Source organism: Girardinichthys multiradiatus, chromosome 9 (genome assembly GCF_021462225.1).
Source record: "Girardinichthys multiradiatus isolate DD_20200921_A chromosome 9, DD_fGirMul_XY1, whole genome shotgun sequence".
Lineage (NCBI taxonomy): Eukaryota > Metazoa > Chordata > Actinopteri > Cyprinodontiformes > Goodeidae > Girardinichthys > Girardinichthys multiradiatus.
In genome coordinates, this window is record NC_061802.1 from 1371927 (window position 1) to 1444015 (window position 72089).

General features: G+C 39.8%; 4 protein-coding genes across 12 annotated transcripts in view; all 4 read right to left on the bottom strand.

Moving 5' to 3' along the window:
- Positions 1-2370, bottom strand: part of LOC124873753 (zinc finger protein 436-like) — an 18846-nt gene extending 16476 nt beyond the window's left edge. For all 7 annotated transcript variants that reach the window (XR_007039619.1, XM_047374690.1, XM_047374688.1 and 4 more), the window contains exon 1: positions 2115-2370. The gene's annotated coding sequence lies outside the window, so the exon portion shown is untranslated. The remainder of the gene's footprint in view (positions 1-2114) is intronic.
- Positions 2371-7392: 5022 nt separating this feature from the next.
- On the bottom strand, positions 7393-35106 carry LOC124873856 (gastrula zinc finger protein xFG20-1-like). The gene is made up of 5 exons (XM_047374869.1): positions 34924-35106; positions 30684-32776; positions 12635-12804; positions 12006-12187; positions 7393-9051 (listed from the first exon to the last, which is right to left on the bottom strand). Exons 2-5 carry the CDS (start codon positions 32690-32692, stop codon positions 7738-7740), a joined length of 3675 nt encoding a protein of 1224 aa, XP_047230825.1. The 5' UTR covers positions 32693-32776; positions 34924-35106; the 3' UTR covers positions 7393-7737.
- A 6945-nt stretch (positions 35107-42051) lies between these two features.
- LOC124873729 (zinc finger protein 271-like) lies at positions 42052-46662 on the bottom strand. Of its 3 annotated transcripts, none has more exons than XM_047374629.1 (2): positions 46345-46662; positions 42052-44752 (listed from the first exon to the last, which is right to left on the bottom strand). In XM_047374629.1, exon 2 carries the CDS (start codon positions 44735-44737, stop codon positions 42464-42466), a length of 2274 nt encoding a protein of 757 aa, XP_047230585.1. In that variant the 5' UTR covers positions 44738-44752; positions 46345-46662; the 3' UTR covers positions 42052-42463. The 3 variants fall into 3 exon arrangements, with proteins under 3 accessions (XP_047230585.1, XP_047230584.1, XP_047230583.1); XM_047374628.1 differs by having other exon boundaries at positions 46122-46662; XM_047374627.1 differs by having other exon boundaries at positions 45994-46662.
- Positions 46663-60969: 14307 nt separating this feature from the next.
- Positions 60970-72089, bottom strand: part of LOC124873857 (zinc finger and SCAN domain-containing protein 2-like) — a 13240-nt gene continuing 2120 nt past the window's right edge. The window contains exons 2-3 of the mRNA XM_047374870.1: positions 69604-71302; positions 60970-63817 (exon numbers count right to left, since the gene is read on the bottom strand). Of these exons, the coding sequence (XP_047230826.1) occupies positions 61961-63817; positions 69604-71229 (3483 nt within the window). The 5' untranslated portion in view covers positions 71230-71302 and the 3' untranslated portion in view covers positions 60970-61960. The remainder of the gene's footprint in view (positions 63818-69603; positions 71303-72089) is intronic.

The following is a 72089-nucleotide window of genomic DNA, read 5'->3' on the forward strand; positions in this document are numbered from 1 at the left end:
GCCTCTGGCAGTCAGTAGAGATGAAATAGAACAAAAGTTACGACTGTATCTAAAGTTCTATGAATACCAGATGACTGATGAGTTCTTGATCCCTTGGAATCCTCATGCTCGCGAAACAGCTTGAGTACGACTCGAGCTGCACATGTGCAAGAATAACCATTCAGTGCTTTACGCGCCACCTCTGTCGATCGTGTCCTCAAATCATTAGCACAGCTGCCAAACCACAGTAATCTTGAATGACAGTACGCTCTTTGTGGTCATATGGAAGACCAATTAAGAATATATACAGAAATAAATAAAAGCTCAATAAATAAATAACCATACGATTAAATACACAAAAAATGTAGTAAATAAATTCTTAAATTATTTAATGAGACAAAAATGTATGTCTAATTTAATTAGCTTCTTTATTTGTTCACCTTCGTATTAATTACCTTATTTATTTATTATCCATCAGTTTTAATTTTTTTTAATTAATGACTTATTTTTTTTATGTATATATTTCTGTCTGTTTTTCCTTTGTATTTTTTTACTCTATTTATTTGTTAAATACTATTTATTTATGCTAGTGCTCTTTACATTTCAGTATGCATTTCTACCTCATTATGCAAATGAGGAGGGGCTGCGTCTTCAGGCTTCAACTTCTGCATTCTAATTCCTCCAGTCTATTAGCAGATTCCCTTAAGAGGTCGGACACCATTGAGTTCGGACACTGGGAAGGTGGGGTCATTGCCATGCTGTCACGATGCGTTGTGTGGTGGGGGACGAGATGAGGCGTCTGTGCTTGGAGCGGGGGTGTGTGCTTTGCTCACTGTAAGCTTCAGAGCTCTTAAGGGAATCCGCTAGTAGACTGGAGAAATTAAAGCGCTGCTAAGAGGTCGGACACCGAACATCTACCTGCAGAGTTATCCATTGCTAAACAATGCTTTTTGGTGGGGAAAAGCCATGCAGATTCAAGCTATGCAGGCTATAGCTAATCAGCCAAAAGGCAGAATTTGACGCCTGAAGACACACACCCTCATCATTTGCATTATGAGGCAGAAATGCATACAGAAATGTAAAAAGCACACGTATAAATAAATAGCATTGAACAAACAGAGTAAAACATACACATAAATAAATACATTTAAAAATAAGTCATTAATAAATAAAGTTGAAAATTTTATGAATAATAAATGAAGGTTATTATTAAAAAGATAAAGAAGCTAATTACATTAGATATATACATTAATGTCTCATTGAATAACTTAATTACTACCTACATTTTGTTTATTTACTGCATTTTTGTGTATTTAATCGTATGTTTATTTATTTATTGAGCATTTATTTATTTCTGTATATATTCTTAATTATGGTAGGACTGGTCCTCCAAAGCGAAGTGTTAGCAGCATACAGGACCGTGATTAAAACTGCATAGACATTCCTTCTGGGTCTGACTGGTTGTGTCTGACCAGGAGCGGCGTATTTCTGCAAATGGCAGTAGGACCACTGGGAGGAGCCAGAGGAGGCTTGATTTTTTTTTTTCCCACAGATGATCTGTCTCATATTATACTGTCAGGATAAAGTGACAACTTTGACAAATATGTAAAAAATACAGGTGTTGGACAATGAAACTGAAACACCTGTCATTTTACTGTGGGAGGTTTCATGGCTAAACTGGACCAGCCTGGTAACCAGTCTTCATTGATTGCACATTGCACCAGTAAGAGCAGAGTGTGAAGGTTCAATTAGCAGGGTAAGAGCACAGTTTTGCTCAAAATATTGAAATGCACACAACATTATGGGTGACATACCAGAGTTCAAAAGAGGACAAATTGTTGGTGCACGTCTTGCTGGCGTTTCAGTTTCATTGTCCAACCCCTGTACATTTTTACAAGTTACCAACTGCAGCTTTAAAGGGCAATACGGGCCATGGTGCCATATAATATTAAACATATCCAAATGACAGTTCTTTAACTTTCCAGAGATGTCAGTTTAATAAAGCGGGACAGTAACTGACGGGTGTTTAGACCCATCAGATACTGATGTTTAATGCTGACAATGTCAGTAAGTACACGACTGTGCATTGAGAAATCAGCAGTGAACATTACAGAGATGTTACCATCCCAAATTACCTGATCTGGGTTTTCCAGCTGATATCCAGCAGTCTGAGCTGATGATCGATCTCTTCCTCCTAATGAACGATGTTTCTGAATATTTCTCCAGCAGCAGCAGTTAGTCGCTCTCTGATCAATTCTCTCAGATGATGAACCGAAGATGTTGTTACTGCAGACTCTGAAATATTCAGCTCACACAGCAAAAACCGACGATAAACAGAAGAAAAACCTGGAAGCTAACGATGCTAGCGCCTTGTTGTTTACTTCCGCCGGAAGTGTCACACGGTAATTACACCAGAAACGGTGTTCGCCCCTAAATTTCCTCCCCAACGTCAAAGGATCTGTTTTCTCCAGATTATTTTTAGTTAGTTTTGAGTCCCATTGCACACATTCAAATACATTTTCCGTAACTTGTAATGTGCAACCAGAACATTATTTCTGGGGTCTCGATAAATTTAAGCAAATTTAAATGTTATCATGTACAGGTAAAAATGGAACATGATGCAATGCAAATATATAAATGCTGAATTTAAAATATTTTTATTTTCTGTAACAACACTGTAAACATAAGAAATACAAAAATAGTATTTCTAAATAGATAAATAAATAAAATAAAGTAAAAATTAGTAATAATTATAGCTATTATGACCACAAAAAACAAGAGGAAACAAGACGTGGTAAATTTCTCATAGTGCTGCAAACTGCTACGTGTTGTCTCTGTACAATTATTTTCATATTAAGATCAGAAATTAACCTCAACACATTTTAACCTGGACATTTATAATTCTTCTGCTGACTGAAATTAATCATTTTTAACTTTATCATTTAATGCAAATAGGATTTAAAACAGGATTGTTGCACAGAGATATGAAGATTATTAATGATAAAAGGTTAGATTAATGCTTGAAATAAAGCATTAATCTGAATGGCTGATGTGGCTAATAGAATAAAACTGAACTTTTGCTGGCTTTCCTTTTCTTTGGCAGATTCCTTCCTGCCTTTTCATTGTGATTGGTCCTCTATTGCAGCTCCACCTGTTTTACATCAGCGCTCAGATCCAGAGTCATCAACCATTTATTTAGCAAGTTCATGACATAAGAACTCCAAAGGTCAGTAGTATCTACTTTAGAAAACCCAGACAGGCTGAACTGGCTTTGTAGTTTAGGGCCCAGCGGCGCTCAATGACAAAATGTTAAATACATTCATGCTTTAGTTATTCAGTGCTGATATTTTTCATTTGCACATTCATCAGCTTGTTTTTTCATACCCGGCTTTGTTCCTGTCTCTTCACTGTGATTGGTTCCCTCATTCTAACATTCCTGGTTTACAAGAAAAAAACAAATATTAAGTATTTGGGGTATTTAAGATATTTGTCAAAGAAAACCCAGACATTGTACATGTCTTTATGAGACCTGATGCAGATCTGTTCCCTACAAAAACAAAGGTCCTGCAAGTAAAGCCTACAGTACCACAGCATTTGATTTGTTCCAGGAATGCAAGGACAAAAGCTGGCAAACTTGGCTTTATCCACTTAAACATACCCATGTCTTAGCAATCACATTGGTTCCGGTCAGACAAGCTGGAAAAGTTGGAAATATCTAATTACAAGAATAAAAATTGTCCAGTGCTGCTAAGGCTGGGAGACTAATTCTTGACTGAAATTACAGGTGTTGGACAATGAAAGTGAAACACCTGTCATTTTAGTGTGGGAGGTTTCATGGCTAAATTGGACCAGCCTGGTAACCAGTCTTCATTGATTGCACATTGCACCAGTAAGAGCAGAGTATGAAGGTTCAATTAGCAGGGTAAGAGCACAGTTTTGCTCAAAATATTGAAATGCACACAACATTATGGGTGACATACCAGAGTTCAAAGAGGACAAATTGTTGGTGCACGTCTTGCTGGCACATCTGTGACCAAGACAGCAAGTCTTTGTGATGTATCAAGAGCCACGGTATCCAGGGTAATGTCAGCATACCACCAAGAAGGACGAACCACATCCAACAGGATTAACTGTGGACGCAAGAGGAAGCTGTCTGAAAGGGATGTTCTGGTGCTAACCCGGATTGTATCCAAAAAACATAAAACCACGGCTGCCCAAATCACGGCAGAATTAAATGTGCACCTCAACTCTCCTGTTTCCACCAGAACTGTCCGTCAGGAGCTCCACAGGGTCAATATACACGGCCGGGCTGCTATAGCCAAACCTTTGGTCACTCATGCCAATGCCAAACGTCGGATTCAATGGTGCAAGGAGTGCAAATCTTGGGCTGTGGACAATGTGAAACATGTATTGTTCTCTGATGAGTCCACCTTTACTATTTTCCCCACATCCAGGAGAGTTACGGTGTGGAGAAGCCCCAAAGAAGCGTACCACCCAGACTGTTGCATGCCCAGAGTGAAGCATGGGGGTGGATCAGTGATGGTTTGGGCTGCCATATCATGGCATTCCCTTGGCCCAATACTTGTGCTAGATGGGCGCGTCACTGCCAAGGACTACCGAACCATTCTTGAGGACCATGTGCATCCAATGGTTCAAACATTGTATCCTGAAGGCGGTGCCGTGTATCAGGATGACAATGCACCAATACACACAGCAAGACTGGTGAAAGATTGGTTTGATGAACATGAAAGTGAAGTTGAACATCTCCCATGGCCTGCACAGTCACCAGATCTAAATATTATTGAGCCACTTTGGGGTGTTTTGGAGGAGTGAGTCAGGAAACGTTTTCCTCCACCAGTATCACGTAGTGACCTGGACACTATCCTGCAAGAAGAATGGCTTAAAATCCCTCTGACCACTGTGCAGGACTTGTATATGTCATTCCCAAGATGAATTGATGCTGTATTGGCCGCAAAAGGAGGCCCTACACCATACTAATAAATTATTGTGGTCTAAAACCAGGTGTTTCACTTTCATTGTTCAACCCCTGTATATGAGTGTAGATGGAGTTGAAAAGAATAAAGGAAAAATAATTTAATGAGATGAGCCATAAGGAGAAGAGACGCAGAGCCATGCACTCCTGACTTTTTCTGTCTTCACTTGTGGGTTAGCTTGATTTCTAATGTTCAATGAGACTCTGACTGTACAAAAAACTCACTAATGAGAGCACAACATTCTGAGATTTTTGTGTTGAGAAACTGGGCATAAAACTGCACATTAATCACACCCTTTACTTGTTCAAAATCACATTTGCCTGCAGAAATGTGTTAAAAGTCATTATAACATTTATCAAAGTAGTGGCTGTTGGTTGTGGGACTCTTTGGAGACCAAAGACAGAAAACATGGAGACATGAATGATCTGTACACAGTAAATAAGGTGTATGATGAAAATAATCAGTCTTCAGTGAGTGAGAAGAAGGTTCTCTACCTTTCTTTAACTTTTCAGTCAATTTGGTAAAAAAAAAGAAATGATACAAAACATCAAATATAATAATTAATATAAATAGTTTAATCATCCAAGTATAACAGGTTTGAGTCATCTGAAGTAGGACACCTCTAATACTGAAGAAAAACAAATAAATGATAAAAATCCTAATTTTTAAAACACAAAACTATTGAATCATGTTATATCAACACATAACGCTTTAAGCTTTGTTCATAGAGCATTTTTAAAAACTTAAGTTGCAATGAAACAACATGAAAACTATAAATAACCCCCAACAATAAAATGCAGCAATCAGTAAATCAGTAATAAAACATGAATATACAGGTCCTTCTCAAAATATTAGCATATTGTGATAAAGTTAATTATTTTCCATAATGTCATGATGAAAATTTAACATTCATATATTTTAGATTCCTTGCACACTAACTGAAATATTTCAGGTCTTTTATTGTCTTAATACAGATGATTTTGGCATACAGCTCATGAAAACCCAAAATTCCTATCTCACAAAATTAGCATATCATTAAAAGGGTCTCTAAACGAGCTATGAACCTAATCATCTGAATCAACGAGTTAACTCTAAACACCTGCAAAAGATTCCTGAGGCCTTTAAAACTCCCAGCCTGGTTCATCACTCAAAACCCCAATCATGGGTAAGACTGCCGACCTGACTGCTGTCCAGAAGGCCACTATTGACACCCTCAAGCAAGAGGGTAAGACACAGAAAGAAATTTCTGAATGAATAGGCTGTTCCCAGAGTGCTGTATCAAGGCACCTCAGTGGGAAGTCTGTGGGAAGGAAAAAGTGTGGCAGAAAACGCTGCACAACGAGAAGAGGTGACCGGACCATGAGGAAGATTGTGGAGAAGGGCCGATTCCAGACCTTGGGGGACTTGCGGAAGCAGTGGACTGAGTCTGGAGTAGAAACATCCAGAGCCACCGTGCACAGGCGTGTGCAGGAAATGGGCTACAGGTGCCGCATTCCCCAGGTCAAGCCACTTTTGAACCAGAAACAGCGGCAGAAGCGCCTGACCTGGGCTACAGAGAAGCAGCACTGGACTGTTGCTCAGTGGTCCAAAGTACTTTTTTCGGATGAAAGCAAATTCTGCATGTCATTCGGAAATCAAGGTGCCAGAGTCTGGAGGAAGACTGGGGAGAAGGAAATGCCAAAATGCCAGAAGTCCAGTGTCAAGTACCCACAGTCAGTGATGGTCTGGGGTGCCGTGTCAGCTGCTGGTGTTGGTCCACTGTGTTTTATCAAGGGCAGGGTCAATGCAGCTAGCTATCAGGAGATTTTGGAGCACTTCATGCTTCCATCTGCTGAAAAGCTTTATGGAGATGAAGATTCCCGACCAAGTATTGAGTGTATAACTGTACATGATTATTTGAAGGTTGACGTTTTTTGTATTAAAAAACACTTTTCTTTTATTGGTCGGATGAAATATGCTAATTTTGTGAGATAGGAATTTTGGGTTTTCATGAGCTGTATGCCAAAATCATCCGTATTAAGACAATAAAAGACCTGAAATATTTCAGTTAGTGTGCAATGAATCTAAAATATATGAATGTTAAATTTTCATCATTACATTATGGAAAATAATGAACTTTATCACAATATGCTAATATTTTGAGAAGGACCTGTAGAGCCGGTAGTACAGAAGGTCAGGTGGTGTGGTGCAATGTTGACATCCATCTTTCTTTTATATAACTGTTTTCAAACAAACTCAGTGTAGCGATACGGTTGTTGGGCAAGCAAATGCTTGAAGCCGGCTTGCCCCTGTAGAAGTCAGCTGATGCGGGCCTGTGGCTACCTGGCTTGGCAAGTCAGGGGCATGACAGAGGAGGGCTGATTTCAAGCCCCCTAGCTGCGTTAGGCCTTTCAGAAAACACATGGGGACACCAAGGAGCCTAAATCCCATCTTCCGTTTATTTGTGAGAGGGGTGATAATCTTGCATCCAGCAGAAAAAAACAAAACCAACAAAACAGAAAACAACATCACCAACTTCCTCTTCTTTTTGGACTAAGCTCCACAGTTAGATCTTGGTTTAAACTGGTTATAAGAAGATGATCACCAATGTGAGAGTTTGATTGTACTATAACACAAAAGCAAGAAATACTATTTGTATAGGACAAAAGAAACGAAAAAAAAACAACCAGACAGTTCGTCATTGCGAAGTGCTTCCCTTATTGTTGCTTGTGTCCAGTAGATGGCGCTGTGATTAAAGCAAACAGCTCTATTGTCGGATAACTTTCTAATTATTATTTTTACATTTGTGTCTAGTCAAACTGAATTTGACAGTGAATGATTCACCACATAATTCACAGGAATAAGGCTTCTCCCCTGTATGAATTCTCATGTGCACAGTCAGATTATTCTGCTTGGTGAAACCTTTTCCACAGGTCCCACATGAGAACGGCTTCTCACCTGTGTGAGTTCTAATATGACGAGCCAGATCACTACTCTGTCTAAAAGATTTATCACATAATTCACAAGAGTACGGCTTCTCACCTGTGTGTGTTCTAAGGTGACGAGCCAGATCACTGCTTTGTATGAAAGATTTTTCACACAGGTCACATGGAAATGGCTTCTCACCTGTGTGAGTTCTCATGTGATAACTCAGGGTCGTTTTCTGGATAAAACCTTTACCACAAACCAGACACGTGAAAGGCTTCTCACCCGTGTGGGTTCTCATGTGGACAGTTAGGTCAGACTGTGCAGTAAAACCTTTTCCACAAGTTAGGCATGGAAAAGGTTTTTCAGCCGTGTGAGTTCTCATGTGTTTGATCAAATGACTGCTGTCAGTCAAAGATTTACCACACACTTCACAGGAATAGGGCTTCTCTCCTGTGTGTGTTCTCAGGTGAATAGTCAAATGACTGTTGTCATTAAAGGATTTACCACAAAACTGACAGGAATATGGCGTCTCACCTGTGTGAGTTCTGATGTGACGGACCAAATCATTACTCCTTCGGAAAGATTTATCACACAGTTCACAAGGATACGGCTTCTCACCTGTATGAGTTCTCATGTGCACAGTCAAGTTATACTGTTTGTTAAAACCTCTTCCACAAGTCAGGCATGAGAAAGGCTTCTCATCTGTATGAGGTATTATCACGTGATTATCCAAATCACTGTGCTGTATGAAAGAATCATCACAAAACTCAAAGACATGTGGCTGTTCTTCATCTTGACTACTGCAGAGCTGCTCATGCTCCTGTTTGATTTGTACAGGTTCTGGTTCCTCCTTTGTCTCTATCATCTGCTGCAGTTCTGGTTCACTGTGGAATATTTTCTCATCAGCAGAAGTCACCATGGAGGTGTCGGTCTCCTGCTTTACTAAAATTTGCCCTTCATCCTGGAAGATGCACAGTTCAACCTGTTCTTCTTTTATCACTCGATGTTCTGGTTCTTCAGTTATATGATCTGGTTCTGGTTCTTCCTGTTCCTCTTTTATGTCCATACTGTTTAGTATCTCATGGTCAAGAACGGAGGTCCTCTGCTTGTTAACGAGAACGTGACCAGCATCAACTTCCCAGGTAATAACCGACATGATGCTGTGGAAGGCCTGAGGGAGTCAAGAACAGCAGAACAAGGTTAGTTACCGTTTTATATGGAACTGTAGGTCTCCCTCCCTGCTGATCACTGCTTCTGCTTTTTGTCTGTTTTTCTCAGAGCCTCTCTTTGCATATCCTCCAAACGTTGAAATTATTGGTTTAGTCAGCTGGTCTCTCAACGTAACTGATCAAATTTTCTTCAACGGGAAGACAGGGTAAAGGAGACCCTCTTGTCCAGACGGGACGTTCTTCTCTGGATACACAATAGATTCTTGGCAGCAGTGGAAGATTGTGTTCCTGACTGCGATGTCGGTCGAGGACGTAGAAAATGTGTACATATTTGGACTTTTGATAACAGGATTTCTGCTTTATGGAGTTGGTGGTTACCTGGCTTATCGAGTGATTCACAAAACGTGGGCGGCTGTTCAAAGCGTCCCAAAGCTGCCTGCGATGTTAGATGGAGTCTGTAGAGCGATCAACACTCAGACTGAAATGTTAAGAGAGCAGAATCACAAGCTGGACACGATTCTTGAACAGAATCACAGCCTGGCAGCGGTTGGACTCAGAGGTTAAAGGATATAATCTTGGAGAAGTTGTCGAGATCTGTGGAAAGTACCAGAAATTTGGCTATCTGGATTCGCAATTGAGACACACCAGTAAAACTCTTAAGGTCGTTGCAAATTCACAACTACCTGGACCACAACATTTATTGTTTTTCTAAATCTGGTTCCCCAATGTGGCCTTGGCAACTTCTGCTAACTGGCTATCAACAAAATATCTCCTGGATGTTATATAAACACGACACTCTTCCCCAGCACTCCCCTACCAGCTGTGTGATGATAGGACTATGCAGCCGATTGATAAAACTTCCACCTCTCTTCTCAAGGACAATGGTGCTTCTATCAGTGTTGACGGTCTAATTCTTACAAACACACTCAGACTTATATATATTCACACCCTCAAGATTCCACCGTATCCTTGATAAAACTTTACTTATGTGTGTGTTGATTACCCAGACTGTATTCTGCTAAGAGTCTGAAATATGATTTTTATTCCTCCTATCTTATTTTACCTAAATGTGTGATTTCATTAGTTTTCATAGATTTTCAGATTTCTCAGAAGGATTACCAGCAAAAGCCAAATATTATTAGTATTTAAAAATTTGGACTACATCTGTTTTTACACCAATGACCAGAGATTTTTAGATTTCTTAGAAGGATTGTATTATAACTATTTTATACCAGTGAAAGCCAAACATTATTAGTATTTAAAAAGTTTGGACCTAAACTGTTTTATACCAGTGACCCAGCTTCTCTACTTAGACTTCAGTGAGCGGCCATGACTGTTACTATTTGAATGATGGGACCACAGCAGCCTCATACTAGCGACCTCAAGGATTAATATTATCATTTTTCTTCTAGGTCAGGATGAATTTCTTACCACAGAGGACTTAATTAGCTAATTACCTCTATTAGAAAGATTGGATTAGAACCAGTAAAATCCCAAGGATTATTAATGTCATTTGATTTGTTTTTCTGTGTTTGATTTTCTGTATCATGGTAACGTTTTTCCTCATGTACATCGGCTTAAATGCGTTGTTGCTGAAAAGCAACTTGGCAAATTTGACTTGACTAGAATAGTAATTATAGTCAATGCATTTTAATCTCAGCCAAGGTGCATCTTGCTTTGTGAGGATCTCTGTTAAAGGAGGAGAGGCAGATGTTTGGGGAGCCAGAGGGTGAGATATATATTCATGTTTCCACACAAATCAGGATCCGGGCAGCAACATGAAAAAACGATGCTCTTATATGGAAGTCTGTCCACGGAAACATCTGCCTTGCGCACAGATGTGGAGCTCCTTAGATCCATCCGATGTCGATCGCCAGTTACAATAAAAACGCGTTCATCTGTAAAACCAGCAGATCTCAAACACCACCTTCTAACAGGATTTCTGTTAAAATTCCTGGGATACGTTTAATCTGATTTCTTCTGCTTTAAATGTTCTGATCTATTATTTGTTCTGATCGTGTTTCTATCGCTTCTATTTTCTCTCAGTTAAATGCGTTATATTAAAATAAAACACAAGGCAATGAACTAAACAGATAACCGAACACATCCTGCTTTCTCAACTAGATCCTGATCATACTCTGTGTTCCAGTGTTTGTTCGTTCAAACCATCGTTGTTAACATACCTGTAGTGTTTGAGCTGATTGTGGCTTTCCAGCTGATATTCAGCAGTCCCACAAACGGTAAAATAAGATATTATTACGTCAGAAGAAACCCTGTGAGCTAACCTTTCTAGCGCCTTGTTGTTTACTTCCGCCGGACGTCTCACAAGGACATTTACACCAGAAACAGGGACCGTGTTTTAAGTTCCGCCTCCAACAACAAAAATGTGTTTTTCAACAGAGGCTTTTCATTTGGTTTTGGCTCCTGATCCAAACAAACACATGTGTTTTCTTGTGCTCAGTTAATAATAACAATAGTAAAAATAATAATCATCCCCTCCATGGGCTGCCACCATACCGTGGTGAAGGGGTTTGAGTGTCCCAATGATCCTAGGAGTTATGTTGTCTGGAGTCTTATACCCCTGGTAGGGTCACCCAAGGCAAACAGGTCCTAGGTGAGGGATCAGACAAAGCGCAGCCCACATACCCCTCATGACGAATAACATAAACGGAAACAATGTTCGCTCGCCCGGACGCAGGTCACTGGGGCCCCATTCTGGATCCAGGCCTGGAGGTGGGGCACGCTGGTGAGGGCATAGTGGCCGGGCTTTCACCCATGGAGCCCGGCCTGGCACAGCCCAAAGAGGAAACGTGGGTCCCCCTTCCGATGGGCTCACCACCCATGGGAGGGGCCAAAGGGGTTGGGTCCATTGTGGTATGGGTGGCAGCCAAAGGTGGAGACCTTGGCGGCCTGATCCTCGGCTGCAGAAGCTGGCTCTTGGGACGTGGAATGTCACCTCTCTGGTGGGGATGGAGCCTAAGTAGGTGTGCGAGGTAGAGAGGTTCCGGCTAGAAATAGTCGGGTTCACCTTGATGCACAGCTTTGGCTCCTTGAGAGGGGTTGGACACTCTTCCACTCTGGAGTTGGTGAGAGGCGCCGAGCAGGGGTGGGCATACTGATTGCTCCCCGACTTGGTGCCTGTACATTGGGGTTCACCCCGGTGAACGAGAGGGTAGCCTCCCTTTGCCTATGGGTGGGGGGACGGGTTCTGACTGTTGTTTCTGCTTATGCACAAAACGGCAGACTACCCACCCTTTTTGGAGTCTTTGGAGGGGGTGAGAGCACCCCTCCGAGGGACTCCCTTGTTCTGCTGGGGGACTTCAACGCTCATGTTGGCAATGACAGTGAGACCTAGAAGGGTGTGGTTGGGAGGAATGTCCCTCCCATTCTGAACCTGAGTGGTGTTTTGTTATTAGACTTCTGTGCTCATCATGGATTCTCCATAACTAACACCATGTTCAAGTATAAGGGTGTCCATATGTGCTCTTGACATCAAGACACCCTAGACTTTGTTGTTGTGTCATCTGATCTGCAGCCGCATGTCTTGGACACTCGGGTGAAGCGGACCTTTCCACTGACCACTACCTGGTAGTGAGCTGGCTCCGATGGTGTGGGAGGATGCCGGTCCGACCTCAACTTGGGACATGTGGGTCGGTGGGCAGAGTACTTCGAAGACCTCCTCAATTCCACCGGCATGTCTTCCACTGAGGAAGCAGAGCCTGGGGACCTTGGGGCGGGCTCTCCAATCTATGGTACTGAGGTCACCGAGGAGCTTTTTAATCACCTTGGTGGTAAGGCCCCAGAGGTGGATGAGATTCGCCCGGAGTTCTTTAAGGCTCTGGATGTTGTAGGGTTATTTTGGTTAACACGACTCTGCAGCATCGTGTGGACATCAGGGGCAGTTCCACTGGATTGGCTGACCGGGGTGGTGGTCCCCACTATTCGAAAAGGTGGACCACCACAGAGTGTGTTCCTACTATAGCGGAGTCATAATCTTAAGCCTCTGTGGTAAGGTCTATTCCGGGGCTCTGGAGAGGAGGGTCCGTCGGATGGTCGAATCTCGGATTCAGGAAGAGCAGTGTGGTTTTCGTCCTGGCCGTGGAACACTGGACCAGATCTGGACCACCGGTGTCAGAGCTTGGCCCGCATTGCCGGCAGTAAGAGTCTGTTCATAACTTTTATGGACAGAATTTGTAGGCGCTGCCAAGGTGTTGAGGGGATCCGTTTTGGTGGCTGTAGGATTGTGTCTCTGCTTTTTGCGGATGTCGTGGTCCTATTGGCTTTATCAGCCCGTGATCTAGCTTTCACTGGAGCAGTTTGCAGCCGAAGACTTGATGAAAATCAGTGCTTCCAAGTCCAAGGCCATGGTCTTGAGCCAGAAAAGGGTTGAGTGCCTTCTCCGGGTCGGGGGGAGGTCCTGCCTCAAGTGGAGGAGTTCAAGTATCTTGGGGTCTTGTTCACGAATGAGGGAAAAATGGAGCGGGAGATCGATAGACAGATTGGTGCTGCGTCAATTGTACCGGTCTGTCGTGGTGAAGTGAGAGCTGAGTCAAAAAGCAAAGCTCTCCATTTACCGGTCGATCTACATTCTTACCCTCATGACCGAAAGAGTGAGATCATGGATACAAGCGGCCAAAATGAGTTTCCTCTGCAGGGTGTCTGGCTCTCCCATAGAGATATGATGAGAAGCTCAGTCAACCAGGAGGGACTCAGAGTAGAGCCACTGAACATTTTGGGGAAAACCTGGTCTGATCCGGAGAGACGGCATCCATCCCACTTTGGATGGAGCAGCTCTTCTTTCAAGGAATCTGCCCGAATTTCTTAGTTCTCCAAAACTCTGACAACCCAGGGTTCAGACCAGGAAGCAGGGTCGTAGTTTAACACTCCTCTCTGCAGCTTCTGTACTGCCACCTACCCATTACCCTATTAAGACAGTGTCTCGCCCACGGCCAAAATTGAATAGATTAAAAAATTATCTAAAAGGAGGAAATCAGGAAAATCTCATAAAAATAAACACAACTCAGACCGAAAATAACAATAAAACAATTAAACGTGGCTTACTGAACATAAGATCTCTCTCTTCAAAGACTTTGATAGTTAGTGACCTGATTTGTGACAATCATATTGATTTATGGTAAAGAGGATTACTATAAATGAGTCAACTCCTACTAATTATTTAAATTTTCACATTCCTCGAAATACTGGGCGAGGAGGAGGAGTAGCAACCATCTTTCAGTCCGATTTATTGATTAGTCCCAGACCAATCAATAGCTACAACTCTTTTGAATATTTAATCCTTAGTTTTTCTCATCCAAATAGCAAAGCACTAAAACCTCTTCTGTTTGTTGTTTTGTACCGTCCACCAGGCCCTTACTCTCAATTTTTAGATCAGTTTTCAGACCTTTTATCTGATTTAGTGTTAAATACAGATAAAGTTATTATAGTGGGGGATTTTAACATTCATGTTGACGTTGAAAGTGATAGCCTAAATATAGCCTTTAATGCTATCTTAGACTCAATTGGCTTTGAACAAAACATTAACAAACCTACCCACCTTTGTCTTCATTCTCTGGACCTTGTGCTGACATATGGCATTGAGTGTAAAGACATAACAATATTTTCTCATAACCCTGTCCTGTCTGACCATTTCTTAATAACCTTTGAATTTAATTTAACCGAGTACTCCACACCTGAAAGAAAATTTCATTATAGTAGATCATTATCAGACAATGCTGTAACAACCTTTAAAGAATCTGTTCCACTTTTAATTTCCTCATTATCACTGAAAAACACAGTGGAGGGCAATAATTATGTTTCTGCCCCTTCACAAATTGATTCTTTTGTTCATAGTGTTTCTTCATCATTGTGTGATGCATTAGACAATGCAGCCCCCTTGAAAAAGAAGGTAATTATTCATAGGAGGCTAGCTCCTCGGTTTAATTCAGAGCTGCGTACTTTAAAGCACAATGTTAGAAAATTGGAGAGAAAATGGCGCTCTACACACCTAGAGGATTCCTACTTAATCTGGAAAAATAGCCTACTGTTGTATAAAAAGACACTTTGCCAAGCTAGAACAGCTTATTTCTCATCATTAATAGAAGAGAACAAGAATAATCCTAGGTTTCTCTTTAGTATAGTTGCTAAACTTACACAGAGTCATAGCTCTGTTGAGCCATCCATTCCCTTAGCTCTCAGCAGTCATGACTTTATGGGATTCTTCTTAAATAAAATTGATTCTATTAAAAATTTAACCTTTGACATACTCCTGAAGATGATTACTTCATCCTCAGCAAGTGAGACAACATTGGAAGTAACTGTAGAACCTGATTTGTGTTTGGACTGTTTTGATCCTGTGGAGCTTCCTGAGTTATCAGAAATATTAGCTTCATCTAAACCTTCAACTTGTATGTTAGACCCAATCCCAACCAAATTATTTAAGGAAGTGTTCCCTCTGATTACCAGCCCCATTTTAGATATGATTAATCTATCTTTAGTAAATGGATATGTACCACAGGCTTTTAAGTTAGCTGTAATTAAACCTTTACTTAAGAAACCTTCGCTTGATCGAGATGACTTGAAAAATTACAGACCTATATCCAATCTTCCATTCTTATCTAAAATTCTTGAGAAAATAGTTGCTAATCAAATGTGTGAACATTTATACAGCAATGACCTGTTTGAAGAGTTTAAGTCAGGTTTCAGAGCTCATCATAGCACTGAAACAGCTCTGCTGAAAGTCACTAATGATATTCTTATGGCCTCAGATAATGGACTTGTGTCTGTTCTGGTTCTGTTAGATCTCAGTGCTGCATTTGATCCAGTCGACCATAATATTCTCTTAAAAAGGCTGGAATATGCTGTAGGGATCAGAGGAACAGCACTAGGCTGGTTTAAATCTTATCTGTCTGACAGATTCCAGTTTGTTCATGTAAATGATAAATCATCTTTAAACTCCAGGGTTAATTGTGGAGTACCACAGGGTTCAGTACTTGGGCCAATTCTCTTTACTATATATATGCTTCCAATAGGTAAAATTATCAGGCAGCATAGAATAAATTTTCACTGTTACGTTGATGATACTCAGCTTTATTTATCCATAAATCCTGATGAGCCCAACCAGTTAGATAGACTACAAGCATGTCTTGAAGATATAAAAACTTGGATGACTTTAAATTTTTTGCTTCTAAATTCAGACAAGACAGAAGTTGTCGTCTTTGGACCAGAGTCTTTAAAAAAGAAACTGCTTAGTCAATCACTTAACCTGGATGGCATTAAATTGACCTCCGGTAATAAAGTAAAAAACCTTGGTGTTATTTCTGACCAGGACATGTCATTTAAATCCCATATTAAACAGGTTTCTAGGATTTCCTTCTTTCATCTCCAGAACATTGCCAAAATTAGAAATATCGTGTCCAGGAGTGACGCTGAAAAACTAGTCCATGCATTTGTTACTTCAAGGCTGGACTATTGTAATTCTTTACTATCAGGATGTCCACAAAATGCAGTTAAAAGCCTTCAGTTGATTCAAAATGCTGCAGCAAGAGTTCTGATGAAAATTAAAAAGAGAGATCATATTTCTCCTATTTTAGCTTCCCTTCATTGGCTCCCTGTTAAATCCAGAATAGAATTTAAAATTCTCCTCCTCACATATAAAGCCCTTAATGATCTAGCTCCATCATACATCAGAGATCTGATTGGTCCATATGTTCCTAACAGAACACTTTGTTCTCAGACTGCAGGTTTACCCTCCATTTCTGCTACCTGTATGACCCCTTCTCTTTTCCAATGGTTATAATCAGTCATACAGAGAGAGGTATCCCAATCGTTGTGGTTTTTAGTATAACAATGGCCATCAGTGGGCTCTAGATGGACAAACTTTATCAGTTTATTATTTTACTTAGTGCCCCTACACGTGGCACGTTCTGGGGAGGCCGGGCTCTGGCACTCAGTGGTTTGCTCTGGCCTCCCCGGCGGCCCCTCGCCATTCCGGACCCTTTGTGGGGTGCCTTGAGATGACGATGTTGTAAATAAGCGTCATATAAATATATAAAGTGAACTGAAACTATCTCTGTAGTTATGCTGCTATAGGCTTAGGCTGCTGGAGGACATAATGACCACTTTCACCCTCTTCGCTATATTCTCACACTACTCTCCAATTTTGCATTAGTTGCTGTTATTTCAGCTTTTAACTTTGTTCTCTCTATTCTCTTCCTAGAAGCTACACCTGGCCTGGCTCTGTGTCTACCTGTGACACCTTTCTGGAGAGGGGCATCGTCCGAGCTTCTGCTGGCAACAACTTAATGCTCACCTTCTACAGATGATCCACATAGTCCTGTCTTTTAGTATTTAACCCTTTCTCTCTCCTAGACATGGCTACTGACTGAGCTTCTACTGTGACTAACTGTATGTGCTCTCTTTCAGACTCTAACCTTGAAAACTGGCTCAGAGTTTATCTGTTCTTTCTTTCTAGATGAAACGACTAAAGGAGCTACATCCATTAACATTTACTTTTCCTTCCCATAGAAAGTACTCCTGGATCAGTGCTTCTTTGTTCTCTTTGTGTCTCTGCTCTGTTCTCTCAAACCTCCAGTCGGTCGTGGCAGATGGCCGCTCACACTGAGCCTGGTTCTGGTTCTGCTGGAGGTTTCTTCCTGTTAAAAGGGAGTTTTTCCTCTCCACTGTCGCTACATGCATGCTCAGTATGAGGGATTGCTGCAAAGTCAACACCAGTGACTGTCCACTGTCTCTACATGCTCATCCAGGAGGAGTGAATGCTGCAAGACACTGACTGGATGCAATCTGCTGGGTTTCCTTAGATAGAAAAACTTTTTATCCAATTTGATTAAATAACTGAACCTGACTGAACTGTTCAATGATTAGGATTAATTGGAATGTATGTACCTGACTTTCGTGAAGAGCCTTGAGACAACATATGTTGTGAATTGGCTCTATATAAATAAACTGAATTGAATTGAATTGAATCCAAGGGAGAGGAATGGCAGCCAGTGGCTTATGCTTCAGGATCCATGACAGACTGAAAAGCGATACGCACTAATAGAAAAAGAGACTCTAGGTTTGGTTTTTGGCTGTGAAAAGGTTCACGATAATGTATAAGGTTTGCCAACTTTTACAGCAGAGACAGAGCACAAGCCACTGATTTCAATCATTAATAAGAATGTTCATGACATGACTCCTAGAATCTAGAGGATGACGATGAAATTGCAAAGACATGATCTCAACTTAGTCACTCCAGGTAAACCTATAGTTCTTGCAGATACTCCAGCAATGTCTGCAAAATAGCCAGACAGCAGCATTGATGAGGACATTGAAACACATGTAAACATACCAAAAGGATCACTTCCTGCAAAGTGTGTCATGTTGCAGAAGATTGGACAGGAAACAGCCAAAGGTCCCACGCTACAGAAAATAGCTGGATATCTTCAGTCTGGTTGGCCAAGAGGAAACTCCCCAGAGTTCATCCCTGTGCAGACTGAGCTGAGTGTTGCTGATGGACCTGTACTGAGACAGAACAGGATTGCCATTCCAGTGTCCAGCGTCAATGCTTCATCAAATACATGAGGGGCGTCTTGGAATTGAAAAATGCAAACGAAGAGGCAGAGAATCCATCTATTGGCCAGGAATGCACACTGACATAGAAAAGATGGTGGGAAAATGCACCACATGCCTGACTCATAGGTATGAACAAAAGAACCGATGCTGATCACAGACATGCCTTCTGAACCATGGCAAAAGGTTAGCAGTGATTTATTCCATTTAGACAGCAAAGACTATCTATTGGTTATTTATTATTTCTTAAACTACCCAGAGACAGCACAGCTGGGCAATACATCTGCAAGTTCTGTCATTTCACACATGAAAGGGATATTTCTCAGACATGGGATTCCTTAGTGTGTGGACATCCAGGAGTTTGCCAGGCAGTATGGATTTCTACACAATACCACCAGTCCGCTTCATCCGCAGGCCAATGGTAAGGCTGAAAAAGGTGTGCAGATAATGAAAAGATTGCTTAAAAATGCCACTGAGAGCAAGATTAATTTCCAGTTGGCATTACTAAGTTACAGAGCTGCATGGGTGGTCTCCAGCTGAACTTCTTATTAATCACAAGCTACGCATTACATTATCTCTTTTCTAAGATGCCAGGCTGTTCAGATGTTCAAAAAGAAAATCAAACTTAAGTTCAAAAAGGAAATTAACTATGAGAAAACATCAACAAGCCGGAGATCTCTGCATGCAAGAGATCCCAATTCTTGGAACAGAAAAGCAATTGTTCTGGAAGAAGTCTGTCCAAGATCATTCAAGATAAAGACTGGGGATGCACAAGGGGGATAAGGAGACGCAGAAGGACCCTGTTGAAGAATCAAGAAAGCTTTGAAGAACATGTTACAGAGCCTGAAAGACAAACATCAGTGAATGCAACCCTACCTCAGATTGAGTCTAATACAGATATAAAGGAACGTGATATGCAAGTTTTGAGAAGATCAACCAGAGTGAGGAAACCACCAAAACATCTCAGGGACAAGTGTTAAATGCATTACCTCTTGTTATGGAATACTGTTTTCCAAGTTTTTGCTTACTTGAAGATTTTTGTTTTGGATTAGAAAAGAACACTCAGTCATTTTCTACCGCTTATTCCATAGTGGGTCACGGGGAAGCTGGTTCCTATCTCCAGCAGTCTATGGGCGAGAGGCAGGGTACACCCTGGACAGGTCGCCAGTCCATCGTAGGGCAACACACAAACAACCATGCACACACACTCATTCATACACCTAAGGGCAATTTAGATTGACCAATTAACCTAACAGGCATGTCTTTGGACTGTGGGAGGAAGCCGGAGTACCCGGTGAGAACCCACACATGCACGGGGAGAACATGCAAACTCCATGCAGAAAGACCCCCGGCCCGGAATCGAACCCAGGACCTTCTTGCTGCAAGGCAACAGTACTACCAACTGTTCCACCGAGCAGCCCGGAAAAAAAAAAAAAAAAAAAAAACAAATAAAAAACCTTCAGATCCAATTTAAAATAGCCAGGAAAGGGGGTGTAATGATGAGTGATTTGTTATATATGTGTTGTTGTTGCTTATGTTTGACCAGTAGGTGTCAGTAGAAGTTGGGAATGTTGCAGCAGGAGAGACTGAGTAGGCACTAAGAACATGTGTTAAAAATAAAGATAGCTGGTTCCAACGAATAAAAATAAGAAACATTAGTTATCTTGGGCTATCTCTGACCACTATTCCTCACTCTGCTGCTTTTTCCTACTACTCTCCATTGAATCATTATTTGCAAAGACACTGGCTGCATTTTGGATTGGAGTGGAGAAAGGTTATCCACTGCTAGGTAAGAGAGCCCTGGCCATACTTCTCCTGTTTGCCACATCCTACCTTTGTGAGATAGGTTTTTCTGCTGTGGCCTCAATCAAGACAAAATACAGATCAAACCTGGACACTGAAAATGAACTTCGAGTGGCAGTCTCACAATTGGAACCCAGATTTGAGAAGATTGTAATGGAAATTCTTGCAGTAAGCATTCCAAAGTGTATGACCTTTGGGTTACCTCACTCCTCTGAACATCTGTGTTAGGGGAGGAAGCTGTAAAAGCCATTATCAAAAGTTTAAGGGTTAAAACCCACAGTTAGGATGATGTGTTGGGAAGGACAGATGGGTTCCTAGATAACTTTGTCACCTTTGAACTCAAGAAGGGTCTAGGTCATAAAACACAGACTCTTTGAAGTTGAGATAAAACTGTCATGTTCTGGTATAAATACTGTGTGTAAATGTTGATCAGGGCTCTGTTTCACTGACTAACCTCAGTGTCAGGGTCTTCAAACGCTGAATGCCTTTGAATAAAACTTATTAAGACAAAGTCCGGATTTTCTTTTGTTATGAGTCAACTTCTACCCACTTTGATAAGAAAATTCAACAACAATTTTAGCGTCACGAACAGGATCTAACGTGCCAGAGGAGACCGCAGGATGGGACAAGGATGCCTGGCCAGCCTGGAGACGTTGTCCTCAGTCCACTTCCATTTTACGGAGGGGAGTTCTGGTGCCCGCCTGCGGCTTCTGGCCGATTAGATCCGAACTATTTGTCTTCAAATATATCTGGGTGAGAAGTTGCTCTGTATGATGTAATGTATATTATTATTTTTATTACACATTAACCATCATCTCCTAATTAATTAATTAGGTTCCAGAGTTGCGAGAGGGAGGACATCAGCTGAGGGCCTGGTCACCCTGTTAAGGAATGACAGGGAGGTTCTCATTGGTTACAATAAGATAAAGCAGAACACAGGGTTTTGCGGGTAGTTTTTAGCAATTTTCTACACCTCATAAAGGAGAAAAGCCAGACAGCAGACGTGCCGCTGAACAGGTAAAAAAAAAAATGGTTCCAGAACCTTGAGGCATCAGGGGTATCTCCTTCTTCAGACTCTGATTTATAAAATAATGAAAGGAAAAAGTGGGGATGATTGTGTTAAATGTGCTTTAATTTGGAAGATAAGTTTGGTTTTTTACAGCGTGGAAGTTTAAGTGTAAGTAAGTTAAAAAAAAAGTTTAAACTTTCCTGAAGGAAGTTTCGTTTGTCTTAAATATTGCGATCAGTCGGAAAAGAAGGTACAAGTGAAAAGGGACATTAGAGAGTCGAAAAGAAAGTGGTTTTAGAAAGGAGTATAGTTCATGTTGTGGAAGGAAGTGACAGGCAGGGGGACAACTGACTGACTGACTGATAATATGTATTTGTATAAAATCTGAACCTATACTAAACTTTTTCTTCTGTCTCTCTCACACACATACACACATATATGGGATTTGAGTTCAACATCTGCGTTTTTGAATCTGGATTTTAGAAACCTGCCCTTCTCCATGGCTACTCCATCAGAGACGCTTCTCCAGCACGGCCTGAAAGAGAGAGATCTGCCTTCCTGCATGTTGAAAATCGCAGTGTGACTTTCTACAAAAAATCGAAACTCAGAAGAAGTCTGGACCCACTGAGATGGACAAAGATCCATGCTGTTTGCAAGAGCCAGAAGAGTGATACACTGGATTTATATTGAAAGCATCTTATGCGGGCAGAAGAGAAACCGGAGCAAAGTTTCTTCTTTCTCCCTCCTGGAGAAGTTAAAGTGGACAAAGAATGATTGAATGTCTCACCAACAGACCTGGGAAGGGCCTGGTTGTTTTTTGGACTGATAGAGGACTGTGTGCCTGACAGTCTGACTCTGGAGTGATTTAGAAACTGATGGAGGTAACGTACAAACACACACACATTTGCATAAATCTTTTCCTATTTTCTGCAATGAAGAACGCTTATTAACCGCTGCTCATGTGAGGCTTGCTTGACGTTGACAGATATAGCGGGTTAAAATATTATTTTAGGGTTAGAAAAGTATCTTTAAAAAGGTGATAACTTAACTCATTTGATACTTTCCAGTTAATTCTTTTAGAGAAACAAGTTCTCTTTCATCGTGGAATATTCAGGGTCAATTATTCTAGTTATTAAAAGTTATTAAAAGCAGAGGAAGTTACAACATCTCCAAAACTCAGCAGTAACTAAGTGTTTCTATGTTATTCTCAGGACAGCTCTCATGAAGGAGTATTTTTAAAACCCAGCGCATGTTTAAAACCTGATGGGTTTCTCCTTCAGATATTATTTTCTGTTGTCAGATTTTGTATCCCATAAATCTAATGGGTAGAGACCTCATTAAAACAGGCTTAGTTTTACTGCAGATGGTCTTCATACAGTTTCTGACACAGTATTTACAGTTTGGTGCAGTTTTTGTCCACAAGTGTTAACTGACGCTTATGGAAAGTACAAATTCATTGTTTTTCACAGCAGCTGCTGGGATGAGGTTATATTAGGTTTTTTCTTCCCTCTTCTGATTCATGCAGCGTGTTGATTTATACTGTACCTTATATCAGGTCCTGATAAAAACTATGAAAGGTTTGGTTCTGTAGGTTCTTTTTTCTCCCTTTGGAGAAGGAAAGGAAACCTGATCAGTTCTGTGTTGCATAGAAATATTAAAACACTTGTTGTTTTCTAAGATATCACCAGCTAAAAACTTTTAAAACTTTTGAGAAGTAATTGGTTTTGTTAAACACATTTCCCTTGGTAAAACAAACCTTTAAAATGAGAATGAAAAATGGGGTTATTTAGAAAGACTCTGATTGGACAGTGGTACCACACAAAAATTAAACTAATCTCATGTTTCCTAAAAGACTCTGCATGAAAAGGCCTTCAGAACCGTGGAGTTATTTTCCACCACAGTAACAAGTTTTTTAAGCATGCTTTTTCTTTATTTTAAAACAGATCTGGTTTTTGTTCTTGGTTTTTTTAACATAATGTTTGTCTGAAGCTTCTTATGAACTGGGTTAGAAGCAAATATGATCTGAGGTAAATTAGGAGCTGTGAACTAATAATTTTAAATCTGATTATTGTCCAAGCAGAAATAATATATTTAGCCAATCCTTCAATCTCTGCAGAAAGTTAACACCATTGTTCAATGCAGTAGTACTCAACTTGTGGTTCCTGGACTCCTGAAGCCTGTAAGCCATAGATTTTGGGTCCATGAAATTATAATATTTAATTAAAGGTAGACTGATTACTTATTAAAATAGATCTAAGCCAATGATGAGTTCCAGTCATTTTGGTGGCTTTGAAATGCAATAATACTCAAAATGTCTACTCTGGGAAACACAGATTGGGGTTGAAGAGTTTAGTTTTGGAACCAAGGTTAGGAATGTGTTCATTTCCACCGTTGTTTAGTTGGACTATGGAAGCTTAACTTCCAGCAGGTTAGAGTTCCTGTTTCTAAATATGTTTCTAGAGGAGTTACCTACGTCCACCCACCTGTACCAGACTGGTAACAGGGCAGCTTGAAGCCACTCAGGAGAGACAGCAGGATTTTTAAGTTTGTTAATAATTTGTTTTCAGTAGAAGAAGAAAGGACATTCCACTTCAAGGTCACGATGCAGCTATATGGAAGATGGTTTGTTTTGATGGTAATGATTGGTATTGCCAGTCTTTTTATAACTCTTGTGTTCATTTGGGAAAAGTAGGTTGCGAAGCTATTACAGGTCCTTTTCAAAAAATTAGTGTTGGATGGGTGCAAAAACTTGTTATCACTCATGTAAAAACTTTGTGTTGCACGGCACCTGCACTATGCCTTCCTCCCTGTGTGTGTGAGATCATTGTTATCTCTGTGTGAACCAGCCTCCTTTCTTTCTCACACACACACACCCTGTCTGAACTGTCTGTTGAACTGCGCATATAAATAAAGAGATAGGGTGTCAAAAACTTTGTAGTTTCACTGCAAAGTGGGCTACCCTTGCTGCAAGTAACTCTGACTGTATCGTTCTTACCTCTGAGTTGACTAAATAATACCTAACATTTATTGGTCCTTCGAAGCCGGATTAATTCAATAACCTTATTTCTCTTTGCTTTAACAGTGACTCTGGGATCCGTGGGGGAAGCCTGACGTCGAGCGAAGCACCGCTGCACAGCCTCCATTAGCCGGAGTGGCTGAAAGTCCCGGTGTGTGTGAATTCACACCTGGCCAGTGGGTTATTGCCTTCCTCGGCGCGGGGTGACTCTCACAGGGTCCAGAGAGTCACCAAGAAGTCAACTCCGAGGTGAGACAGTTTTAAAATACAGTTCATAGGAAAAGTACTTAAAAGTCGTTGGTAGTGCGTCGCCGATAAGGACGCTGCATTCGAATGGTTTTATTCCACCGTGAAAGGAATAGTGACAAATTTGGTACAATCCCGCCGTGAAGGGGATTAAAGAAAACGACTGAGGATTATTCCCCTGTGAGGGAATAGAGTAAGCGCTATATAAATAAAAGAAGAAAACTACTTAAAAGTCGTTGGTAGTGCGTCGCCGGTAAGGACGCTGCATTGGTATGGTTTTATTCCACCGTGAAAGGAATAGTGACAAATTAAGGTAGGGCCCCGCCAAGAAGGGGGCCAAATAAAACGACTAAGGGTTATTCCCCTGCGAGGGAATAGAATAAGCGCTATAAAAGTAAAAAGAACGGAGTAAATTGGGCTCATAAAATAACACCAAGTTAACTTAGAAAAATTACAAGGTACCTGAAACTAACTGTGTGACTGTGTTGTGTGTGTTTGGAGGACTAAGCATTTTAATAGAATCATAGCAGGATTCTGCTAGTCCTGTGTTTTATTTTGCCCAGATTAAAACTACGTACTGGTGACTTTGGAGATTCAGGTCGGATTTCATTCCAGAAAATTAACACCGCTGCGAATTAGTCGCAGTAGAAGGGCGTGTTAATGTCCTCTCCTTAAAGTCTCATGCCAGTGACCTTTTATCTGGGACATTTATACTATAATTAAACTAACATAAAACATAATGGGGAAGAAACAAAGTAAACTAATTGACTTAGAAGGGGAGGTAAAGTTTATGGAGAACTATGTAAAAGGAGCAGGTATGATCTGTCATAGATGGAATAAAAAATAAAAAACATGGGTTTTTGGGCAAATTAGATACAAAGGATGTCTTAAAATTACAAGGGGATCTAAAATTAGAAATAATGAAAACTAAAAAGAGAAAAATAACAAAGAACAATGGGGAAAGAACAGAGAAAAAGCTCTGATTTAACAGAAATATGTACACGATGGCATAAAAATACGGATTTTCAGGTAACTTAATTATCACTGAAATCCTAAAACTACACGGGGATCTTAAACTGGAGATTATGCATTCAAAAGATTCAAGAGACAATAAAAAACCTTGCCAGATTATAATTTCAAAGGGGACTTTTCAGTCCCTGAGTGCTCACAGTTGATAAACAGATTAAAATAAAAAGATGAATTAAAAAAAACAACAATAAGAGCAGCTTTTAACTGACATAGCCATAATACTGAGGCCTTAAGAAAAGCAAAGGAAAAAACTTTCAGCTTAACTGAAAACAAATAAAGGGGGGCGGACTGCCACCCATCCCAGTTTAGAATACCAAGGTAGCCCCAAATTATAAAGACTAAGAGGTGGTTTTAGAGGATGTGGTAAAAGAAGTTAAAATAGGAGGTGACAATGTGGACAACATGGAAACTGTCCAACTGGACAACCCAGTGAACAATGACTAGAGTTGTTAAAGAAGTAATCTGAGAGTAAAAGATTTTGTAGGCAAGCATTAGTGAGAAACAGGTGCTTTAAAAATCATTCTATGGTGTTATACTACTAACAATATCATGATAAAATGCAAAAGATTCATTTTACAGGGAAATAATTCCATATTTGGCTCAGATTGTTTGCATTCTTGATTTTTCCTCTTTGAGAGAAGTTAAATTTCAGCTCTGTGAAACGACCTTGACAAAGAGATACAGCTGCCTGAAAACAAAGATAAAACTTCTGCAAACAGCAGAAGCCTGTCTCTGCTGAAAGGTCTGAAAAAAAGATTGTAACTCTACCCTGCATGTGTCAAACTCAAGGTCCGCGGGCCAAAACCGGACCCCAGAAGTTTAGTGATTCTCTAGAAGTAGAGCCTTTTAATATGGTGATTGTGTGCTTGAATGTTATTTTGTCAATCAATAAGCAGTTTTGTCTACATTCTGCCACAATCTGCCTTTTGAAAATGTTTTGAATCTTGCTCTTTATGTCTAAAATAAAAAGATAAATTGGCTAAAGTCTGCAGACACAAAATGAACTTGGATTGAAGCTCTAACTAAGTTTATTTAATCTGAGATCTTCTCCAAATGCAACAGTATATGTCAGTCTACATGAGATACTAACAACTTCACCTACTGGTATAATATAAAGATCTGATTGAATATGTGAAACAAACAATGATGAAAGTTTTTCAACAGGTGATGCTCATCCAGGAGGAAGACAGTGTTCCTAGGAAATGCAGCTCATTCATTAACAATCAATTTTTCTCCTATAGGTGGATGTTTTGCTGACTAATCATAGACTGGATCTATGAAACATGATGAGCACAGACCAAATGACCAAGGTTCTGACTGACTTATGAACCTCACTGACCTGACAATGATAACATGACACCCAACAGATAACACCTTTAAGGTGGACCCACTAAGACCACCTTATTGATTCTTGGTGAATAAAAAAGAATTGAAGCGTTCAAAACAGACCTGGTGGAAACAAAAGGGGTTATGAGGAAACGATGTGCATTTTAAGAATAATAGAAGTCAAATTATGTTCAAATTTTTACAAATAAAATGACTCTGACAGAGAAATAATTAAGTAGTGTGTGAATGTGTGTGAATGGGACACCGTGCACAGGCGTGTGCAGGAAATGGGCTACAGGTGCCGCATTCCCCAGGTCAAGCCACTTTTGAACCAGAAACAGCGGCAGAAGCGCCTGACCTGGGCTACAGAGAAGCAGCACTGGACTGTTGCTCAGTGGTCCAAAGTACTTTTTTCGGATGAAAGCAAATTCTGCATGTCATTCGGAAATCAAGGTGCCAGAGTCTGGAGGAAGACTGGGGAGAAGGAAATGCCAAAATGCCAGAAGTCCAGTGTCAAGTACCCACAGTCAGTGATGGTCTGGGGTGCCGTGTCAGCTGCTGGTGTTGGTCCACTGTGTTTTATCAAGGGCAGGGTCAATGCAGCTAGCTATCAGGAGATTTTGGAGCACTTCATGCTTCCATCTGCTGAAAAGCTTTATGGAGATGAAGATTTCATTTTTCAGCACGACCTGGCACCTGCTCACAGTGCCAAAACCACTGGTAAATGGTTTACTGACCATGGTATCACTGTGCTCAATTGGCCTGCCAACTCTCCTGACCTGAACCCCATAGAGAATCTGTGGGATATTGTGAAGAGAACGTTGAGAGACTCATGACCCAACACTCTGGATGAGCTAAAGGCCGCTATCGAAGCATCCTGGGCCTCCATAAGACCTCAGCAGTGCCACAGGCTGATTGCCTCCATGCCACGCCACATTGAAGCAGTCATTTCTGCAAAAGGATTCCCGACCAAGTATTGAGTGCATAACTGTACATGATTATTTGAAGGTTGACGTTTTTTGTATTAAAAACACTTTTCTTTTATTGGTCGGATGAAATATGCTAATTTTGTGAGATAGGAATTTTGGGTTTTCATGAGCTGTATGCCAAAATCATCCGTATTAAGACAATAAAAGACCTGAAATATTTCAGTTAGTGTGCAATGAATCTAAAATATATGAATGTTAAATTTTCATCATGACATTATGGAAAATAATGAACTTTATCACAATATGCTAATATTTTGAGAAGCACCTGTACTGTGTGTAAATGTTGATCGGGGCTCTGTTTCACTGACTAACCTCAGTGTCAGGGTCTTCAAACGCTGAAATGCCTTTGAATAAAACTTATAAAGACAAAGTCCGGATTTTCTCTTGTTATGAGTCAACTTCTACCCACTTTGATAAGAAAATTCCACAACAAGGTCTACAGCAACAAGCAGGCTCACACCAGTCACTAAAAAGATATGAAGATGAAAGATGTTGTTTTCACAAGAAACCTTATTTTTCCTCTCAGGGAGTTGTTTGTGTTTTACACCCATTTTGCACATTTGTGAAAAACGGGTTAATAGCAATGTTGAATATTGTTATACTGTAAAAATATTTACATTTGAAATGTTTACACTGTAAAAGGTGGTGTGTTGTTTTGTTACTTAAATGACTCTGTAGTTTATTTTATTTTACTGCAGTTTACTGAGTTGTGAAATAAATTTCAATAGTTTGAAAACAAAATACGTGTGTGTCTGGTTGGAGGGTCGATGTGTGCCGGGCAGAGGGGAAACATTTCCCTATAAATCAAAGGTGGGCCCAGGAGAAAAAAGTTTGGGAACCACTGATCTACTGGATTAAGCCACCATTAAAGCTTCTCCTGCCAGTGCACTTCAATTTTTTATAGAAATTACTCCTGTACCAGTGTTTTTTCTGTTGGTCCCCTCAAACCTCCACTTGGTCATGGCAGATGGGCCCTTGACACTTGGTTCTAATGTATTTTGATCCTGTTAAAAAGGAGTGGTTGTTTTCACTTTCATCACATGTTCGACCAGGATGAGGGATTGCTGCAGAGTCAATTGGGCTGCATATCTAAAACGTCTTTGAGGGAGACAGGGCAATAAAGTGAGAATTGGAAGTGTTATCTAATCCCTTGCTGTTGACTTGTCCTGAAACACATTTTTTTAAGATCACAACTATTAAAGTTGTGACTTTTGAACAGTTTTTAGACACAAAACAATCACACAAATAATGTTTTTTTTTTATAAATGTTCTTCAGACAAACAAGGTGAATCATCAAAATGGCAATTAGCACTTCTCAAAAACTCAGTTATATTTCACTTTACATACAAGCAATAAAACTTAGATAAAATATAGAAATTAATAAGGCCTAAATCTCTACAAAAGTAAAATAAATCAATATACAAAGAAAAGAATCAATTGTTTTGAAAATAAATCTTTATTACAAGACACTCATTGAGCTGAGAAATTAGGTGCTGGGGTTTTGTGAATGTATGGTAACTTATTATTCAATGGGAAAGGAAAATAATTCATGTCATGTTAGTAAATAGATGGTTAAATTCATGGTGAGATACATGAGACTGATTTACTTATTTTTAAAGTAGTATAAGTAAATATCAGAATCACCTTTATTGCCAAGTTTTTACATGCAAAGAAGGAATTTGACTCCAGTACACTTTGCTCTCTGGGTTTTTTTTTTATGCGTTATAAGATATATTTATGCATGTCTTTATGTCCTTAAATATACATATATACAAATGTGCATTTGCAATTTCAGTATGCAATTGTTTGGTACTCTATTAAATGTTCATTAGAGAAACAGCCTGGGGGAAGAAACTGTCTCTGTGGCAGCTGGTTTTAGTGAACAGTGCTCTGTAGCGCCACCTGAAGGTAAAACTCTGAACAGTTTATGTGCAGGGTGTGTGGGGTCTGCAGAGATTTTAGCAGCTCTTTTCTTGACCCTTGACCTGTATAAGTCCTGGATGGAGGAAAGGTCAGCTCTGATTATTCTCTCTGCAGTCCTGATTATTCGTTGTAGTCTGGACCTGTCCTGTTTGGTGGATGATCCAAACCACACTGAGATGGATGAAGACAGGACAGATTGAATGATGGATATAGCTCTAAAAAACACATTTACACACCTTGTATTTTTTTGATTAATCAATTTAATTTAAAAAGTGTGAACCAAAGTAAGATGAAAAAACAAAGGTCTAAATCAGCACTACATAAAGAACTGAAATTGACTGGTGTCTAAATGATGTTCCCATGTAGCCTCAACATTAAAATCAGGCTTATTAATCTAAGGGCAAGAAGTGGTGTAATAGGTGCAGTTTTACACTCTGTAGGAAGGAAAACGAGTCATAGATTAATGAGAAATAAAGAAGGTTACAATAAACCATGTGTGACGACAAGAGCATGAATTACTGTTTCTCTAAACAAAGGGTAGAAAACAAGATCTTGACTCTCTGAAAAGACTCGATAGTTCAGTTCAGTTCAGACTTTGAAGGGGTTACATCTCCATGTGTTCAGTCAGGTTATATGACAATAATGCTTAACCAAACAACTGTTTGCTGGTTTTCATGTGACCATACCGAATAATACTGTCTCTAAAGGATTCAGCAGATAATTCACAAGAGTGGATTCTGACATGCGTGGGATTTTACGTGCCTAGAGCAATACGATTTTCTTGTGAAAGACTTATTACACAGTGGACAGGCATAGGGCTTCACACCTAAGTGGATTTTCATGTGATCAGCCAAGGAACCCTTTTCTGTGAAGGTCTTACTGCACAATCCACAAGGATATGGCTTCTCTCCAGTGTGAACTCTTAAGTGACAAACCAGAAGAGTCCTGGTGGAAAAAGATTTACCACACAGTTCACAAGGATACGGCCTCTCTCCTGTGTGGGTTTTCATGTGTTGGGTCAAATTACAGGAGTCATTAAAAGTCTTAAAGCACAAAGTACACTGATACGGCTTCTCACCTGTGTGGGTTCTCATGTGAACAGGCACGTAACTTCTGGCTTTAAAGGTTTTGCCACACACCTCACAGGAAAAAATCGTCTCACCTGTGTGGATTCTAATATGACGAGTCAACTCACTGTTCCTCTTGAAAGATCTACCACACAATTTACAAGGAAATGGCTTCTCACCTGTGTGAGTTTTCATGTGATGAGCCAGATGACCAGTTTCATAAAAGCATTTACCACACAATTCACAACAATAAGGCCTCTCACCTGTGTGAGTTCTTAAGTGAGCAGCTAAAGCACTGGGCCTGCGGTACCTTTTACCACATATTTCACAAGGGTGCTTATTTGTTATCTGGGTTTTTGGTTTTGAATGTTCGACATCGTTACTTGGATTTCTGGTGTCCTGGTGTCTCTTCTTCAAATTCAAATCTTTATTTGATACAAAATCTTTCAGACTGATTTCTTGTGGATTCTCAGCTTCAAGGTAGTTTGCAGAGAGGAGCGGGTCTGTAGTTGGTTCTGGTTCACTGTTGTCTTTTTGCTCATAAGTAGGAGTCACCATAAAGCTGTCAGTCACCTGCTTCACTACAAGTTGTTCTTCATCCCGATCACTGCAGAGATCCTCCTGTTCCTCTTTCATCTGCACGGGTTCTGGTTCTTCTTGTTCCTCTTTCATCTGCACGGGTTCTGGTTCTTCTTGTTCCTCTTTCATCTGCACGGGTTCTGGTTCTTCTTGTTCCTCTTTCATCTGCACAGGTTCTGGTTCTTCTTGTTCTTCTTTATTCTGCACAGGTTCTGGTTCTTCTTGTTCTTCTTTATTCTGCACAGGTTCTGGTTCTTCTTGTTCTTTATTCTGCACAGATTCTGGTTCTTCTTGTTCCTCTTTATTCTGCACAGATTCTGGTTCTTCTTGTTCCTCTTTATTCTGCACAGGTTCTGGTTCTTCTTGTTCTTCTTTATTCTGCACAGGTTCTGGTTCTTCTTGTTCCTCTTTCATCTGCACAGGTTCTGGTTCTTCTTGTTCCTCTTTATTCTGCACAGGTTCTGGTTCTTCTTGTTCCTCTTTCATCTGCACAGGTTCTGGTTCTTCTTGTTCTTCTTTATTCTGCACAGGTTCTGGTTCTTCTTGTTCCTCTTTCATCTGCACAGGTTCTGGTTCTTCTTGTTCTTCTTTATTCTGCACAGGTTCTGGTTCTTCTTGTTCTTCTTTATTCTGCACAGGTTCTGGTTCTTCTTGTTCTTTATTCTGCACAGATTCTGGTTCTTCTTGTTCCTCTTTCATCTGCACAGGTTCTGGTTCTTCTTGTTCCTCTTTCATCTGCACAGGTTCTGGTTCTTCTTGTTCCTCTTTCATCTGCACAGGTTCTGGTTCTTCTTGTTCCTCTTTCATCTGCACAGGTTGCAGTTCCTCCTTTGTTTCCATCATATGTTGCAGTTCTAGTACATTGTGGAATATTTCCTCATAAGCAGGAGCCACCATGGAGGTGTTGATCTCCTGCTTCACTAAAAGTTGTCCTTCATCCTGAAACTTGGAGAGTTCAACCCATTTTTCATTAATTGATTGAGGTTCTGGTTCTTCTTTGATCTCAGTCATCTGCTTCACTTCTGGTTCCTCCTGTTCCTTTTTTATTTCTACAATGTTTGACATCTTGTGATCAAAAATAGAGTTCATCTATGTGGTTATGGGATAGTGATCAGCAAGGAGCTACTGAGCAGAACCACGCTCAGTAGCTCATGATATCCTGCTGTTGAGAGTCTAAGGGAATAAAGAAGAGTGGAAAAGCTTTAATGACAACATTTTTATGAATTGGCCATCAAGAAAAACATTGGACACACAATTACAAAAGTTAACAATAGCAAATAAGGTCCAGGCCTATTTACTGTCTTTATTGATGATGTTAAAGAACATCATCAATTTTAGTCTATCAACACATTGATAATATTTTTTTTATGGGGTGGAAAAGTACCTAGAATAAAAATAAAGGTTATTATAGTTCATGAACTGGTCACTAGGGGTGAGCAAAATGAGCTTAAAGTTTTATCACGATATTCAGTATTACTATTTTGATAATGATAAAAAAGAGTAAGTCTTTTTAAGGTAACTGTAACTTAGGTAACTGTTTTAGGCTGTGACTGCATGACACAGCAATTAAAGCAGCACAAACACACATACTGCTCTTGAAACATTTACCCATATTGAAATCTGCTTTTGCAGGACACCGGCTACATGAAGAAATGTGATTTTCATCACTAAACTGCACGCAGTAACTGCATTTAATAATATGTTCAAATGTACTGATATTTATTATTGCTCTCATGGAACAAACGTATGTGCTGTCTTCATTGGTTAAGATATCTTCAACAGCAATTAACACAGCCTTTTCTGGAAAAAATCTGTTCACAATTCCGTAGAAAAAACATTAAAAGTCAGTAATTTGACACAGTTACTGTGTACAAACTGAAGTTTTCTGTGACTATAATGTGAAACATTATATTCCATATAAAAGAAACCTGAACACTTTATGTTCAGCGGCCTGATCAGCCGCTTGTATTGCAAGCTCAGTTAACGACCGCATATTTTTATTGCTCAACGTATATTTTTCCTTTTGAAAAGTGCCAATAGATGTTCACCAGTCAACTAAGCCTGCTAAGCTTCACCCTGGGCCGCCAATAATAAAAACAGTGTCACAGATAAAAGAGCTTGAACATGACTATGCTATGGAAGTTTCTTAGCTAAACCAGCGTGGCTGCAAGAGCTCGGCCCAAACAATGACATTGAGGTTGCAGACAGAGAAAAGAGTGAAATCAGCAGAAGAAGAGCTTCTGCCCAGTTGTAATGCTATATTTTAAGCTAGGGCTGGGCGATATGGAAAACATCCTATCATGATAATATTTTTCATGTCAGTCGATATCGAAATGTATCACAATATAAAACAAATCACTATTTTTTGTCAATCTTTAACATTCCCTGGTACCATTAGGTGAGAATTGAATTTTTGATTTTAAAATGTAATTTCAAGTTAATCATGACCTTAAAAATTATTCAACTGTTTTGGATAAATAAAATCAGAATCGCCATGTTTGTGCACACAAATAAGGAATTTGACTCTGGTACACTTTGCCCTCAGTGTAGATTTTTTTATAAATGGAAATGAAAAATATATTTTAAATATACATATATACACAGACAAGTGTCTTTACAAGAGAAGATAATGTGAGATCAGTCCATGTATGCATGGTGTTGCTCTGGAACTCTGACTGTTTAGTGTTTATTTTGTGTGTTAATTTTTAATCACAATTTTACACCACACAATACCACAGGGCAAGTCTTACCAAGGCATATTATACTCTAATATTATTCCAAGATTAAGACCACTCTATTGAAGGTGTTGTGTTTTCACACCATCACAGTAACAATACGTTTTCTAGACATCCTTCTTTTGTTAGTATTGTATTTGGTCTGTTCAACTGTTCAATAAAGAGCTGTGGGAAAAAAACATTTTTACTTTGTCTCTACGATGTTTTTAATAAATACCTTAGGAGCTATACATCTGAATATTCAATTAGCAAAGATAATAACTTGTTCAAGATTAATTATCGATCCATATACAATATGTGTTGTTTTAATCAGGCACCTTCCTGTCATCTGCAGCCAGAAGCATATATGCTCACCGGCGGATCTTAAACACCCAGCTGGTTTAGGTTGAAATATTACTGCAGGTTCTGCTTTAAAAACTGCTCATCTGACCATTGTTCTGGGAATTTTCCAGCTGATTTCGTTTTTACTCAGCTAAATACGTCAAAATAAACGAAAACACACAAACAGCCATAAACCTTGTTCCTCCGCGGAACCAACTAGAACCCTGTTCGTATTTCCTGTGTTGCACCTTACACTTAACATACCCGTGGTCTTTGGGCTGCCATGGATGTTCCGAACCGGAGATGTTGTTAACACAGACACTAAAATGTTTAGCTCACACAGCAAAGCCGTCTTGTAGACCAAGAAAGAACACAAGGAAAACTGGAAGTTAACGCTGCTAGCGCCTTTGTTCTTCACTTCCGCCGGATGTGTCCACGGACATGTACAGTCCCCCACAAACAGCGAGGGACTGACGTGCATGCTAACTGAGCAGAAAAAGAAAAATTGATCAAAATAGAATTAAGAGAAAACATTTTCGCAGATGACACCATAGTGGTGGGGCTTAACTCTGGGGGGATACGCCAGCAGAAACTACCCTTCCTGTGGGTTCTTTGGAAAAATAACATCACACAGAGACTGATGGTGTCCTTTTATTGGTGCTCTATTAACAGCTTAATGACCAAGTGCATCTGTATGTCGTGCACCAGCTGTACAGTGGCTGGATAGCGCTCCAGAGGGTCATTAACGCAGCCAAAAAGATCTTTGGCTGTCCATTTCCCACACTTGAAGAACATCATACTTCATACTTTCTCAAGTTTTTATGAAACTCTGCAACCATATGTTTGATTAAAGCCATCATATTAAACCTCTGTCTTCCACAGATTTAATGCCATCAGTCCTCCTAATGTAATTACCGGAACGCAACATTTGTTTCTCTACAGCTGCTATTTTAAAGCTGCAGTACAGAGTTCTGAGAAAACCGTGGATTTAGCCTGAAAGTTTGAACAAGCACACCTTACAGGTCCTACCCCTTGCTCTCTGCGGTGCATTCTGTTAACTGCCATTTACAATGTTAATTGGAGATTGGAGAGAATTGGCGCTCTACACACCTAGAGGATTCCTACTTAATCTGGAAAAATAGTCTACTGTTGTATAAAAAGACACTTCACCAAGCTAGAACAGCTTATTTCTCATCATTAATAGAAGAGAACAAGAATAATCCAAGGTTTCTCTTTAGTACAGTTGCTAAACTTACACAGAGTCATAGCTCTGTTGAGCCATCCATTCCCTTAGCTCTTAGCAGCCATGACTTTATGTGATTCTTCTTAAATAAAATTGATTCTATTAAAAATAAAATCTTTGACATACTCCCAAAGATGATTACTTCATCCTCAGCAAGTGAGACAACATTGGAAATAACTGTAGAACCTGATTTGTGTTTGGACTGTTCTGATCCTGTGGAGCTTCCTGAGTTATCAGAAATATTAGCTTCATCTAAACCTTCAACTTGTATGTTAGACCCAATCCCAACCAAATTATTTAAGGAAGTGTTCCCTCTGATTACCAGCCCCATTTTAGATATGATTAATCTATCTTTAGTAAATGGATCAGAACCACAGGCTTTTAAGGTAGCTGTAATTAAACCTTTACTTAAGAAACCTTCGCTTGATCGAGATGACTTGAAAAATTACAGACCTATATCCAATCTTCCATTCTTTTCTAAAATTCTTGAGAAAATAGTTTCTAATCAAATGTGTGAACATTTATACAGCAATGATCTGTTTGAAGAGTTTCAGTCAGGTTTCAGAGCTCATCATAGCACTGAAACAGCTCTGCTGAAAGTCACTAATGATATTCTTATGGCCTCAGATAATGGACTTGTGTCTGTTCTGGTTCTGTTAGATCTCAGTGCTGCATTTGATCCAGTCGACCATAATATTCTCTTAGAAAGGCTGGAATATGCTGTAGGGATCAGGGGAACAGCACTAGACTGGTTTAAATCTTATCTGTCTGACAGATTCCAGTTTGTTCATGTAAATGATAAATCATCTTTAAACTCCAGGGTTAATTGTGGAGTACCACAGGGTTCAGTGCAGCCTGGGGTAAATTTTCACTTTTATGCTGATTATACTCAGCTTTATTTATCCATAAATCCTGATGAACCCAACCAGTTAGATAGACTACAAGCATGTCTTGAAGAGATAAAAATGTGGACGATTTTCAATTTTCTGCTTCTAAATTCAGGCAAGTCAGAAGTTGTCGTCTTTGGACCGGAGTCTTTAAAAAAGAAACTGCTTAGTCAATCACTTAACCTGGATGGCATTAAATTGACCTCCGGTAATAAAGTAAAAAACCTTGGTGTTAACTTTGACTAGGACATGTCATTTAAATCCCATATTAAACAGGTTTCTAGGATTTCCTTCTTTCATCTCCAGAACATTGCCAAAATTAGAAATATCCTATCTAGGAGTGACGCTGAAAAACTAGTCCATGCATTTGTTACTTCAAGGCTGGACTATTGTAATTCTTTACTATCAGAATGTCCACAAAATGCAGTTAAAAGCCTTCAGCTGATTCAAAATGCTGCAGCAAGAGTTCTGATGAAAATTAAAAAGAGAGATCATATTTCTCCTATTTTAGCTTCCCTTCATTGGCTCCCTGTTAAATCCAGAATATAATTTAAAATTCTCCTCCTCACATATAAAGCCCTTAATGATCTAGCTCCATCATACATCAGAGATCTGATTGGTCCATATGTTCCTAACAGAGCACTTTGTTCTCAGACTGCAGGTTTACTGGTGGTTCCTAGAGTCTCTAGAAGTAGAATGGGAGGCAGATCCTTTAGTTATCAGGCTCCTCTCCTGTGGAACCAGCTCCCAGTTTTAGTCCGTGAGGCAGACACCCTGTCTACTTTTAAGGCTAGGCTTAAAACTTTCCTTTTTGATAAAACTTATAGTTAGAGTGGCTTAGTTTATCCTGAGCTGCTGCTGCCAACAACTTAATATTCTCCTTATACAGATGATTCACTTGGCCCTGTCTTTCAGTGTTTAATCCTGTCTCTCCTAGACACTGACTGAATCTGCTGGGTTTCCTTAGGTAGAAAATCTTTTTAATCAATTTGAACAATAAACTGAATTTGACTGCACTGTTTAAAAGTCAGGATTAATTGGAATGTATGTACCCGACTTAAAATCTGTATGATTTGATTGAATTGACTTTGTAAAGTGCGTTGAGACGACATGTTGTGAATTGGCGCTATATAAATAAAATAAAATGAACTGAATTGATAATGTAACCCTAAATTGAGAGGGTTCATTACCACTGATTTTCTTAAGTAATGTATAAGATTTAAGAAGAATACTAAATGAGAAATGTAATATTTGGTCGATAGATTAAAAAAGTTTTATTGTCTAAATGCAGGGAGAGTGCCGAATAAATAAGTTGTGATATCGTCTCTCCTTTAGATAACCAAACCTGTCCTCTAAAACTATGGTCTCGTTGAAGCCACAGATTAAAGCATATTTTGGTTTTATCAATTATGGGAGCAAAATTTAATGAGCATTTTTCTGAGTTGTTCTTTTAGATAATAATGCTTAAATATGTCATTTCTTTAACATGAATATTACATATAGATTCTAAAGCACAATCTTTAACTGGAAGAGGTTCACATATTTTTATATTCAAGTGAATTTCCTGATACATCAGAGAAAGTTTGGATTTATTATTTTTTTATTATTTATAGATAAAAGTATTTCATTAATTGTGAGAGGAGAATCACATATCTTAATCTTATGTTGTGTACTTACAGAATTCAAAAAGAGTTCAGGGTTTCCATTTGGGTGATTGAGTATAGAGATATATATTTCTTTATGATCAGTGAGCGCCGTAGAAAGAATATTGACTATTATGTTATTGGCTTTTAGGCAATCAGACAGTTTAGACCCATCATTATTACTCCAGTGGAAGTTTTTCTCTCCATACATCCTTTCAATTGTATCTTTGGATGAATGACTTTAGGAAAGTGTTGGAATCTTGAGCTTGAAGTGGCCATTTGTCCAGTTGATTATCTAATATCATAATAAAATCGTTTCCTATAATGATAATTGCACTGGGGAATTTGTTTAGACCACCATATTATTTTCTATTAGAAAAAAAGATTTGTGAGTTTTCAAGTTTTGAGTTATAACCATAAATATTAATGGTCATCAAGATCTTACTGCAACATAATATCATTAATACAAAGCATCCCTGAGTATCAGATTTATTCTAAAGGATCCTGCTTTCAATTTTGTTTATAGTGCCAGGTGAATGTTGGCCACCATATTACAGATATATATTATCACACCAATGACTTTTCCAAAAAATTATTTAATCTTTAGAGGAATGTGATTCCTGAAAGAAAAGACAATATGTATTTAGTAGTTTGGAAAAAGCGAAATCAAGCTTTTAGTTTTTTGGCATTTTCTTATCCTCCTGGCATTCAAAGAACCTACAGATAGTTTCATGTGAAAAAGACAATTTAATATTATCGTTCACTTAACCTCAGGCAACCACATGGTAGGCATGGTAAATCTTTCCCTCTTCTTCTTTGCCGCCTCAAACACTGCCCAAAGTGTCGCTCTGGTTTTCCAGTCCGCTGGCAACAGGTCCTCTATGAAGCAAAGATGGAGCTCCTTTAAGAAGGTATTTTTCGCAGCTTTCCTTACAGCATCTCTGTACGTTCAGGAAGAGAACAGGAGGATGATTCCTCTTAGTATGTTGTCATTTTCCCTAAACGGTGAACAGTATCAATCACATCAGGTATCTCTCGTTTTCCTTTAGGAACAATGGGTTGACAGATTCGGGTTTCTTTCTTCGCATCTTCTTTTGATACAGTCTCTGGTAAACTGAAAAGTTGCAGATTCCCACATCTAGGTGTGCTGCTCTGAATCAATGAGCCACTTTTCTAGCTCGAGAAAGGTAGCACCATCATATTTTGCCCTGTTCTCAAAAGTGTCTACCCTTTTCTTCACATCTTTATTTCCTCATTTGATATTTTGAGTTACTCAATTTTTAATGAGTTGTCAATGACCTGCGTTTCCACTCTGTCAAAAGAGGTGTCGATCAGCTTGGAGAGAGTTTTAATGATGTCGGGATTATTGCAGCTTTTCACCTCACCTTTGGCGAAATAGGTAGCGGTGGGAAGTCTTCTTCAATCTGACAAATCAGGTCTACAGCATTAGCTACCATGGAGTAGTCGTGTCCCGCGTTAGTTAGGTTGTTGCTCATAGGTTGTTGTTAAGTTTGTTGTTAGTTAGGTTGTTGCTCAAGTTGTGTAACGTTTAGTCAAAAGTTTTCCACAACAATTTAGCAAGTTTGGCAAAACAGGTTGAAAAAGGGGCATTTTCTCAAACCTCTCTTATAACCTTTCTCATCCGTCATAATATTAGTCAATGGTCAACATGAAATATACTTTCATTATTTCATGATGAAAATAAAACAGCAAAAAAACTGGAAATAAGCAACAAATTATGTTTATTTTAAACAATTTGCAATAGCAAACAAAGCATCAGTCACACTCATTTACTGGTTACCTAAACCAAGCAGTGCATGGCAATATTTATTCATAATAACCTTTTATTTGAGGAACAAAGTGCATTAATCTCATACTTCACAAAACCTAAAAGTGCACAACTCGCCAAGTCCTTACAGATATTTCCCACCGTGACACCCACTTTTTTTCACCAGGCAAGAAAAACATTCTGCCCAGAATATGTGCAGAGAACAAACAGAAGGTACAGAAACGTTTCCCGTTGTTGTTTCCTCCCTGGCAGAGAAACACATTTCTCTGTTCTTGCAGAGTAAGCATTGGCCTTTAAGAACCTACAGGTCCTTCTCAAAATATTAGCATATTGTGATAAAGTTCATTATTTTCTATAATGTAATGATGTAAATTTAACATTCATATATTTTAGATTCATTGCACAATAACTGAAATATTTCAGGTCTTTTATTGTCTTAATACGGATGATTTTGGCATACAGCTCATGAAAACCCAAAATTCCTATCTCACAAAATTAGCATATTTCATGCGACCAATAAAAGAAAAGTGTTTTTAATACAAAAAACGTCAACCTTCAAATAATCATGTACAGTTATGCACTCAATACTTGGTCGGGAATCCTTTGGCAGAAATGACTGCTTCAATGCGGCGTGGCATGGAGGCAATCAGCCTGTGGCACTGCTGAGGTCTTATGGAGGCCCAGGATGCTTCGATAGCGGCCTTTAGCTCATCCAGAGTGTTGGGTCTTGAGTCTCTCAACGTTCTCTTCACAATATCCCACAGATTCTCTATGGGGTTCAGGTCAGGAGAGTTGGCAGGCCAATTGAGCACAGTGATACCATGGTCAGTAAACCATTTACCAGTGGTTTTGGCACTGTGAGCAGGTGCCAGGTCGTGCTGAAAAATGAAATCTTCATCTCCATAAAGCTTTTCAGCAGATGGAAGCATGAAGTACTCCAAAATCTCCTGATAGCTAGCTGCATTGACCCTGCCCTTGATAAAACACAGTGGACCAACACCAGCAGCTGACACGGCACCCCAGACCATCACTGACTGTGGGTACTTGACACTGGACTTCTGGCATTTTGGCATTTCCTTCTCCCCAGTCTTCCTCCAGACTCTGGCACCTTGATTTCCGAATGACATGCAGAATTTGCTTTCATCCGAAAAAAGTACTTTGGACCACTGAGCAACAGTCCAGTGCTGCTTCTCTGTAGCCCAGGTCAGGCGCTTCTGCTGCTGTTTCTGGTTCAAAAGTGGCTTGACCTGGGGAATGCGGCACCTGTAGCCCATTTCCTGCACACGCCTGTGCACGGTGGCTCTGGATGTTTCTACTCCAGACTCAGTCCACTGCTTCCGCAGGTCCCCCAAGGTCTGGAATCGGCCCTTCTCCACAATGTTCCTCAGGATCCGGTCACCTCTTCTCGTTGTGCAGCGTTTTCTGCCACACTTTTTCCTTCCCACAGACTTCCCACTGAGGTGCCTTGATACAGCACTCTGGGAACAGCCTATTCGTTCAGAAATGTCTTTCTGTGTCTTACCCTCTTGCTTGAGGGTGTCAATAGTGGCCTTCTGGACAGCAGTCAGGTCGGCAGTCTTACCCATGATTGGGGTTTTGAGTGATGAACCAGGCTGGGAGTTTTAAAGGCCTCAGGAATCTTTTGCAGGTGTTTAGAGTTAACTCGTTGATTCAGATGATTAGGTTCATAACTCGTTTAGAGACCCTTTTAATAATATGCTAATTTTGTGAGATATGAATTTTGGGTTTTCATGAGCTGTATGCCAAAATCATCTGTATTAAGACAATAAAAGACCTGAAATATTTCAGTTAGTGTGCAATGAATCTAAAATATATGAATGTTACATTTTCATCATGACATTATGGAAAATAATGAACTTTATCACAATATGCTAATATTTTGAGAAGGACCTGTATTTCACACTGACCACGAATAACACAAATCACCAAAAATGTCAACATTTTAGGTTTCTTAGTTAAATGATAAGTTCCTGAATTTGTAACTGATTTATATTATTTTCTCTGTCAGTTGTTGCAATTCTTGCGCCATCTGGAATTTGTGGCATAATTTTGGTGCAGCACTGGTTCCTACCCCCTTCTTTTTACCCATAACTGGACAAAAGGGATTAATTGTACATTTTTTCTGACAGTGAATAACTGCCCAAACAATTCACTTTCCCAGCAGTGTGAGTTCTCATGTGAACAGTCAAGTTAGATTGGTTGCTGTAACCTTTTCCACAGGTCACACATGAGAAATCCTCTTTTCATTGTGGGTCATTGTGTGACGAGCCAAATCATTACAAGATTTATTACATAATTCACAGGGATACGGCTTCTCACCGGAGTGTGACCTCATGTGGTAAGTCAAATGACATCTAACACTAAAAGATTTAGCACACACCTCACAGGAATACGGCTTCTGACCAGTGTGAGTCTTTATGTGGCGAGCCAAATCGTTACTCTGCCGAAAAGATTTATTACACAATGTACACGGATACGGTTTCTCACCTGAGTGGATTCTGAGATGACGAGCCAAATCACTACTCTGCATGAACGTTTTATCACACAACTTGCAAGGAAAAGGCTTCTCACCTGTGTGAGTTCTCATGTGATAGGTCAAAGTAGTTTTCTGGATGAAACCTTTACCACAGGCCAGGCATTGGAAAGGCTTCTCACCTGTGTGAGTTCTCATGTGCACAGTCAAGTCAGCCTGCCTGGGAAAACCTTTTCCACAAGTAAGACAAGAAAAGGGCCTTTTTATGGTGTGAGATCTAATGTGTTTAGCCAAATGACTACTGTCACTACAAGATTTACTGCACACTTTACAAGAATAGGGCGTCTCACCTGTGTGGGTTCTTAGGTGAATGGTCAAATGGCTAATGTCACTAAAAGATTTAAGACAAAATTTACATGGATGCAGTGTCTGACCTGTGTGGGTACTGATGTGACGGGCCAAATCACTACTCCTCCTGAAAGATTTATCACATGATTCGCAAGGATACGGCTTTTCACCCGTGTGAGTTCTCGTGTGGACAGTCAGGTTGTATTGTTTGTTAAAACTTCTTCCACAAGTTACACATGAGAACGGCTTGTCATCCGTGTGAGTTATTACATGATTCGCCAGATCACTACTCTGTTTAAAAGATTTATCACATAACTCACAAGAGAACGGCTTCTCACCTGTGTGGGTTCTAAGGTGACGAGACAGATCACTGCTTTGTATGAAAGATTTATCACACAGGTCACATGGAAAGGGTTTCTCACCTGTGTGAGTTCTCATGTGATAACTCAGGGTAGTTTTCTGGACAAAACCTTTACCACAAACCAGGCAAAGGAACGGCTTATCTCCTGTGTGGGTTCTAATGTGCACAGTTAAGTCAGACTGTCTGGCAAAAGCTTTTTCACAAGTTAGACACAAGAACGGCTTCTCACCTGTGTGGGTTTTTGTGTGATTAGTCAAATGACTACCATTACTGAAAGATTTACTGCAGATTTTACAAGAATAAGGCTTCTCACCTGTGTGAGTTCTCATGTGAATAGTCAACTGACAGTTTTTACTGAAAGATTTACAACACACCTTACAAGGATACGGCCTTTCACCTGTGTGGGTTCTCATGTGTACAGTTAAATGACTACTGTCATTAAAAGATGTACAACAAATTTTACAAGAAAATGGCTTCTCACCTGTGTGAGTTCTGATGTGACGAGTCAAATCACTGCCCTGCCTGAAAGATTTATCACATAACTCACAAGCATACGGTTTCTCACCTGTATGAATTCTCCTGTGAGCAGTCAAGTACCGGCGCTGAGTAAAACATTTACCGCATACTTCACAAGAGGGCAACATTTTTTCCTGCTTTTCTAGTTTTGAATCATTTACACGATGTTTATGACCTCTGATGAGTTTCTTTGAGACCTCTTTTTTTGGCCTCAGATCTTTTTCTCTACTTAATCCTGAGTCTTTCTGATTGCTTCCATGCTGATGTTGGTTGTCAGCTTCAAGGCTGTTTGCAGAGAGGAACTGGGTCTTGTTTGATTCTGGTTCACTGTTGTCTTTTTGCTCACAAGTAGGAATCATCACAAAGCCGTTCATCTCCTGCTTCGCAACAAGATGTTCTTCATCCTGATTACTGCAGAGTTCCTCTTTCATCTGACCAGGTTCTAATTCCTCCTGTTCTTCTTTAATCTGTACAGGCTCTGGTTCCTCCTTTATACCTGTCATTTGCTGCAGTTCTGGTCCATTGTTGAATATTTCCACATAAGCCGAAGTACCCATAAAGGTGTTGGTCTCCTGCTTCACTACAAGCTGCCTTTCATTTTGAAAAATCCACAGTTCAACCTGTTCTTCTTTAATTGGTTGAGATTCTGGTTCTTGTTTTTTCTCAGTCAGTGGTTCTGGTTTCTCCAGTTCTTTCTTTATTTCCAATTCGGTTGATGTCTTTTGATCAAGAATGGAGGACCTCTCCTTAGTTACGAGAAAATTATCAGCCAGAACTTCCCAAGTAGTAACAGACATGATGCTGCAGAAGACCTGAGGGAATAAAGAACAGAAGAAAAACATTAATGACAACTTTTTTTGTAAAATGCATTCATAGAGATCTGGAAAACATCTCCACCAGCTACACTTTGTGCATTCTTTAACAGATATTCATCCGATCACACTGATAGAAGTGATGGTGGTAGGTTGTGGGAGACATTAGAGAGCAAAGTATTAACTGGAGAATGAGGTCAGACATGGCCCTTCAGAGGCATCTGGGTTTATTACATCTTTAACAGTTGACAATGTAAAATGATAAAGAATAAACTACTACTGAACACACAGTCTGTATTTAACTGTATTCTGTTGATGTATTGAGTGCATTCAGTATTGCAGACATTTTCCTCTGCACCCAAACAACTCTGATATATTCAGAACAGTCACATGGTTTCTCTACTAGGTCTGAACAGGGCATGTGGTGCATGGTCCAGTCGTTGGAAAATGTTGTGTAAAACAAATTGGTGCAATGATGTCCTCACCCGGTGACAAATGGTGCACAGACACAGTGTCAGCAGCCAGGTGCTCTTGATCACAACATGGAATTGCACTGACATATTGTGTTTAAGGGGCTACAAAGCCAACACAGCATCTATTTTTCTACTACGCATGTTGGTGTCAGGGAGTCTGCAGCTGCCATTTATTATGGGTGTCTGAAACTAATGCTCTGTTAACAGCTTTAAACTCAAACCTGCATTTCATTCTTCAACTTCTGCTTCAAAACTGCCTCTGCCACAGAAACAGACAGGGGACTGAATCTGGGCTCTGACAGGCTGTCTCTGACCTCATTTTTAAGTTAATTTTCCAGTTAATACTTTGCTTTCTAAAGCACCAACGACCTTGGTTCAGAATAATTCAGGTGACTCATTCAAAAAAAAAAAGTGCTTTAAAGCTGGAGCAGCTAGCAACTAGAAAAGAAACTACCTGAAACCCCAGAAAAAAAGATTTTCTCAATAAAAAGCTTTGAATGTCCAATCCAATATAATTACCATAGTTACACTAAAACATGCTACCATGTTTCCCCCAAACAAGCCATTCCCAACCACGGACCAACCAATCAATTAGCTTTAACGCAGATTAAGCGACACTAATTTCAGACTTTCAGCTTTAAAAATATGTAGCCGTTTTATTTGTTAACATTTACACATGATCTTGGTATCCTTTCAAGTACCCTTATTGCTCTATCAGATTAAACCTACTGTTTTGACATAAGTCTTTAGAAAATGTTGCCAACATACCTTCTTCTATATTTATGTTAGCTAGTTAGTCATACATGGTTCAACAAACATCCAATATTCTCTGTGTGGAGCCCCTTCTATGTTGTCCTCTGAAAGGAAACTGGTTGCGTCTACTAAAAATGACTTACATCACATAGACATACTAAACCGGAATGCAAAAACACATGTTCTTGAAAATTTTAAAAGCCCAAAACGTTTTTATTCCGGTAAAAACAGCAGCTGGTACATTTCAGCCAGGTTACTGGCCGCTGTGTCCTCTTCCAATATGGCGGATACGCTGACGTGTTGCTGCAGCCAGTCAGCGCAACTGCTGGCTAGCTACTGTTCCCCTCTTCAAAACGATTCTCTTACCGGCCAAACTCGCTTTTCTATTTAAAGACTCGAAACAGTTCAGGGTCCAATAAATGTCCATTATTTTGTGTGTCAGGTCCTATTCGCACTTTTTTCTAAAAAGGAAACTCTTTGCTGTTTATCCAAGGAGAGTTAGCTTCTGAGTTAGCACGGAGGCTAACTGGTCTCTCTCAGGCTGCATTTGCTGCCTAAACTAGAAAAACATTTGTTGTTAAAGAGATGCTGCAAATGGTACTAGCACTTAGAGTGATCGGTGGTGTTAGAACATATTTAAATTAAGAGCAGAAGAGCATCAACCTCTTCTTCCTCTTCTTCTTCTTCTGGTGTTTAATGGCGGTTGGCAAGAAAATGTAGGTGTGCATTACCGCCACCACTGGTATGGAGTGTGGTTCATCATGGATTAATATCTTCTTATATACTTAAATTCTATTAAATAATTTTGTTCTTTTTAGAAATCTTAAAATAATTTGTATATGTTTGCTCCCTATTGTCTTTTGTAATGAATCTATTATACTAAACTTTTCTTTAATCCTTTCAAATTCTCTCTTCATACCTCTTCTTTCCAGCTCATATTTCTGACACTATAAAAACATGTTCAATTGTTTCATCCATCCCACAGTGGTCACATTGTCCTGTATTATGTTTATGCATTTTAAAAAGTGTATAACTGAGTCCTGTATATCATAATCTTAGTCTTGTTATTACCCTTTCCTCCTTTCTATTCCTTCTTCCAGTTCTTTTTTCACCGACTGCCTTTTTGATCCTATAAAACCATCTTCCTTTTCTTTCTCCATTCCACCTTTTCTGCCATTCTTCCTTAAATTTTTGTTTGATGATGCTTTTTGCTTCTGATTTACTTAAATGTACTGTAAAATTTATATTATTTTGCTTTGCGTTCTTAGCCATCTTATCTGCCATCTCATTTCCTTTAACTCCAATATGTGCTGGAACCCATAAAAATACTATTGATAAACCCATCATTTGTAGTCTGAATAAAGTATGCTATATTTCTAGTAGAATATCTGACCTGCTGTCTGAATGGTTACGTTTTAAACTCAATAATACTGAGCTTGAATCTGAATAAATTATTGTTTTTAAAGGTTTTATGTCTTCCACCCACTGTACTGCTAAAAGTATTGCTAACATTTCTCCTCTGTATACTGATAAACCATTTGTGATTTGTTTTCCTACTCTTATTTGAAATTCCGGTACTATGAATGCTATTCCTATTTTGTCATTTATTTTTGATGCATCTGTATAAATCTGAAGGTATTGGTAATAATTATTAACATATTCCTGTACTATATTTAAATCTAATATACATGTTCTTTTCTTTTTTTCCATTAATGACATATCTACCTGTACTTCTGGTAAGATCCAGGGTGGAACAACAGCTACTGGCAGTATTGGACTTATTAGTGTATTTTGTATATGAAACTCTTCTGTTATTTTTTTAATTATCCATCCAAAACTTCTTGTCTCTTTTTTAATTTTTTCCCAGCATGGCTTCAAGATTTCTCGTGTTGGGTGACCCAGGTTATTGCCTTGTAAATTTATCCAATAATTTATTGTTAATTGTGTTCTCTTTAAATCTAACGGCATTTCTCCCATTTCTACTTCAAGTGCTGTTGTTGGTGTTGTTTTGAAAGCTCCTGTAAAAGTCTTAATGCTTGATGTTGTATAATATCTAATTTTTCCAGTCTTTGCTGCTGAACCATATATAATACTTCCATAATCTATATTTGATCGGATCAATCCTGTGTAAATTTGTTTTAACGCTTCCCTGTCTGCTCCCCAGTCACTGCCAGCCAAACATCTCATAATATTTAATACTTTCTTACATTTATCTATCATTTTCTGAATATGTATATTCCATAGGATTTTCTCATCAAACCGTACTCCTAAACATTTTATACATTTAACTTTTTCTGATTCTTGATTATATAATTTTAATTGTATTTCCTCTCTTGTTTTTTTCCGTGTAAATACAATAACTTTTGTTTTCTCGACTGAGAACTTGAATCCCCACTGAAAAGCCCACTCCTCTATCCTTCTTTTCTTCGCCTGTATTTTCTTTCCAGTTATCTTTACATTTTCCCCCTTTTCCATATGGCTCCATCATCTGCAAAAAGTGAACATCCTATTTCTTTTCCAATTTCTGTAAATACGTCGTTTATCATTATAGTGAACAATATTGGACTTGTAATACTACCTTGAGGTGTTCCATTTTCTACAGTATATTTTGTTGATATTTCTTGATCTATTTTAACTTGAAGAGTTCAATTTGTTAAAAAATTTTTAAATCCAGTTAAACACTTTCCCATTGATTTTCATTTAATTTAATTTAATCAGTAATCCTTCAACCCACATCATGTCATAAACTTTCTCTATGTAAAAAAAATACAGCTACTACACTTTCTTTATTAACTTGCACTCTTCTGATTTCATGTTCTAAACACAATGTTGGATCATTAATATTTCTCCCTTTTCTAAAACCACTTTGCACTTTAGTAATGTACCCGTTGCTATTCAAATAATATGTTAATCTATTATTAATAATTTTTTCCATTATTTTGCATACATTTGATGTTAAAGCAATAGGTCTATAATTTTCTGGTTTTGTGTTGTTTTTTCCTGGTTTAGTTATTGGTACGATGATTGATTCCTTCCAGCTCTGAGGCAGCTCCTCCTCCACCCAGACTTTATTATAAAGCTCTAATATGACGTCTTTGGGTGTTTCACTGAGATGTTGTATCATTGTGTAACAAATCTGATCTTTACCAGGTGCCCTTATTCTTAATTTTCTAAGCAGAATTCAGTTCTGCTTTTGTAAATGGTTCATTCATTAAGTTATTTGTTTCTTCAGTGTTCTGTAGTAAATATTTGTATTTCAGTTTTGTGGCTTCCCTCCCTTTCCTTCCTTCATTTCTAATGTTACTTGAACTATGAATTTTATTAAATGTTTTCTCTTCTTCCTCCTTCTTTGTCTAATCATTTACGCTAGTGTAGCGCAATGCTGCCCCCTATATATACAGGGGTTGGACAATGAAACTGAAACACCTGTCATTTTAGTGTGGGAGGTTTTATGGCTAAATTGGACCAGCCTGGTAGCCAGTCTTCATTGATTGCACATTACACCAGTAAGAGCAGAGTGTGAAGGTTCAATTAGCAGGGTAAGAGCACAGTTTTGCTCAAAATATTGAAATGCACACAACATTATGGGTGACATACCAGAGTTCAAAAGAGGACAAATTGTTGGTGCACGTCTTGCTGGCGCATCTGTGACCAAGACAGCAAGTCTTTGTGATGTATCAAGAGCCACGGTATCCATGGTAATGTCAGCATACCACCAAGAAGGACGAACCACATCCAACAGGATTAACTGTGGACGCAAGAGGAAGCTGTCTGAAAGGGATGTTCGGGTGCTAACCCGGATTGTATCCAAAAAACATAAAACCAAGGCTGCCCAAATCACAGCAGAATTAAATGTGCACCTCAACTCTCCTGTTTCCACCAGAACTGTCCGTCAGGAGCTCCACAGGGTCAATATACACGGCCGGGCTGCTATAGCCAAACCTTTGGTCACTCATGCCAATGCCAAACGTCGGTTTTAATGGTGCAAGGAGCGCAAATCTTGGGCTGTGGACAATGTGAAACATGTATTGTTCTCTGATGAGTCCACCTTTACTGTTTTCCCCACATCCGGGAGAGTTACGGTGTGGAGAAGCCCCAAAGAAGCGTACCACCCAGACTGTTGCATGCCCAGAGTGAAGCATGGGGGTGGATCAGTGATGGTTTGGGCTGCCATATCATGGCATTCCCTTGGCACAATACTTGTGCTAGATGGGCGCGTCACTGCCAAGGACTACCGAACCATTATTGAGGACCATGTGCATCCAATGGTTCAAACATTGTATCCTGAAGGCGGTGCCGTGTATCAGGATGACAATGCACCAATACACACAGCAAGACTGGTGAAAGATTGGTTTGATGAACATGAAAGTGAAGTTGAACATCTCCCATGGCCTGCACAGTCACCAGATCTAAATATTATTGAGCCACTTTGGGGTGTTTTGGAGGAGTGAGTCAGGAAACGTTTTCCTCCACCAGTATCTTGTAGTGACCTGACCACTATCCTGCAAGAAGAATGGCTTAAAATCCCTCTGACCACTGTGCAGGACTTGTATATGTCATTCTCAAGACGAATTGACGCTGTATTGGCCGCAAAAGGAGGCCCTACACCATACTAATAAATTATTGTGGTCTAAAACCAGGTGTTTCAGTTTCATTGTCCAACCCCTGTATATGAGTGTAGATGGAGTTGAAAAGAATAAAGGAAAAATAATTTAATGAGATGAGCCCACTTTGATATGGTGCAAATAATCCTTTTTACTCTAGGGTGTAATTAAGTCTTCTGGCTATTATTATCGGGGCTGGAGTTTAGCCAGCATCTCGTCGCTCGAGTATTAGCCTCTGTGGTAGCTACTCAACCAGCCTCGTATTAATTAAATTTATGTGTACTTTGCCTTCGACAACGTTTAACTTGTTCTTTGTTCTTCTTAGTGAACTCAACCGGCGACTACCTGGAGGTTACCCAGACTGGCCCCGGTGGCTTCGTTTCGCACTAGCCTCGCTCCTAGGATCTCCCCAGGAAGGATCTTCCACACACACCTACCCGACGCCGAACTCTGGAACTTCCCCGGCTGGCTGCTTCTGGACCCGGATTCTCTAGAGACCATTTAACCTAACCTGTCCACCCTCCACCTCTCCGCTGACGCTTCACCTGCACTCCAAGCTCTAACCCAAGTAACTAAGAAATCATCGGACTTACCATTGTCTACATATTCACTAATTCTCCAGTCCGAATCCCTCTCCTCCTGGCGGATTGCCTACTCCCTCCTAGTAAAAGACATTTCACATTTAAGTTCCGGTTTCATTTACTGTGCTACTTACTTGTCGTTTTTCCTTACAGTTGTTCCTGCACACCATACCGATTCATTCTCCTTAAATAAACCTTTTTTCAAACTTGTACCCGTTTCCCTTGAGCGTGATTCTGCATGTGGGTCAGAGCAATACGTAACACTGTGACAATTATCTTCTCCATCCATTTGCATAGATGTATGTTAGGGCAATAGGTCTAAAATTACCAGAATAATTAGAATCTTTTCAGGTTTATTGAATGGCAGTATTAATGAACTCTTCCAGCTTTTAAGTATTTTGCCTTCTTTCCATATGTTATTAAATAACTGTAATAGTATCTCTAGCATTATTTCAGGTCATTTCTGGAGCATGAGAACTCAGTTGATCTCCTCCTGCAGCAGTATTTCTAATATTATTTAACACTATTACTAGTTCATTCATATTGATTTCTGCATCCATGACGCTGTCCTCACTTTCTTTGGAAATAAATACATCCCTATTTTCATTTAAAATTAACCCTCTGTGCTAATGTCCCATCATCCTGTAATACTGATATTTTAACATATACTTTTATCTCACCCATTTTCTTTAACATTGACCACATCTCTCCTATTTTAACTTTACTTCCTACAGTAGAATATTAATTCCTGTAAGCATTCGGTTTACTATTTTTAGTTACTCTTCGAGTCTGAGCCTTCTTCCTCTGATATTTAATTTGATTCTCTTGGTTCGGATTATTCCTTAACATTCTCATTGCCATATTCTGTTCTTTAATAGCTTCTGTAGATTCATCATTCTGCACAGGTACTGTTTTCCTTTTCCCCTTACTGACTTGTGCGGTATGCTGTTCAATGCTGCATTTAGAATTTAATCTGAAACTTCAGCTGCACATTCCTCAATATCTCCCTCCATTGAGATTTTTTCTGCTAAAATACGACAAATTTCCTAAACTTTTTCCCAGTCAGTTTTTTTCAAACTTCCATTTCTTGAATGAATAGGTCTTTCTTGTAAATCCATTTCGACATTTATGTAGTAGATTATTGGAGAATGATCGGTGCTGATACTTGTGCTTTCTTTACATTCCATTCACATGAATTTGACAGATTATTAGAAACAACAGTAAGATCAATACAAGATAATGTGTTAGACCGTATGTCAATTCTTGTGCCATTTCCATTATTTATACATACTTGTTGTCTAACATCCATTAGTTCTTCCACTGCTTTTCCATTATTGTCAGTATGTTTACTTCCCCACAAACTATTGTGTGCATTGAAATCTCCGCACCATATTTCTTTTTCATTTCCTGGTCTAATTAATCCCTCTACTGTTTCTACACTTAATGATTTACAAGGATTATTTATAATTGATAGATGATTGTCGATTACTAATTATTTTCCATCTAATTTATAGATTTCAATAATTACACATTCTACTTCTGTTGCAGTTGCTACTTTTCGAAATGGTTTTCTATCCCTTACAAATTTTGCACATCCTCCACCCTGATTGTTATCTCTATTAAACCTAACAGATTCATATCCAGGTAAGATAAACTCAAGGTGAGGCTGTAGCCACGTTTCTTAAATGCAGATATCATGTTTGACTTCAGACTCTATTACATACTTTTTGAATTCTTGTCCATTTACGATGAAACACCTAGCGTTCCATCGTAAGAAATTAAGTACAGTTATGATATTAATTAGCACTCTGAGACCCTGCATCATTATTGAAACTCAACATAGCAAATATGGCTTGCTGATGTTGGTTCCCAACTTTATGGGATGTTAGAAAGAGAAGTTGGTCCATTTTCTTTTCTGGTTCACTGATGTCTTTCTCTAAATAGACATGAATGACTCTAAAGGTGCGTTCACACCAAACACGATTTCTGCGAAAGGAGCGGCCAATTTACATGTTATCCCTATGTAGAGGCGCGTTCAGGAGCGGAGCGGCGCGACGCGGTGCGAAGGACGCGGAGGGCGCGGCGCGGCAAGCGAAGCGGGAGCGGACCGATAGACGAGTTGAAAAATCTGAACTTTTTCCTAAATTCGCGTCGCGTCAACCAATCAGGGACTGGATGTGGCTGTGACGTAGGGTGAAGGACCACAGCGGAGAAGAAGCGGTTGTCAGTGAAGATGGAGGACCAGATCATGGTGGCGGTGTGCAGCAAACCAGAGTTGTATGACTCAACTAATTACTTTTACCAAGACAAGTACAGAAAGGACCTGGCCTGGTTATGTTTAGGCACCAATATCTTATATTTAGGAGATGTGGACATTAAAAATCGGCTGTTTTTTTTTACTCACCGAAGACAGATGGACAGGTGTTCAGCAGCGGGGATACAGCGCCGGTAAACCGCGGTGAAGTTAGTTTGAAGTTGGATGTTCAAGCTCCGCGGAGTTAGCAGCATCTGGCTCACGGTTGATCCGATTCAGGCACTCAGATTTTCCACGATTGTTTGGTTCAGAAACTTATTGACGGTCCCTAGTGAACCACCGCGCGTCAGAAGAGGGAGCAACAGAGAGCAGCTAGCCGAAATCTGGGTGCCTGACTCGGATCGGCCATGGGCTGGATGCCGCTGGCTCCGCGGAGCTTGAGTGTCCGGCTTCGGGCTGGCTTCACTGCGGTCGCCGGTAGTTGGTGTCCTGGAGGCCGATTCGTGTCCCAACACGGGGCAGCAGATCTTCGAACTGGGTCCTGGATAGACGAAAGTACCGCTGAAATCGACCGTCATCCAGACGCAGCTCCTGGAGTAAGTGGTGGTACTCTCCGAACTGTTCCCGTTCCTGAAGAATCTGGTGAACCCAGGGACATTGATGTCGGCGGCATTTTTCGGCTCTCCACAAGTAAAACACCGTAATTATACGTGAAATCCATGTCCGTCATGTTCAGTTGAAACTAGCAAGCAGCAGATGGAAACTCCTCCTATTTGATGACGCGGCGAAGCGTTGCCGCTTGTTGCCGAATGGCAACGCGGAGTTCACGCGGAATGTGAAGCGGGCAAAAGCGCACAAATGAGGCGAAAAATTTGCAGAAATCGCGTTTGGTGTGAACGCACCATTAAGGTTTCAACCTTCTGCTTAACTACAAGCTGCTTTTCATTCTGAACGATGTAGAGTCCAATCTGTTCTTCTTTGATTCCTTGTGGTTCTGGTTCTTCCTTTATCTCCCTAGTGTTTAAATCATTCTGGTCCAGAATGAAGTTCCTCTCTTGGCCACTGAGAGAATGACCAGCAGGAACCTCCCAAGTGATAACAGACATACTGCTGCTGAAGCTCTGAAGGAATGAAGAACAGAAGAATTTATCAGTTCTTTTCTTCTAGGAGCCTCCTGGCTATGATATGTTTGTAACTGAGAACTGTGTCTCAAACATTTACCTGGTAGAATAAAGTTTTTATTTTTTAAATGCTGTCAGGACCATCAGAAGCTTAAAATGACTCATCGATGTCAATAAACAACAAATCTTAAAGTTTATAAATTATTCCAGCCATAAAGTGAATCAATAAATTCAGATTCATCTGAACATGAGTCCAAAACTACAAATAAACAGAACTACTGCGAGTTTTACCCCTTCTTCTATAATGATGGTTGCCAAACAACATTTCGGTGCATTACAGACACCAGCTGGATTGGAGTATGATGCTTTTATCGGTAAAAAGAAAATGTAAAAACAACATCCTCATTTAATAGCTTGTTATCTAGCTACCGTTTCTTTGAACCCCCCAGTACAATCTGTCGAAGCACCCCCCCAAGGGGTGTTCTGCGTGTTCGTTTATTCACCGTAAGCTGAAAGAATTCACAAGACATTAGAATAAATCACACGGAGACAGCTGTATGTTATTCAATTACCTGGCCAGGGGAAGCTCTCTGTCATGTGATCTGACCACACACCGAGACGACTTCAGAGCTTCTCACTGGGGCCATTGCTTTTATTGAAACACACATGAAAATGAACAGCCCCTGTTTACAGTTTTTTCACACATATAGTTACATACAGACTTTTCCGGCTTACCATATTTGGACAGCTATTGTCCTGCACCTGGACTCTGCTTTTCTGCTGATATGAGAAGGAAGTATTTGGCCCGTTAATCTTCTCACATTCTTTTCCCACCATTACAGTTCTTCAGTTTTCTCTACTTCACCACACTCAAGGCCAAGTTTGTGCAACAACACTTCTGCAGGCCACAATGTCTTATACTCACACAGGTTATACATTTTATTTCCCACACTGGTTATGAACATAATAATAACTAGAAACCTGCAAGCAGCTTTGAAGGCCCTCGCACCCCTCAGCGCAACTCGGGCTGTTGAGTGACCGCAGGAGCCTGGCATCGCCTCATACACGCCACCGACGATGACACCGCTTCACTTCAACACGTCGTCACTAAGTGGTACTGTGAGCAACATGTCATATGATCTTCGGTCATGCAGAGTTTCGGTCTGGCAAAAAGCATTCAAACTTTCGAATAAATCGGACCTTCCAGAAGGACGCTGCAGTTGCTTGTTTGTTTGTGGGAGGGGCTAAAACAACATCATCAATTGACTGTGTCAACATGTCCATCATTAACTCATGATCATGTATACTACATTTCAAGTGGATCTGATGATGTATGAGGGAGATATAGCTCTTGAAGTGTCCTAGGGGGTGCTATTGATCCAAATGTCAATGTAATATAATAGAGCTGTTTGGGGGCTGACAAAGATCAACCATAATCAGTTTGGAGTAAATGGGACATTCGTAAAGGAATCTGCACTGACTTGTTTGTTTGTGGGCGGGGCTAAAATGCTGTCATAAGTTGACTGTGTGAACATGTCCATCATTAACTCACAATCATGTATACTACATTTCAAATGGATCCGAGGATGTATGAGGGAGAGAGCACTTGAACTGACCTAGGGGGCGCTATTGATCCAAATTCCAATGTAATGTAATAGAGCTGCTTAGGGGCTGACAAAGATGAAGAATTATCAGTTTGGAGTGAATCGGACCATGCATGTGTAATTTAGAGGCAAACGTATGGCCGTGGCGTGACATCAGAATTCGCCACGCCATCATAGCCACACTCTCCAGCTAAAGCAGTCAGTACTGGCGACTGTCTAAGACCATCATGTTATCTGTTACTTGGGACATTTTCACATTGATTAGGTGAAGAACATCAAACATTGAGTTTGTAAAGGAAAACGGGACACTTCCTGTTCTCAGGGGGCGGGGCTTCGATGATGTCAGCATCTGATCAGTGAATATTGTTGAGGCCTAGAGGCAGATCAACCTCAGAAGGTTTCATTTGTCTGTGACTTTCCTTGTAGGAGCTATATCAATTTAGTGTTTAATGGCGATAAGTCATATTTTGAGGCTTAGCCACGCCCACATACTTTCATGTATCAAAAAGGTTTTGATAACTTTTAATCCCCGGTGCCTTAAGAGTAAACTGAGTGATTTTCAAGTCTCTAAATCAAAAGCTGTAGGAGGAGTTTGCTCAGATATGCGGGTTAGAAACGGCCAAAACAGGGTCAAAATGGCAACTTCAATCCAAAATGGCCGACTTCCTGTTGGGTTTGGACCAATGCTCCAATAGAGTTTTTTGTAGGTCCTGAGAAGATACATATGTGTACCAAATTTCAGATTCCTCGGTCAAAGCATGGCTTGGGGCTGATTTTTTCTAATTTTGTAGGGGGCGCTGTTGACGATTTAGGCCACGCCCACCAAATATGTCATCAGATCTCTGTTGGGGACTGGACAAGGATCAATCACATTGAATTTGGTGCAGATCAGATGATGTATGTGGAAATTAAAGCCAAACGTATGGCCATGGCGTGACGTCTGACTTCGGTGCGCCGCCACGGCCACGCCCTTTTATGAAAAGTTACTGTGCTTCAAACGAAGTTAGACCCACTAGTTATCTGTGTTCTGACGCAGATTCAAGTTGATTGGGTCAAGAGGGTCAGAGAGGCACCTTTCCAAGTGAAAAAAGTGACTTCCGGTTCTGAGGGGGCGTGGCTTTGATGATGTCAGCATATGACCCCATAGGATCGTCGGGAAGCCGAAGGCCCTCCTTGCTGCCAACTTTGGTGTGATTTGTATTTTTTATGGGAAAGTTATTGCAATTTTTCACTTTTGGCGCGAACGCCAAGTTTGTGCCCCGGCCACGCCCCCTAAACATGCTCAAAAATTCACGATTTTGATAACTTTTAATCCCCCATCCCTTAACTGCACGTTGACCAAATATGAACCCGATAGCTAAAAATCCCTAGGAGGAGTTCGTTAAAGTTCGAGGTGAGTAAAAGTGAAAAACGGGCAAAAATCGGCCTTTAATCCAAAATGGCCGACTTCCTGTACGTTTTAGAGCATACCCCCAAGAGACTTTTTTTCTTGGTTTGAGGAGCTCTAGCAGTGTGCCAAATTTCAGATCTCCACGACTTACGGTTGGGCCTATCTCACGTTTGGGGGTGTGGCTAAGTGGTTTGGCCACGCCCACTGACAACGACATTATGGAACAAGAATTTTACGCGGGGGACAATTTTGGGTAAAAGCGTGTGCATCTAGGGGCTTGGCAAAGTCCCCATATTGCCCCGCAAAGACGCAACAGAATAATAATAAGAATTCGAGCGATTACAATAGGCCCTTGCAGTTTTCCTGCTCGGGCCTAATTAATGCACACACATAATATATCTCCACAAATCCCAATAAAGACCATTCTATTTTATTTAATATCAGGATATTTATGGCATCCACACTTTGCCAAACGTTTTGTTATACACCAAAATGGAGACAAAAGAGAAAGGAACAGAAAAAAGACTTTAAGCTGGCATTAAACAAAACGACAACAGCAAAAAAACTCGAGTAAAAAAAAAAAAAAAAAAACTAACCCAAGCTGAAAACCATGCCTGTTGATGGTGGTCAGAGGGCTCGGTGGCACCTGTGTATGGCATGTAGCTGTGGCTACAATGTAGCTTACCACAGTGTGTGAATGAATGGGTGGATGACTGACTGTGTTGTAAAGCGCTTTGGGGTCTCTGGGGACTTGATAAAGTGCCATTTACCATTTACAAATTGTATCAGTTTTCTTATTTTATGCTTTGATTGCACCAAAAAAACCCACAAGTTGCGCTGACTCCCTTTCAATTTTCAGTGCTTACTGTCCCCCGAAAGGGTGCATGGGCATTTATTTTATAGTGAATCTACCTATTATAGAACCTGAAATAATTAACCAGATGGGAAGAGCGGAAATGTATCACATAGAGGGCCCCGGGCCCCACCCTCTGATTTTCAGTTGTAACATCTTTTGGTTGGTGATCAGTTCACTCTACCCAAAAGGTTCTGGATTCAATAAAAAAAAAATGTAAACATGTTTGACTAACAGCAACTGAGGTTGGGTTAGGTCTGTCCACCTAACACTTGCAGATCTATTTGTTCTAAGTAGCTATTCCAAGTATCTCCTCTAGTGCAGACTGGGGCAGACTCTGTCCACCAATGAATTGTGGGTAAACTCTACCTTAAACCATGTATGTGTCCTAAGTTTCTGGAGTATGGTTGAAAGACAGAAGCATTTGCTTTCAAAGAAAACAAAAAAGACACAACAACAAGAACCCTGAAAGGCCAGCTTGGCACTAGGAATAGGTCATATGGGATTAAAACATGATACTTTGTGGTATTTATTGTTATAATAACGTGGCAGTAAGAAGTATTTAACACTGCATTAATCTTTTTGGCTATAAATCTATAATTACATACAGTTGGAACCCCACAAATGCTCTAAAAAATATCAAATATGGTTCATTCAAACACCACTGGCATTTGTACCTTTAAACAGCAATATGCATATTTTTATATAAAGCAACTTTATTTATAAATCACTTTAAAAACACTGCCGTTGACCAAACTGCTGTATTACATTTTTTTGTTGCTCTCATTGAACCCAAATCGAGTTCTAACAACAAAACTAACAATCCAAACCATTATGCTGTTAGTTTTATGTTTGCAAACATCAACTATAAGAATTTAATGTTATGATGATAAATAAGAATTTTCAGCAGAATGACATTTTTTTCTTGGCAATGATAAACAATACCATAATTACCCATTATCATTTGGCCGAAAAATAAAACCATACTACAGTGAAACATGGTGGTGGCCACATCATTTTATGAGTTTAATGTTCTTTATACAAAACGTTACAAGTCTGTTTTAACTGAAAACCTTCAGGCATTGGCTGGAAACCTGAAGAAGGCTTTAATATTTCAGATTCACTAAAAGCATATCCCCATAAGTCAGCAAAAGAAGCACAAATTCAACAATTGTCTTTGTCAGAATCTGTGAACATCTCACGTCTAGTAATAAAGTCTTATCTTTATTTGACCAGTAGATGGCTTCATTATTCCAGGGATAAATGGAGGTAGCAATATACTCTTTTTGTTATACATGTGTTTGGCCAATTTATTACTGGCAGTGACTGATTTATTATGTTTTTTAGGGACAAGACATCTTAGCTGTGTAAATTCTGATGTGATCAAAACAGTTAATTTGGTTGAACAGTTTTCCACTGTCCAGATGTGAGAATAGCTTCTCACCTGTTTGAGTTCTCATAAGATATCTAACTCTAAACCTACGTTAAGTGAAAAGCGTTCATCTAAAACGCCTGGTTGTTTGGCCCGTGTGTCTCTGTGGCGACCTGTCCAGGGTGTACCCCACTTCTTACCCAATACCTATTGGAGGTAGACCCCAGCCCCCCCACCACTGCAAGGATAAGCAGGTGCGAACAATGAATGGATGGATAAATGGGTTTGGAGAGTTCTGGTTGGGTAGATTGTCCCATCCTTAAGTTATACAAGCAGACGGGCTGAAAAATCTAAAGAAAGTTTTTCTCTGCTCCAAATTCTCTTCAGTTCTGGTTTTTCTTCTTGCCATTTACCTCAACTTAATGATAAATACTAAGAATGTCACAATTAGAAACTGGATGAATTCACCTGGAAGTTAAGAATCGACTTTTTCCTATGTTCAATGTTAGTGATGTTCTGAGAAGAGATTATAGATACATCGGAGGATGTTGGATAGGCAGCTGCAGAGCAGGAGGAAAAGACCCCAGAGAAGATTCGTGATGAAGGAGGACCTGGAGATGGCTGGTGTAACAGTTAAAAAGGCAAAGGACAGGGTAGGATGGAGGTAGGTGATTCGCTGTTGCGACCCCTGAGAGGAGCAGCTGAAAAAAGAAGAAACTTTCATCATGACACATGTGTAGCTGCTACTAGCACCAATAGGATTGTGGATTCTCTTTATAAAAGTACACAAATTACTGCAACTCAGCCGACCCGCCTGTAAACTCCTGAAGGTTGCAGATGACACCACTGTTATTGGTCTGATCCAGGACAAAAGGTCTACTACATATGGACAGGAGGTGGTCCACAGGAGTGGTCAGAACCACCTGGAGCTCAACCACCTTTCACCAACCATAAAACCTGTCAAAACCTTTGTGAATACAGCTGATTCTGGGAAGATTCAACAACACCCATTTATGTATTTTCTATACAGCTATCTGGGCAGTGTGTTACAGCAAAGGAGAGAAAAACATCAACAACATATTTTTATTCATCTTACAGAGCAGTTTTTATGCTCTTGCTACCCAAACATATTGTTTCAAAGTACTTAGAAGAAAACATGCAGGACAAGATTTTGATTAAAGAACCAAGAAACGACAGAAAAATTCAAACGGATATGATTCATGCATTCATTTATTCATTCACTCACTCATGTAGCTCAAGTCTGTAAATATTTTTTCAACATAATCTTATCTGTATATTTTAACATCATATTTTTAGTATGGATTTAACTTAATTTAAATGTATTTTCAGTCACCTTCCATTAATGATGAATATTGTATTTCTTTCTGTTTGCAACATGAACATAACTCAGATGCTTACAGCACTGAACATTTGAACTCTTTTGCCTGTAGTAGTTGTTAGATATCCTGTCAGTAAAATGACATCAAACTATCTCCATCAGCCAATATAGAATATTGTTAGAAAAACCTTGTTGCATTTTATTTGTTGAATTTAAAATGAAATTAAAAAAACTTTTATTCTTTGATGTGACACAATTAAGTCAAAAATCGAATCAAAAAGCACCACCACCCTTATTACACAAGTGAGAAATACTTTAAATGAATATTTTGCAATCAGTTATAGTTAGTTAAACCAGAATTTTGTGAATTCTTTAGAATGCCGACCAACTGAACAATGATTCGGACCATCAGCGTCGCAGGAAGGAGTCAGGCACATCATTTCAAACAGATTCAACCACATTGAAAGTTGATATTATGACTGATGGCTAACATCATGTTTATAGGGACAATAAGATGATCCAACAGCAAAACAATGCACAAAATCATCATTTGTAGGGGTTGGTCTTCTATCCTAGCCTCAAGAAACCTTAAGTCCAGCTGATGTAAGCAGGACACCGAAGCATGACTTTAGTCCACCTGTGATTACACAAAACCGTTAATTATTCTAACAACATAGAAAATATAATGAGGACATCGCCAGCATCCGAGAAGACCAGAAGAATGAAGCCATTTTAGAGAATCTACAGTAAACCTTCCTGTGGCTTTTATATGTCCAGCAGATGGCGCTGGGACTCCAGGTGTAGCAGGGATGGAGATCTTTATTCATTCATAAAACCATCCATCGCTAATGTTTGCAGGACATTCTAGGGATTACCTCTGCAGACGTGTTTAGTCAGTTTACGTCTTGAAGTGAAGGCCTCGCCACACGACTGGCAGGAATACGGCCTCTCGCGTGTGTGAGTCTTCATGTGCACAGTCAGTGTGTATTTCTTGGCAAAACGTTTTCCACATACCTGACATGAAAAAGGCTTCTCACCTGTGTGGGTTCTTGTGTGACTGATCAGTACAGTGTTGTCAGAGAAGGATTTACCACAAACATCACAAGAATACGGCTTCTCGCCTGTGTGAATTCTCATGTGAATAGTCAAGTTACGCTTCCGAGTAAAACTTTTTCCACAAGTCAGACACAGGTGAGGCTTTTCACCTGTGTGAACTCTCAGGTGTTCATTTAAACTACTTCTCACCCTGAAACTTTTTCCACAGGTCAGGCATGAGAACGGCTTCTCACCTGTGTGAATTCTCATGTGACGAGCCAAATCGTAGCCAAGCCTGAAAGATGAGCCACAGACCTCACAGGTATACGGTTTCTCTTCCGTGTGAGCTCTCACGTGAATCTTAAAGGTGGTCTTTCTGATGAAACGCTCTCCACAAATCTGACAAGAGAAGGGCTTCTCGCCTGTGTGAGTTCTAGTGTGGATAGTCAAGTCATATCGTCGATAGAAACATTTTCCACAATTCAGACATGAAAATGGCTTCTCGCCTGTGTGGGTTCTAGTGTGACTATCCCACTGACTGCTAGTTCTGAATTTTTTATCACAAAATTCACAGGGGTAGGGCTTCTCACCCGTATGAATCCTCACATGTTTAGTCAAGTTATTCTGCTTAATAAAACCTTTTCCACAGGTCTCACATTTAAAAGGCTTCCCACCTGTGTGAGTTCTTAGGTGAGCAGTTAAGTACCTAAGCTGAGTAAAACTTTTCCCACACGCTTCACAGGTGGGCAAAATCTTTTTACGCCGCTTTGGTTTTGGATTGTTCTCATTGTCCCCATAATTTCTGGTGTCCTGATGTCTCTTCTCTGGCTCCAGGTCTTTATCGCTACCTGATCCTGGGTCTTTCTGGTTGCTTCCTTGCTGATGTTGGTTCTCAACTTCAGGGAAATTTGCAAAAATGACTTGGTTCTTGTTTGGTTCTGGTTCACTGTTATCCTTTTCTTCATAAATAGGAGTCACTATACAGGCTTCAGTCTCCTGCTTCAATACAAGCTGATCTTCATGCTGATCACAGCAGATTTCCTCCTGTTCCTCTTTAATCTGTGCAGGTTCTGGTTCCTCCTGTTCCTCTTTAATCTGTGCAGGTTCTGGTTCCTCCTGTTCCTCTTTAATCTGTGCAGGTTCTGGTTCCTCCTGTTCCTCTTTAATCTGTGCAGGTTCTGGTTCCTCCTGTTCCTCTTTCATCTGTGCAGGTTCTGGTTCCTCCTGTTCCTCTTTAATCTGTGCAGGTTCTGGTTCCTCCTGTTCCTCTTTAATCTGTGCAGGTTCTGGTTCCTCCTGTTCCTCTTTAATCTGTGCAGGTTCTGGTTCCTCTTGTTCCTCTTTCATCTGTGCAGGTTCTGGTTCCTCCTGTTCCTCTTTAATCTGTGCAGGTTCTGGTTCCTCCTGTTCCTCTTTAATCTGTGCAGGTTCTGGTTCCTCCTGTTCCTCTTTAATTTCCATCATCTGCTGCACTTCCGATTCCTGGCACCGTACGTCCTTATACACAGGAGTCACCATGAAGCTGTTGGTGTCCGGTTTTACCAAAAGTGGTCCATGACACTTAAAGATGCACAATTCAACATGTTCCTCTTTAATTGGTCGAGGTTCTGTTTCTTCTTTGATCTCTTCTCTTATCATCAGCCGGGATTCTGGTTCCTGCTGTTGCTCTTTCATCTCCATTTGGTTCTTTGTGGTCAAGACTGGAGTTCCTCTCCGTTAAACAGATGTCGATCAGTAGGAACCTCCCAAGCAGACATGATGTGGTGGACTGCCTGAGAAAGAAAAGAAGAACACGAAGTTTAATGTGACACAACATAGAGAATAAAAGCCCAATAATTGCTTTCTGAAAATGAACAAAAGACAAGAGCGTCCAATTTATTCCTCAAAGCATACAGTGATGTAAAAAGTATTTGTCTTCGTTTTTCTCCTTGTCACTCTTTGAATTATAAAATCAAAAAGTTTTTTTTTTGGGGGGGGGGGGGGGGAATCCAACAAGTCTTCGAGGCACAGAAGAAGAAATGCAGGGCCAGACCATCACACTAACATCTCCATGTCTGACAGTGGGTTTGTGCACCTTCTAAAAAGCTCTACTCTCATGGTAAACAAAGGAATTAATATTATGGCCACAATATATCATAAAAATGTTGTCGCAATGTCAGCATGCGCAAAGTTAGTATCTGAAAGGAAACTAGAATGCATTATTTGTGTAGGAGCAAGTATTCATACTTGGAATATAACTATTATCATTACATTAGATACCCACACCTTACACAGATGCTACTACCCGAGATGTACAAGGTCACAGACTGTTGGAAACAACATAATGATCGATAATGCAGCCCTAACTTTTATTATGACTAATAACTACAAAAGGTTTCCTTTCTACTATCGAGTATTTTGTTAGTATTTATCATGGTAAATACATGATAAATGATGTCAGCAATGGTGTTGAATCCTGATTGGCAAGCTAGAGGTTTCATAACTATCACTGGGCAAACTGAGGATTTCTACACTTATGTGTTTTTGGTTTCCAGCACCTTAACCAAGACATATCAGCGATAACTGTCACTGGGGAAATATTGTTATTACATAGAAACTATTTATATGAACAGAAGATAATTTGATTTCATTTGGATTTGTAAAAATATGTTTGAAATTCCACCAAGATGGTAGCTGAATCCATAAATACTACAGTAATGCTGTTTCAACGTTTAATAACCTAAAATGCAACTAAAACAAATGTATATGGCTGATTAAATTGATAGTTTCAACATGACATTTATTCATTGTCAAACATAATAAGAACTTTCAGTTTGGTTTCAGTGTCAAACTTCTCCCTGACATTTTTAAAATATTTTTTAACTGGGTTTTGCTGTCTAGCTTGTCCTTCCACTGTTATTTTTTGTTTCAGTTAACAATATAAATTGTTTAAAAAATAAAATCACATTACACTTCTCATATAATAAAACACCAAAGAAAGCAATCTGTTTACACCCTCAGTTCTTCCGCTAATTACATGGTTTACTAGCTCTCGTTTCCCCTCCCAATATGGCGGACGGGCTGACGTACCGCTGCCTCTCAAACAGTCAATGCAGCAGTTAGCTAGTATTGACTGTCACAGCTCGTACCTGATGGTTTTCTTACCGGCCAAACTCGTCTCTGATCCTCAGAAAAAGCTTGAAGAAACCCAGTGTTCAACAAATATCCCTTATTATCAACGTATAGCGCGTTTTGTGCTTTTAAAAGGAAACTGGTCGCTTCTTCGCCTCGGAGAGTTAGCTTCCCAGTTAGCTTGGAAGCTAACTGGTCCCTACCGGGCTGCTGCTGCTAAAACTGAATAATCTGCAATAAAGTCAGACTACAAATAATATCTACACTTAGAAGGAGAGATGGTGTTAAGTATTTACTCATGATGAGCAGAGGAGCATCAACCTTTCATTCCTTTCACCTTTCAGCTTCTTCTAACTATGGTTGATAAACTGAGGGAAACGTAGCATTGTCGCCAACTACTGGACTACTGCTGGATTGACAACAACAAAGTATTTCTCCATTAGTTAAAAAAAGATTGTATTACATATTTTCTACCCAGTGTAGTGCCAACATCATTATAAACAGTTGTTCTACGTTATACTCGTACCATATAATTTGGGATTTAAAAGAAATGAACAGTATTCATGAAACCTCTCAAACAAGTTGGTCATTTTAAAAACAGAGCAGATAAGAAGCAAAGACGGCTTGTTAAAATTTCTGATTTATGTCATAAAAACCTGAGAACACAATTTATTTCAAATCTTTCTCCATCTTTAATCTGACATGTATCCTTTCCAAATCCACTACTCAATTACCAATTATCAACGTACTAGAACTGACTTCCATAATGGTGGTCACCCTTAGGCTGATGCTCTTGTTAGTGGAAGACATTTCTATTCCCAAACAGTCCTTCTAAAAAGTAGAGAAAAAGTAAAACATGTATTTACCTCCTTACAGATGCTTTGATTTTCTCTTTTTTCCAGAAAAAGTTAAACTGAGTAAGTACAAAATGCAGTTTTCAAATGATTTTATTTAATAAGGGGAGAAAGCTATCCAAACCAACCTGGTCGTGGGTAAAAAGTGACACCCTGTGTGGCAACATCTGCAAATCAATTCCCTGTGATAAGTGTTAGTCACTTAAATCTCGGTGGAGGTTTTGTAACCCACTCTTATTTGCAGAGTTGTTATAATTCAGCCACTTTGAAGGATATTCGAGCATTAATAGCCGGTTTAAAGTCACCCACCATATTTCTCTCAGATTTAAATCCAAACCCCCAAAAAAGAGAGTAGTTGTTTTTAGCACCAAAAACATGAACGTTACAAATCAGCACTTAGATAGTAAAAAAGACACAGAGCACACAAAATTAAGTTTAAATTTAGAAACTACCACAGAGAACATACCATGCTAAAATCAAAGGATGTTATATTGGTTGGTATGGTACATTCTTAATGTACATAATTAAGTCTGAATTATTCTCATAATCTATCAGCAAAATAAGTCCATCACACATTTAATGTAAGGTAATTTCTACAGGTCCTTCTCAAAAAATTAGCATATTGTGATAAAGTTCATTATTTTCCATAATGTCATGATGAAAATTTAACATTCATATATTTTAGATTCATTGCACACTAACTGAAATATTTCAGGTCTTTTATTGTCTTAATACGGATGATTTTGGCATACAGCTCATGAAAACCCAAAATTCCTATCTCACAAAATTAGCATATTTCATCCGACCAATAAAAGAAAAGTGTTTTTAATACAAAAAACGTCAACCTTCAAATAATCATGTACAGTTATGCACTCAATACTTGGTCGGGAATCCTTTTGCAGAAATGACTGCTTCAATGCGGCGTGGCATGGAGGCAATCAGCCTGTGGCACTGCTGAGGTCTTATGGAGGCCCAGGATGCTTCGATAGCGGCCTTTAGCTCATCCAGAGTGTTGGGTCTTGAGTCTCTCAACGTTCTCTTCACAATATCCCACAGATTCTCTATGGGGTTCAGGTCAGGAGAGTTGGCAGGCCAATTGAGCACAGTGATACCATGGTCAGTAAACCATTTACCAGTGGTTTTGGCACTGTGAGCAGGTGCCAGGTCGTGCTGAAAAATGAAATCTTCATCTCCATAAAGCTTTTCAGCAGATGGAAGCATGAAGTGCTCCAAAATCTCCTGATAGCTAGCTGCATTGACCCTGCCCTTGATAAAACACAGTGGACCAACACCAGCAGCTGACACGGCACCCCAGACCATCACTGACTGTGGGTACTTGACACTGGACTTCTGGCATTTTGGCATTTCCTTCTCCCCAGTCTTCCTCCAGACTCTGGCACCTTGATTTCTGAATGACATGCAGAATTTGCTTTCATCTGAAAAAAGTTATTTGGACCACGGAGCAACAGTCCAGTGCTGCTTCTCTGTAGCCCAGGTCAGGCGCTTCTGCCGCTGTTTCTGGTTCAAAAGTGGCTTGACCTGGGGAATGCGGCACTTGTAGCCCATTTCCTGCACACGCCTGTGCACGGTGGCTCTGGATGTTTCTACTCCAGACTCAGTCCACTGCTTCCGCAGGTCCCCCAAGGTCTGGAATCGGCCCTTCTCCACAATCTTCCTCAGGGTCCGGTCACCTCTTCTCGTTGTGCAGCGTTTTCTGCCACACTTTTTCCTTCCCACAGACTTCCCACTGAGGTGCCTTGATACAGCACTCTGGGAACAGCCTATTCGTTCAGAAATGTCTTTCTGTGTCTTACCCTCTTGCTTGAGGGTGTCAATAGTGGCCTTCTGGACAGCAGTCAGGTCGGCAGTCTTACCCATGATTGGGGTTTTGAGTGATGAACCAGGCTGGGAGTTTTAAAGGCCTCAGGAATCTTTTGCAGGTGTTTAGAGTTAACTCGTTGATTCAGATGATTAGGTTCATAGCTCGTTTAGAGACCCTTTTAATGATATGCTAATTTTGTGAGATAGGAATTTTGGGTTTTCATGAGCTGTATGCCAAAATCATCCGTATTAAGACAATAAAAGACCTGAAATATTTCAGTTAGTGTGCAATGAATCTAAAATATATGAATGTTACATTTTCATCATGACATTATGGAAAATAATGAACTTTATCACAATATGCTAATATTTTGAGAAGGACCTGTATGTTTCTCAGCTAAAGATTTACTTACCAATAAAATTAATAACAGATTATGTTTATAATTAATTACACTAATGGCTGTTTCCTTATGATTTATTTATTTAGAACAAAAAAAAAGATTTTACCATGAATGCCACAATATGCTTTCCTGGAAAAAATGGGTACATCTTCTAAATAAGAACCTAACATTTTTTTCCAAGCTCGTGAAATGTTCAATCAAAGGTTTACTGCTCAGGCTTTAAAAGAAAGGCTTCATGGCCTATTTTTGAGTAATTATACCAAATTGTACTTTGAAAGGGGAAGAGATGGGAGAGGAAAAAAGTTTCACAACCGCATGGGCATCAGAGGAACTGAACCAGAACTCAGGAACATAAGATTGTCGTTACTAATGTCCCAAAACTGCTGCACTCCTGCCTTGTGGTTTGACTTTACCCTCCTCAGGATAGTCAGCTTCCAGCTTTACCCAAAAAATTAGATGGGAGTAATAAAGCGCACGATGAAAGCAAAAACATTTATTAGAACCGAATGTCAAGTGGGTGAGTCGGCCGGATTGAGCTGGTTCTGTTTCTCTCCATCACCGGACCTGTGCATTCTGAGGATCCACTCTCTTAGGGAGCTGATCAGCCAATCAGAAGCAGACTAAGATCAACATGTGGCAACCAATGATAAAAATGGATTCTATTACCTTTTCCAACAGCATCTGTACATAAGCAGATAAAATACCATCTCATGCCAGCAGCTTCTTCCATGTTGAAGTTTTCCAGCATATATTTTTATTGGAGACAAAGACAAGCTCACAGAGGTTACCACAGTTAATATTTAAACTGACCTAAATATGGATAATTTATTACATTCCAGACATTAAAAAGTACCTTGAACTGCTAAAATAGTAGTTTTACTTGAAAGATCCACAAATGATGAAACAACAAAAACTGAAAAAAAGCATTGAACTTTGTGGCAAATCAAAGATACATAAAGTCATGTGATAATAAAACAATGTAAAATATCTACTGAACATCAACAGATTTTTGTTTTTTGGAAAATTATAGACAAAGTCTGGAAAAAAATTGAATATTTCTTTATAATCAGTTTAACTTTTTCTATTCTAATCCATATTTGGAAAAACGATCGTAAAAAATATACTTTTAAAGGCATAAGAACCATGTTTATTTGTCCAGTAGATGGCGCTGTGACTCCAGGTACAGACGTGCACTCATAGAATGGATGAAATTTTGCCCTTTGTTAGTCAAACGAAGCTTGATTTGTTTTGCCAGTGTGTGTAAAACGTCCTAGAGATTCATTTAACACACGTGTTTAGTCAGTTTACCTCTGGAAATGAAGCCCTCGCCACACGACTCGCAGGAAAACGGCTTCTCACCTGTGTGAGTTCTCGTGTGAACAGTCAACGTGTATTTTTTGGTGAAACTTTTGCCACAATAAGGACATGAAAAAGATTTCTCACCTGAGTGGGTTCTGACATGATTGATCAATATAGTATTGTCAGTAAAAGACCTTCCACATATATCACAAGAATACGGCTTCTCACCTGTGTGAGTTCTCATGTGAATAGTTAAGTTATGCTTCCGAGCAAAACTTTTTCCACAAGCCAAACAGAGATGAGGCTTCTCACCTGTGTGAACTCGGATGTGTCCATTTAGACTACCTCGTTCCCTGAACGTTTTTCCACAGGTCAGGCATGAAAACGGCTTCTCGCCTGTGTGAATTCTCGTGTGACGAGCCAAATCATAGCTGTAATTGAAAGACGAATCGCAGACCTCACACGTATACGGTTTCCCTTCTGTGTGAGCTCTCACGTGAAAATTGAAGGTGATCTTCCTGATGAAACGCTCTCCACAAATGTGACATGAAAAGGGCTTCTCGCCTGTGTGAGTTCTCATGTGGACATTCAGGTCGTATCGTCTGGAGAAACCTTTTCCACATGTCGGACATGAACAAGGCTTCTCACCTGTGTGGGTTCTGGTGTGGCTGGCCCATTGACTTGTGGTTCTGAAGGATTTATCACACAATTCACAGGGGTAGGGCTTCTCACCCGTATGAACTCTTACATGTTTAGTCAAGTTATTTTGTTTGGTAAAGGTTTTTCCACAGGTCACACACCGGAAAGGCTTCCCAGCTATGTGAATTTTTGTGTGGCTGGCCCACTGACTAGTGGTTCTGAAAGATTTATCGCACAGTTCACAAGGATAAGGCTTCTCTCCCGTGTGAATGCTCATGTGGACAGTCAGATTGTTCTGCTTGGTGAAACCTTTTCCACAGGTCTCACACTGGAAAGGTTTCCCATCTTTGTGAGTTCTTAGGTGAGCAGTCAGGTACCTAAGCTGAGTGAAACTTTTACCACATATTTCACAGGAGGGCAACTTTTTCTTACGCCGTCTCTTTCCTGGCTTCAGATCTTTGTCTTCAGTTGATCCGGAGTCTTTCTCATTGCTTCCTTGCTGATGATGATTTTCAGCTATAGGCGAGTTTGCAGAAAAAAGTTGGTCTTTGTTTGGTTCTGGTTTACTGTCCTCATCTGAAGGAGTCCCCATCAGGGTTTCAGTCTCTTGCTTCACTAGAAGCTGCTCTTCATCCTGATTACTGCAGAGATCATCCTCTTCCTCTTTAATCTGTACAGCTTCTGACTCCTCGTGTTCTTCTTTAATCTGTACAGGTTCTAGATCATCTTTAACCTGCAAAGGTTCTGGTTTTGCACTGATCTCCCTCATCTGCTGAAGATCTGGTTCATCGCAGACATCTTCCTCATGGGCAGAAGTCACCATAACGGTTTCTATCTCCTGCTTAATTAAAAGCTGCCCTTCATCCTGAAAGAGGCAAAACTCTTCCTGTTCTTCTTTGATCGATGGAGATTCTTGGTCCGCGCTCATCATTACTGTTGGCTGGTGTTCTGGTTCCTTCTGCTCCTCCTTCATTGCCTGACATTTGGTTCTTTATGGTCAAGATCGGAGATCCCCGCAGTAATGAGAAAGTGATCAATAAGAAGACCTGAAGGAAAGAAAACAGAAGATTGTTAATGTTACGTTTTTACAAAAACACATTTGTGAGACATAGAAGATGTTAACCTAAAAATTAAGATAATATTTTTACCAAAATGTATATAATTTATTATCACAATCAATCATAAAACATTAAATACTTTTTGTTCGGCCTCAAAATTACAAATAATATACAAAAAATTAAAGGCATCGATATTTATAACAACACAGCAAATGTAAAGATGGAGCATAATTACTGTTTTAATGAAATTATTTAAAAGCTTATGAAAGATGTCACCAGCAATAGCTCAGTTTTGTCTCATGTTTGCTTAATGAAATGATCTTCGTTTAAAGTAGTTAAAACCAAATCGCTGATGTCAGAACTAGTGATGTGTTCTTCTGTGTCGAGCATCCAGGCAGATTTTTAGAAAGTGCGCATGGAGGCTTGAGTTGATGAAGCATGTGGCGATGTTCGGCCTCGAGAGCTGGTCGTACCACGGGACTGGGTTTGCTTATGGTTCGAAGTAGCAAAACGCTGCTGATTCCCCGTCACATTTTGTTGTCTTGGGATTTTATTGTGTCTGCGTGACCAATCTATCTTAGGGTCTTTTTTTTGCCATGGAACCAGTAAGAATAAGTAGAGAATGGACAGAAAAATGTTTTTCCCAACTTACCCACCAAGCTTAAACTAAACATAAAACATTAAACAAATGAAATCAGCAATGTTTTGTCCTTCAACAATCTGGAAAACAAAATCTAAACAGAAAATAAATTATTATTACATATTAGAAAACTAA

Coding starts and splice junctions, on each gene's coding strand:
- LOC124873856 (XM_047374869.1), bottom strand. CDS start 32,692: ATGAACTCTATTTTTGATCACAAGATGTCAAACATTGTAGAAATAAAA. Junction 12,805..30,683: donor GCATGTCAGAATCCACTCTT/GTGAATTATCTG, acceptor CGGTGACCTCAG/TACCATAGATTGGAGAGCCC. Junction 12,188..12,634: donor CGGAGCCAGCTCACTACCAG/GTAGTGGTCAGT, acceptor CCCAATGTACAG/GCACCAAGTCGGGGAGCAAT.
- LOC124873729 (XM_047374629.1), bottom strand. CDS start 44,737: ATGTCTGTTACTACTTGGGAAGTTCTGGCTGATAATTTTCTCGTAACT.